The sequence below is a fragment of the Equus asinus genome, chromosome 6 (genome assembly GCF_041296235.1).
Source record: "Equus asinus isolate D_3611 breed Donkey chromosome 6, EquAss-T2T_v2, whole genome shotgun sequence".
Lineage (NCBI taxonomy): Eukaryota > Metazoa > Chordata > Mammalia > Perissodactyla > Equidae > Equus > Equus asinus.
Window position 1 is genome coordinate 48039964 of NC_091795.1, and position 70811 is coordinate 48110774.

Below are 70811 nucleotides of genomic sequence, written 5' to 3' on the forward strand. Positions count from 1 at the left end.
ACTAAATCGTACAGTTAAAAAATGGTCAAAATGGTAAATTTTATTTATATATATTTTACCACAATTAAAAACAATGGACTTAGCTCACCTGTCCAGGCACTGAGGGCACAACAAAGAGGTGACAGGAGATTCTCAGAGAATGATTGTTGACTGACTGGTCTATCTGGATAAAAGACACACTTTTCGTGATACACTTTCATTTTGGCCCCATGATGCTGATGCTGATAACGATGATGGTGAGACTCGCCCCCACCCCATCCCCGACCCCGTGGGTGAAGCCCCGAGGCAGCCGCGTGTGAGAACGAGCTCCTCCCAGCCCCTGCACAGACCAATCCCCAGCACACCCGGTCCCTCGGAATCACGGCAGGCACCCTGTTCTCGGCACGGAGGAGGCTGCAGGGTGGTGGGAGGAGGAGGGGTGCAGCCGGGATTTCCTTCTGTCAGGCAGGAAAACAGTGAGAGGAAATGGAGCCATCCCCACTCTTTGAATGGAAAATGTCTCTTTCAGACCTTGTTTTAGAGTTATCCCCTCCCCACCTCGCTTTGCCAGAGGGATGACGGAACAGCTGTCACCAGTTGGGTCTGACTCATTAGTTTATCATCTCTCCCACCCCTCTCCCTAACCCCCTCCCCTCCAAACCCACCCACCCTGAAAATGCCTAAGCACAGTCGACTATTTTAAGAACTGAATTCCCTGTCGGCATGGCAACTTCCCAGCCGGCTGTACCTCTCGTCACTGTGGCCTGGATGGAAGAGCCACCTTTCAGCAGGGCTCCAGCCAGCCTACCGTAGAGGTGGTTCACACATCAGACCTGGCTGGCGAGTGGACATCTAGTTTCTGTCGCAGAGTCTTCTTTGTGTGTTTGCTTGTTTTACAGCCCTTTAACAACGTAAAAACCATTCTTAGCTGACTGGCTGTACAAAAACAGGCCCCAGGCCAGAACTGGCCCAAGGACCATAGTTTACCCAGCCCCTGTCACAGGCAGGCATTCACAGTTGCTGGGTTTCTCACTGTGGAAGTTAGAAAGGTTGCGAAGGGTGAGGGAGCTGCATGGGGAAAAGATGGAAAGGTTGTGGAAGAAGGCCAACGTGATTGATTGAATTGAATTTTTTTTTATTTTTTGATTTTTTGTGAGGAAGATTGGCCCTGAGCTAACATCTGTGCCCATCTTCCTCTGTTTTATGTGGGAGGCCACCACAGTGTGGCTTGACGAGCGGTGCTAGGTCTGGGCCGGGGATGGGAACCTGTGAACCCTGGGCCCCCAAAGCAGAGTGCGTGAACTCAACCACTATGGCTTCCCCCTAAGTATCTATATTTTCTTATGCTTTTTAAAGGTTTGTTTATATTCTTCTTGTGCTTCAGAATTAAAGTCTTAGGCTCTCCCATCATCACCCTACCCCAGATAAGGATTGAGGCTTACAATCTATGATTTCCTTTTGTAGAAAATGGTATTTATTTCATAACCTCATATCATTCTGCAAGAAGACCAGATTTTCTTAAGAAATGTAGAAAGAAAACTATTTTGAACATTTCTTTCCTTTTTGTTTAAATTTTTTTTTTAGAAAACATTAAAAAAAATTTTTAATTAAAAAAATTTTTCATTACAGAAAATTCTAAGCACACACAAAAGTAAAAATAATAATAAAATAAACCCCCATGTACCTGACATTGCTGGTTTATTTTTAAAGGGTATTTCCGTGTAAATTAAATGGTTTGTATTTTCTTAGGACACGGATTGCAAAGGGGGAAACAATAGCTTTGCAAATCGTATTTGTATGGAATCCAGTTCTAGGTCATGTTGGAAAGTGACTGGAGGGGGGAGGGGTGGGAGGGCCGTCTGTAGGAGGAAAACTGGACCAGTCTTTGACGGTTACCATGGAAACCACTGAGTTAAGATGGTCGAGTTTGCTGATGGGGCAGTGAGGTTCCTGCTAATGGACTCTGGGTCAGAACTATAGGAGAAACCCTTACGCTGGTTCCTGAGGATGCCTTGCTGTCTCTGAAACTCCCTCTCAACACCCAGTGTCTCCCAAAAGACAGACACTTTGGTTTTTTCTTCCTCGATTTTAGGGCTTACCTTCCAGTAAGCCAGAGTCCGAGTGTTCATCCGCCTACTCACTTCGAGGAGCTATGGGATGTTACAGCAGACCACTCCAGTTCTGTTTACAACAGGAGGGCCCCTACATCCCTGGAAGAAAGCCCTAGAAGGACTAGTGGAGATCTTGGGGTATTGATCCCCTCATTAGAATGTGGAAAGTATAACCATGCACTCCAGAGGAGCAGGGAATCGGGCCTAAGCCAATGAGATTCAGAAGGTCCAGACTCACATTCCCCCTCCTGAAGGAGCTTGACCCAAGCGTCGAGTTTCCATCAATCGTCAATCGCTGTAGACATCAGATTATTTGCTATCGGGCATATCAGTAAGAAGTGTCACTTTGGCATCGCGCTCCCTGGACTTAGGTCCAAGCCGCACCACATATTATTTCTACCGTGACATACTCTTTATGTCACCTACAAATGGATTGGTGGGGAAGAAACACACAAGATGCCTAGCACCCATAAAGGGCAGGCACAGAGGCAGGATTGGACTGGAATTAGTCTTCAAGGGGTAAACGTGAGCAGAGGGACAGACGGAAGACCGCCGAGGACGCAGATACATCCTCACAGCGATGGGGCCCCAGCGCTGGGACCCCCAGACTTGAGATTTTACCCTGGTGCTGGTCCGGTAGCTCCAGAAGGAAAAGGCTGCGCAGACGAGTCACGGCCCCCAGGGGGCGCGCGGGGCCCGGGATCTCAGGAATCTGGGGCTGCGGGAGCGGCAGCGGCCGGAGGGCTGGCTCCATACCCGCTCTGCCCCTAGGGTGTTAGCTGGCAAACAGCAAGGACTGGTATCTCGTGGGCAGCTGCTTACCTGTCAGTATCTCCCACAAAATCAGAAGTTCCTTGAGGGCAGTGGCTGTATTTTCGTCCCTGGCTTCCCCAGCTGCGCACGAGTCCCATGTCCCCATCCTAGGTTTGCTGAGCGGAGTCAAAGGAATGCATTCTCCCTCCGGAAGCCGGGAAGGGCGGCCCAGGAGGAGGGGTGTGCAGGGTTGTGAGGAGCTTTGAGGCAGCTGTTCTGGAAAGGAGTGAAAGATGGCAGATCGTCACCAAAGTGAAGCCCAACCGTTGGCGGAGCAGGGGAGCTCCTACGCTTGAAAACTTTGGGGTGGAGCCTGAGGGACAATCTGCGATTTGAGGAAGAAATAAGGCAGCGATTCTCAAACTTCTTGATCTCAAGTCTCCTTTACACTCTTAACATTACTGAGGACCTCAAGTTGTTTTTATTTATGTGGGTTCTACCTCCCAATCTTTACCATATTAGAAATTAAAACTGAACATTTAAAAATATGTATTTATTTACTTAAAATTACAATAATAAACCCACCATGTTAACATAATTTTTTAAAAAATAGCTATGTTTTCCAAAGCAAAAACTGTTAGTGAGATGTGTGGCACCATTTTACATTCCTGCAAATTTTTTAAATGTTTAGCTTAATAAAAGACAGATGGAGTCTCATTTCTGCTCCTGGACTCACTCTGTTGTGATATCAGACTGAGTTTTCCCAAAGCACATCGCTTCATACGTTCCCGAGAAAAGAGAGTAAAAAAGGCAGATAACATCTTAGTATGAAAATAGATTTGACCTTGCAGACCTCCTTCCATTTTGATATTAAATGAGTATAAATTGCACACAGTGTTATTTTTGGATAAGAATTGAGAGGCCTTTTGTAAAAGGAAGGTTGCCTTTGGTGAGGGCTGAGGGCTGAAGGCCAGACTGCCTTGAAGTTCAGCCGCTGGCACAGATGTGGCCTCCATGGCTAGTGGTACCTAGAAGCAGGGCCTCAGCTCATGCAGATGCACATTCTGTGTCCATTCACATTCGGCGAGAGTTAGAACTCTATTACAGCTGACTTTTCACTGCCTGCTGTTCTGAACTGCAGCTGGGAGAATGGTGGCCAGACTCCCTCTCTTGAGGCCAAAAGCACATGAGAAAGTTGATTCTCCTTGGGAAGGGTCTTGTTTTTCTGATTCAGATACTCTACTGACTTTGAACCCATTTTGTGGGTTCTTTTTTTTTTCTTTCGAGGAAGATTAGCCCTGAGCTAACATCTACCGCCAATCCTCCTCTTTTTGCTGAGGAAGACTGGCCCTGAGCTAACATCTATGCCCATCTTCTTCTACTTTATATGTGGGACTCCTGCCACAGCATGGCTTGACAGGTGGTACGTAGGTCTGCACCCGGGATCCAAACTGGCAAACCCCAGGCTGCCAAAGCAGAACATTCAAACTTAACGGCTGTGTCACCTGGCTGGCCCCCCATTTTGTCGGTTCTTATGGAGCCAGAAATATTTCAAAACGATGGCCCCATTCACCTCACACCTGTTAGAATAGGTATCATCAAAGACAAGAGATAACAAGTATTGGGAAGGATGTAGAGAAAAGGGAACCCTTGCGCACTGGTGATGGAATGTAATTGGTGCAACCACTATGGAAAACAGTATGAGTTTCCTCAAATAATTAAAAATAGAACTACCATATGATCCAGCAATCTTACTTCTGGGTATATATCCAAAGGAAATGAAAATAGGATCTTGAAATATCTGTACCCCATTGTTCATTGCAACATTATTCACAACAGCCTACATATGGAAACCTAAGTAAGGGTCAACACGAATGGGATACACACGCACACAATGGAATACTACTCAGCCATGAGAAAGAGGGAAATCCTGCCATTTGCAACAACAAGGATGGACCTTGAGGGCATTATGCTAAGTGAAATAAGTCAGATAGAGAAGGACAAATACTGTATGATCTCATTTATATATGTGAAATCTAAAAAAGGCAAACACACAGAAACGGAGAGTAGAATGGTGGGTACCAGGGGCTGGGAGACGGGGAATGGAGAGAAGTTGGTCAAAGGGAACAGACTTCCAGTCAGAAGATGAATACGTTCTGGGGATGTAATGTACAGCATGGCGATTATAGCTAATAATACTGTATTATATACTTGAAAGTTGCTAAGAGAGTTGATCTTAAATGTTCTCACCACAAAAAAAAAGTGGTAATTACATGACACGATGGAGGTGTTAGCCAACTCGACGGAGCCAACGCCACGGTGGTAATCATTTTGCAACATATACGTGTATCGAATCAACACGTTGTACACCTTAAACTGCCACAGTGTTATATGTCAATTATATCTCAATGAGGCTAAGGGGGAAAAAAACAACAACGCAATGGCCCCAGCATCTCCACGCCCCAAGCCTGCTCTGGGGTCTGCGCAGAACGCCCTGGTCGGAATGAAGAGGCAACGTGGAGAAATTTCCAGAGTTGAGTAACAGGTCAGGAAAGTTTCTTCCCAGTTAATTCCCTCCAAGGACACCCAACCTGAGGGATTATCACAGTCATCTGAGGAAAGAGATAAGAATGTTGACTCCTGGGCCCACCTCAGCTCAACCAGGGGCAGAGACCGGCTTTGAAAGCTCCAAGCCCATTCTCAAACCCCCAGGTTTAGGAGCCACTGGCCTCCTCTATCCCCATCTAACAACTCTACCAGAGGCCCTTGGTCCCTAGGCACCTTGGCATCACTCAGGGCTTATATTTAAAATTTTGAGAGGCTGGCCTGGTGGTATAGTGGTTAAGTTCGTGTTTTACTTCTGTGACCTGGGGTTCGCAGGTTCAGATCCCCAGGGCAGACCTACGTACCACTTGTCAAGCCATGCTGTGGCAGTGTCCCATATCCAAAATAGAGGAAGATGTGCACTGATGTTACCTCAGGGCGAATTGTCCTCAGCAAAAAGAAGATTGGCAATGGATGTTAGCTCAGGGCCAATCTTCTTCACCAAAAAAAAAGAAAGAAAGAAAGAAAGAAAATTTTTTTGAATTCCCCGGGCCCAGTCCCTAGAGAACCTAGTATCTAGAGATTAAGTAGATTTGGGACAGGCCCTGAAACAAGTTCTGAACAAGCAGGCCTGTTCATTCTGCTGTAAATAACCCAGGACCACCCTTTACCTCGAGGGTTATTGCAGCCTGTGTGTTACAGTCTGTGTGTCACAGAGACTTTAGGGCCCCACTCAGGATCAGCACAACCTTCACCTTACTTCCCTTATCCTTTGAACAATCAGATCCCTTCCTAGGGGCCTAAATTTAAATTCCAGTGTTTACAAGTCTCATTTGATGCAGGAGACAATCTTCCTCCCCAATCCCAGAACTGTGTGCTCCAAGAAGATCACCTCCAAGATCACCTCTTCTCAAGCTCCAGCCAGCTCCTGCCTGAGTCCTGCCTATGCCACATTTGCCCCAGGTGCACCCAGTTGGCTTCTCCACACTCTTCTACCATCTTTCTAACACCAGCCTGGACCAGTGTGTTACACGTGGATACACATCCATCTTTCAAAAGAGCTAGGCCAAAAAAAAAATCAGGTTTACGAACTCAGCCTTCTTCCTCCTGGGAGCCCTGCTCCTGCCTTCTCCTCCAGTTCTGTAGAAGATACTTTAGTCCCATCATCACAGGAGGAGCTGCTCCTTCCTCTCCACCCGCCCCCTCCCCAGGCCAGTGGTTTGAACGGCCACCTGTCTGACTGGCTCGCAGATTTTCCTAACAAGACTCCCTAGCGACAGTCCACAGGAGCCTGGAGCCTGCTGTGCAGCCAGCTGTCTTCATCCTCCGCTGTTGCCGCTGGCTTTCACGTTTACTCTGGATAGCACACATTTGTGGATATTAACTCATTTCATGAATCCCTTAAAGCATCAAGTTAGGATAAGTAGCTTTTTTCCCTCAGTGGTGCCTAGGCACACACAAACACACACTTTGTAATGGAACTGGGTTCGTGGTGTCCTTTTTAATCGCTGTCCAGCCTCTTTCATTTTCCCCTGCGGTCTAAACTGCGTGGGAACCATCAGCGGGATCTGGGGCTCCTGCCTGTCAGCTTTGGAAGGCTGGATTCTGGGAGAGACGCGGTGGAAACGACGAACATGCACAAATCAGGGCTCCCTCCGGATTCTGGACACCGAGGCTGTTCCCCGGCACGGAGCGGGCCTGGGCTTCCCTGATGATGGCAGCCGGCAGCCTGGTTGACGAGCGTCACCGCACTGCCCGTTCTTAGGCACATCGCTTCCGCCCTAGTGGGCTGACTTGGTTTGGAATTCATGCAAAAGAATTCGGTTTCACCCTCGGGAAAGATCACTATCAGAATGAAGCGAAGTCCTTGACGGAGTTGAGGACATGCCAACCCCAAAGTGTGCTGTTTTGGTATATTGATTATTTGCAGCCAAAGCCACTTGAAAACCAGCAACTGCAGGGAGAGGCTTTCTCTGAACTGCTCTTATCTGCCTAAAGACAGATCCTGCACAAGGAACTCCACTGTCATTGTCCTAAATCCCCTCCTGGGGAGTTTGTCAACCAGGGAAGATCAACCCTTATCACAGGAAGGGAGACGGAAGTCCACGCCACACCCAGACACACTGTCACAGACCATCATCCCTCCCATCTCTTCGTCTGAGGCCCATTCATCTCTCCTAAAAATCACTTACTCTCCCCTAGTTGTCTACCTCAGACCTGCCCTTCCCCTGTTAACATGATCTATAAGCTCTCAAATCTCATCTCTTTTTTGGGTATTCACTTTCTTTTCCTGTGATGCCCCTGTCCACTTTGCTTTTTGTAATATTAAAAATTAGTACATTTGGGGCCACCCCTTGGCCGAGTGGTTAAGTTCCTGGGCGGTCCGCTTGAGTGGCCCAAGGTTTCGCTGATTTGGATCCTGGCCGACATGGCACTACTCGTCAGGCCACATTGAGGCAGCGTCCCACGTGCCACAACTAGAAGGACCCACAGCTAAGATATACAACTATGCACTGGGGGAATTTGGGGAGAAAACGCAGAAAAAGGGGGAAAAATAAATAAAAATTAGTAAATTTGCATACTTTTCTCCTGTTAACTTGCCTGTTGTTAACTTATTACATAGACCCAGCCAGAGGGAACCTGGGAGGGTAGGGGGAAGTCTTTCCTACATCCTCATTCATTCTTTCTTTCTTTCATCAGACATTCGTTGGGCGCCTACCTCACCATGTTGTGTGCTAAGCGTTCGAGACACTAGGTTGAAGATGAGACATAGGTACAGGCCTCAGGGAGTATGATGGACGGACCAGACATCACACCAACAGCCACAGGAAGAGCTCCACTCGTTCCCCAGGAGGCTGGCCCATCTTGACTGAGGGAGGGAGGGCTCTATGAGTGACTAAGAGTATTTCTGGGAAAAAGGATTCATCATGGCTATTTCTCAGCACCTCTGGGAGGGGCAATTTCTGGCACACACAGGTTCTCTGTCCTATGAGCACCAGCATTTTTAAGCACAGACTCTTAAGTTCTTCATCTCATGTTTTATATGCTCTGTGGGAGGTACTGCTATTACTTTCATTTTACAGACAAGGAAACTGAAACTCAGCGAGATGAATTAGCTTATCTAAATCCCTCAGGAAGAGAAGCTGGCAGCAACCCCCAAGTCCGTCTGACTTTGGAGCCCTATTTGTAATGGCTAACCTGTCCCAGCTCTAGAGACGGGCTTCAGGGAAGGAGCTGGTGAAAACTGACAGGACCATTTCACTGGCATCTCAAGTGGGGTACTGGAAACACAAGCGCCACCAGCAGAGCCGGCAGTTAGGGGCTGCCAGTGCCAGCACTGGTGGGAGGGGGCTTTGGGGCAGCTGTGAAAGATGGTCCTGGTGGCCTCAGGAGTCATAGTGGGGAGCCAGCAGTCACCCCATGGCATAATAGCTGACATCTATTGGGCACTTATGACGTGCCCAACAGCACCTCACTTAATCACTGAATATGGATTAACTTAGTTAATATTTTCAACAACTCCTATTTTCACAGATTAGGAAGCCGAGGCCTAGAGAGGTAAGATAAGTTTCCTAGGTCACACATCTGATAAATGTGGAGACAAGATTTGAACCCAGGCTGGTTGACCGCTGGGCTTGTGTGCTTCAGCCCCATGCTGTGCTGCCTGTCCTAGGTGTGCATAGGGATGGAGTACCTCAAAGTGTGTTTACTTTATCTGTAGGGTGCCCCAAGAAAGAAGAGGGCAAGTGTGGGGATTGCAGAAATGGCTACAACACTCTGCAGCTCCTTCCATCAGGAGTTGATGACCATTTCCCCATCCCCTGAGTTTGGCTTCACCTTGTGACTTGCTTTGACCAAGAGAACGTGGCAGAAGTAAGGGTGTGCAAATCCCAAGCCTCGGCCTCAAAGAAGCCTTGTGGCTTCTGCTCTGTCCATCCCTGGAAGCCTGCTGCCACAGGAAGAGGCCTGGGGTGGGCTAGCCCGCTGGTGAGAGGCATGTGGCCCAGTTGCCATTGCCCCCCCCCCCCCGACAGCCTGCGGACTGCCAAAGTGTGCGTGAGGCCGTCCATCCTAAACCCTCCAGCGACCTGCCACCTCACCATAGACACATAGTGAGCCCAGCAGAGCCAGGCTAGAAAGTGCCCAGCTGACCCACAGACTCAGGAGCAAATAAATACATGTTTATTGTTTTAAGCCACTGGGTGCCTTGTTATGTAGAATAAATATAGCAGGAAATACCTCAAAGAGAAGGCAGATATGCAGTTGGGGAGGTGGAGGAATTCCCACCAGGCAGTATGGATGAGTAGAAATTCTTCAGGCAGGGAAAAGAGAGGTTCAGAGGAAAGTGGTGGGGGTTGTTAGAGAACCAGCCTGGGTGCCTCAGAAACCCAGCAACTCCACCTTTTCTGCCTTCCACCAGACAGAGGAGAGGGGCAATACTTTTCTGGAGAGAAACTTTGCATAGACAAAGCTGAAAACAGGAGTACTCTGCTAACTTTGGGTCGTGAGTCCCCAACGAGCACGAGGTGGCCGCCTCTTGACAGACACGGTGGTGTTGCACGTTGGGCAGAGGATTCCACAGAGCCCCCCGCCTCTCCCTGGGATCCCGTGTGCCAGGGAAGGGCTCCAGCTGCTGACATTGGAGCAGCCGTGATACGGGCAATGAGCTCGGTGGGCCTATACTCATGCGTCAGCCGCGAGAAGGAGAAGTGGAAAGAGGGAAGAACTATTTAGGATGTACAAGAGACAAGAAAACTTGGAGCCCACTGAAATGGAGGGAGTGGCCACTGGGGGTGGGGCAGCCTGAAATAACACTGCTTTTCAGAGTACAAAAGGATGCCCCCCCCAACTAACAATAGGGGGGAAAAGATTAGATGATACGTGTCAGACGTCATCACCATATCCAGTGTACTTAGGGTATAATCATGTCTTTTTGGTGATGACATTGGCAATTTTTTGACATAGTCTGCCATCTACCCTTGTTTTAAAGGGTTACCCTTCCATGAGGCATTTGAATTTTAAAAAGAATCAAAGTCTGCAGGTAAAACGGGGGGGATGATACGGCGTTGGTAGAATTTCAGGCAGCCATTGACAGTGGAACAGGGGTTTTTCTTTTACGTTGGCCCTTCCCTGGGCTCTTGGCCTCGGTGCCAGCCACGGAACCACAAAAAGCATTCCCTAGGACTTCGGCGTAGGACACCTTTAATTCTCTTCTCCCAAAGTTGCCAGCGTTTCTCGCACTTGGGGGAGCGCCTCTTCCCGCTGCCGGGCGCGGGGTGGGGTACAGGCGGCTGAGCCGCGCGTGGTCGCCAGAGGGCGCTGCGCCGTCGCCGGGCGCGCGGCCGCCTGGGCGTGTGGCCTGGCGTGGGCATTTTTGTGTTGTTGAAATGCCAGCGTTGACTGCTCACTCCCTTCCCAAACATGTTTCTAATTTACCCAGTATCTCTTCTACGTGAAACACTTAAGAAGGGAAAAAATGCATGCTTAACTTTAGTTCCAGGGTGGGCAAAAGGGGTTTGACACCAAATGCAGTTTGTCCCGGAAACCTCTTGGACTGGGGCAGCGCAGCCAGCAAGGGCTCCCCAGACGCTGCTCCCCGGCCAGGACAGAGGCACACTGAAACAAACACCCGGAACCCAGCCCTTGGCAATGCTCTTGCTAAGAAGCAACAGCCCGCGGGCGTTCCTCGCTAGCAGACGGGGTCGCTTCCGGCCACCAGATTCGGGAGCTGGTGGCACAGGAGGACGGGGCCGCACGGAGCGGGCCAAGCAGGCGGCTGAGCCCGCCTGGCCGCCGTGTCCCCCGCGGCGTGGGCGCCCCGGGTAGCAGAGGAACCCGGGCTGGGCTCCGAGGACCACAGCATGGGGGGGTGGGGCATAGTCGGGGCGCTCCAGGGCACCCGTGCGGGCACAGGGCGACGTGCGGGAGGCAGAGGGCAGGAGGACGAGGAGGAAAGCCGGGGGGGTGGGGGGGGGGAGCCCTGTCTGATGGGGGTGGCGGGGACGGGGCCTCTGGCTTGGGTAGAAGCTAACAAGCCCGACCGCCACAGACAGAAGTCATCAGCGAAAAGACCCGAAGCCGTTTGAGCGCTGAGAGGGCTCTGAGAGAGAAAGCTACTAATCGCGGGGTGGGGGCCGGAGTGGGGGCCTGGTGGGAGTGTCTGATTGGCGGACACGGTATGTTTTTCAGACCAGAAAAAAAAAAGAAAAACAGTCCCCGGGGGAGATTTCTCAGTCACTTTTCTCCTGCTGGAAGCTGCTTCTTGTTGGAGCCTCCTGGGATTGGCAGAGTTAAAATCCTTTAACCCAGGATGCCTTGGGCCTTTTGTTCAGCTCTGACAATGGAATTGGGCGGAGGGGGCTGGGAAGGCAAGGAGCCGGGTCCGGGGTTTCTCCGTGGTGTAGGGGGTCTGGCGAAGCTGTGTTCAGTCACTGGGTGAAAAAAAGCAATTTAGTTGTGTGTGTGTTGGGGGAGGGTGTAAAGGAGCCCAAGGCACGGGGCACCAGCTCGTTAACACATGTGTACGAGCGCCTCCTGTGCGCTCAGCAAACCCTTAATTACCCAGGGAGACCTTCCAAAACGGAGAACTCAATATTGGTCCCTAAAAGGTTGGGTAATGGGTTTTTCTTGCATCAGGAATCCAAGCAACTGATCTCTGGCTCCCCTGGGCTCCCAGATCCTTCTAGACGTCTTTGTCTTCTAAAATTCTGTGCTCCCACAGGACAGCACTTAGTTAAGGACACTCAGAAGTGCATACCCTTCAACCATATTAATCATCCTAAAGCCTTTGCTTTGAACATATCCTGTCCTTGGTTCATAATCGTCGGCAGCCCCCACTAATTCGGAGGACTTGGAGTTCAAGGACGGCGTTCAAGCCCTCCCACCATGCAGACTTCTCCTCCCACTCCCCTCACGCATTCTTCCCTGTAGCCAGCCTGGCCCCTCAGGGTCCCTTGGATATATCTTGAATTCTCCAGCCTCCCTCTCTCTGGCCCTGCAGTTGCCTTCCTGGGACACCTATCCTATTTTCACAGTCCAGCCAATCACATCCCTTTTCCATTCAGTTCTGGCATCGGTCAATCAGCCAACATGCATTACTGAGAGCCCACTATGTGCAAGGCATGTTCTGAGCCCTGGGAATACAGCAGAGACCAAGACAAATATCTGCTCTTAGGGGTTTTATGGGTTTTTTTCTTTTTTTTTTTTTATGAGGAAGATTGGCCCTGAGCTAACATCCGTTGCCAATCTTTCTCTTTTTTGCTTGAGGAAGATTTTCGCTGAGCCAGTATTTGTGCCACTCTTCCTCTATTTTGTGTGGGATGCCTTCATGGTGTGGCTTGATGAGCAGTGCTAGGTTGTGTGTCTGTCCCCCGTCCCCATCCCACCCACTCCCCATCCAAACCTGCGAACCCCGGCTGCTGAAGAAGAGCTCACAAACTTAACCACTACGCCACTGGGCAGGCCCCAGGGGTTTTATGTTTTCATGGGAGGGAACAGAGTAGACACAATGCCAAACAATTTCACATGTCAATAAGTCCTACAAAGAAGCTGAACTAAGGTGACAGAGGAGGGGTAGTGGGGGTTGCAGGCTGATAGCGCTGCTTTATTTAGACAGGGAAGGCCTCTGAGAAAGTGACATTTGAGGCTTTATGGATGGGAAGCGGCAGCCCTGTGAAGATTTGGGGAAGAGTGCTCTAAGCAGAAGGGATAGTAAGTGCAAAAGCCCTGAGACAGGAATGCTATTGTTCTGTTCAAGACAGACCACGAGCTTGAACAAGGAGATTTGCTGGGCTTGGGAGACATAAGCAGGGACTAGATCATCAGGTCCTCCTGGGTTAAGGTAAGCAGGGTGGGTTTCATTTTGGTTGCAATGGAAAGCCTTTGGAGGATATTAAGCTGGTAATGGAGAAATTTCATTTACCCTTTACAAAGATCAGTCTGGTTGCTTTGTGGAGCATGAGTAGGAGCTGAGAACAGTTAAGATGTGGTTGCAGAAGTCCTGGCAAGAGGAGATAAAACCAGGGTTGTGGCTATGGAGATGCTGAGATGTGGTACTGGGTTCTGGACCAATTTTAGAGGTGTAGTAGACAGGACTTACCTATGACAGCAGAGAGGAATAGAGGATGAACCCATTTTGGGGCTGCCTGGGTGGATGAGATGCCCATGTGAAGCGGAAGTCTCAGCAGTTCTGTTTGGGCCATGCCAAGACCTATCAGACATCAAGTGGACACACGGAGACAGGTCTGAGTCTGGAGTTCAGAGGCATCTTGCCTTCAGACTTAAATCTGAGAACAAGCATGTAGATGGTATTCAAAGCTGTGGCCTGGAAAATTCCACATAAGGAAAGAAAAGATAGAAGAGAAAGGGCTGGGGCTGGCCCGGTGGCGCAGCGGTTAAGTGCACATATTCTGCTTCTCGGCGGTCCGCAGTTTGCTGGTTCAGATCCCGGGTGCGGACATGGCACCACTTGGCACACCATGCTGTGATAGGCGTCCCACATATAAAGTGGAGGAAGATGGGCACAGATGTTAGCTCAGGGCCAGGCTTCCTCAGCAAAAAAAAAAGAGGAGGACTGGTAGTAGTTAGCTCAGGGCTAATCTTCCTCAAAAAAAAAAAAAACAAAAAACAAAAAAAGAAAGAAGAGAGAGGGCTGAGACTGAAGCCCCTCCAACATTTAGAGATCTGGTAGAGGAAAAGCCAGCGAAGAAGACTGAGAAGAACAACCTGTGAAGCCGGAGGAAAAGCAAAAGATTGTGATGACAAGGAAACTGAGCAAGGAAGAGTTTCAAGAAGGAGGACGTATTGGTTGGCTATCACTGGGTAACAAACAAGCACAAAAATCTCAGTGGCTTATAACAGTAAATATTTATTTTACTCATGCATTTGTGGGTCAGCTGGAGGTCAGCTACACGTGGCTGACCTTGGCTGGGCGGCTCGAAGCTGCAGTTGGGCTTGGGTCTGCTCCACAGACATGTCCCTCACCATCCTTGCACCAGCAGGTCAGTTACGTGAGGTTTTTTCCCCCATGGTGATAATACTGGCACAAGTAGGCAGGTGGAAACACGAGATGCCTCCTAAGACCAGGCTTAGAACTGGCACCATGTCACTTCCTCCTACAGTCCATTGGCCAAAATGGGTCAGGCAGCCATGCCCAAAGTCAAAGAGCAGGAAAGATTACTCTACCTCGAGTGGGAGGGACTGCCACGTCACAGAAAGGGATATGGACACAGGGAGGAGTGGCAAGAATTAGGACCAATAATTCAGTCCACCACAGAGTGGTGAAACATGTTCACTGCCACTGGGAGACCCGATGAGACAAGGACCGTGAACTGGCCACTAATCTAGTCAAGACGTAGGTCACTGGCATTCTTGGTAGGAGGTATTACAATAGAATGGTAAGGCTAAGAGCCCAGTTGGAGTGGGCGGAGGTGAGGATGGGAGGTGAGGAAGAGGAGTGTCAGTATACAGACCACTCTCTCAGGAACATTTGCTCTGAAGAGGTGCAGAAAAATGGTGCAGTAGCCTGAAGGAGATGTGAGGCTAAGCCTAATATGTTTTTAAATTTAGGGAAAATTAAGTCCTGTTTTATTTCAGTGGGAAGGATCCAGTAGAGAGGAAGAAACTGATGATGCCTGAAAGAAAGGGAATATGGGTGCTGGTGAAAGGGGAAGGGGCCTAGGGCACAGATGGAAGGTCTGGCCACAGATGGGCAGGCAGGGTGCAGAGCTGCAGGCATTCCCGTGACTTTGGTGGTGGGAAGATCTGGCAGTTGGTCTGATTGTACCTATTTTCTTTATGAAGGATAGTCTGAGGTCAGACCGAGAACGAAAGAGGAAGGGGTGTTGAAAATACGCAGAGAGGGGAGAAAGTGTGAAATGGTTGCACTGTGGAGAGGGAAAAGGAATTTTCTAAGAAACCGTAGTAGGATTGTCCAGCAGTTCAAATGCCCATTTGAAATTTATGCCATAAATTTGAGGTGACTCCATCCAGAGGAGCTGGGTAATTTTCTTCGGCAGGGTTCAACTGCTCTGTTGCAGGTGTGAAGTAAACAGTGTGATTTAACCACAGTTGGGTTTTCTCCAGGTGGATCCGAGAACAGCGCAAGGAAGTTAAGAGTGTTTGCAGGGGATTTCGCGTGCTGGATTATGAAATCTCAGCTGGCTGAGAAGTGAAGACCTGAAGGGAGATAAATCCTGAAGAAACCGCAGAGCGATGGCCTGGAAGTCTCTGGTAGGAGGACTGGTGGAGCGGAAGGACGGGAGTGAGGGAGCTGGAGGGCTGGCAGGGGGTGGGATCTTTGAGATTTCAAGGATGGTGTAGACATTCAGGGTTCCGAGGTCTAGGGCATGACCAGGAAGCTAAGGTGGGGCAAGAAAAATGTATTACTAGGGCTAAGGCACTCAAGGGACTTATGGGCCAGGGTGTTGGATGGGTCACTAGCATTGATGCTAGGTCACCAAGAGTGATGACAGTGGAGGAGAAAGAGCCTGGTGCTAAAATCATCAAGGGACAGAGAAAGTGACCAAGAAGATGATAAGGTGACACTAATTAGGAGGAGGAGGAGCGGTGGGTAGTAAACCCTGATGAAATGCATTCCAAAGGAGCTGGGTTTTTGAAGGTGGAAGAAGAAACAGATTGGGAGCTTCAATGCTGAGTGAGGACATCTCCAGGCCGTCAAGTGCATGGCCTGAGGGGTAAAACAGCCTCTATTGGAGAGGGCTATGGAGACTGCAGTGTCCTCAGGGTACAAGCAGGCTTCAGGAAGAAGGAAGCCAGGGTCCTAGTCTTGGAGGAGACTCAGAGTGGAAGGACGGAGTAGTAGGGTTTGGGAGCGAAGGAAGGGTAGGCACCACGTAGGGTTTGGCAGGTTCAGCAATGTGGGGTACGGGTGGGGCTGTGGTGGGTGGGCGTGAGGCACGATGGGATTGCTTTCCCTGGGCTTTGGAGGCCCGGAGCGGGCATCAGGGCAGCCCCTTTGTGGCAACTTCCCAGATACCCCCTGGGGGGCTGGGGGTGAGGAGTGTTTTCACTTCCTTTTTGGGGAACCCCAATAACTTTGATTGCTCAAGCTTCTCCGTTAGGCCTTATCATCTACTTCCTGCTGTCTTCAGCGTTCTTCCGTGTGAATATCTTGTTGCCTCAATTAGACGCGAGTCCGGGCAGAACCCCAGCTATGCCACTCTGCACCCGCTCAAGTCCAACACAGCACCTGACCCGTCAGGGCGCTTCACAGCTGTTTGTTCATGGAGTTGGATACAAATGCGGTCATGGTTTCCCTTTAAGGCCGAGGACGGGGCCCGTGCTGGGGGCGGGGGGGGGGTCCCTCTGCCCGGGCGCGCCCCGCCCCCACCCGCCAGCTGCCGCGCGCCCCTCCCCGCGGCCGCCGCGGGCGCCCAGTAACCCGACGCCGCGCCCGCGCCCCCCCGCCCGCCTCCGAGCGGCCAATGGCCGCGGCCAAGCGTCCGCCGGGAGCCGCTGGCTGCGGCGCCGCCCCGGCCGGGCTGGAGCGGGGGCGCCCGGGGGCGAGGGCCTGCCGGCTGCGGGCCCCTCCGCCCCCGCCCCTCGCCGCCTCCGGGCGCGGAGCCGGAAGGCAACTGCGCCACCCAGAGGGCCCAGCCCTCCCCTCCCCGGCCCGGGAGACAGGACGCTGGGGACCCAGGCCCTGCTCAGGGGTTGCCAGCAGAGAGACCTTGGGCAGTCCTGGAAGCTCTGAGCCTCAGTTTCCTTATCTGTAGTGGAGGGTGGTACCTACCCCCTCTGAGCGGGGCGATGTGAGGACCCAACCAGGTGAAGGGTGTAACAGTCCTCGTGTTAGCCAGGGCGGGCCAAACCCAAGTCACTGTGACTTGTCCCCGCCCGCCCTGCAGCAGATGAGAACTGCAGCTCTTCCCACCCCCACGCCGGTCCCACTCGCTACCCAGGGGATTCCCTGGGTTCAAAGGCAGCGCCTAACCCAGCTTTCCCTAACACCCCAGCCGGGCCTCTCCTGCGTCGCTCGCTCCCAGGCTGAAGTCAGCTGGGGCGGTTTAGTGACCCTGGGGGAGGCAGCTGGAAGTCCATGCTGGGCTGACAGGATGGGGCACACAGGCAGGGCGCCTTTCCAACTACTGGTTTATCTCTTACCTACTTACTAGGGTGTCAGACGTGCAAAGAGGAAAGCCTCACCAACAGTGCCCTTTTCCTCCTAGGATGATTATAATTGCTCGCTCCTGACTGTTACCGTCGATGGGCTACAGATACTTGGGTATTTAGTGGGACCTTCAGTGCTCGTGGTACCTAAAAGAATAGCAAACGAGAGCTCAGGAAATACATTATAGCCTGAAAGAAGAGGAGGAGAGAAAGTTTTTGTCAAGGATGCATTATTTGGACATTCACAGCCCCCCTCGCCCCCAGGATGGCAGGGCATGGGTCACCTATGGTGATGAGGACACATCAGGGTCCCCAGGTTCTTTGCTTCTGTGCCCATGTCCTTAACAGGCTCCCAGATTGGCTCCTGGAAACTGCAGCCCTGGCTCACACCCTTTCTCTGCACTGGCCTGGCAACCCTTGGGCACCTTGCCTGGGGCATGGTGTCACAACGGTAAACTGCTGGCTCTTCCCTGGGGCTTAGACTCCAGGGGCTAGTGGCCCCATCAGGCCCTCTGCCCCAGATGGATCCAAAGGCAGGAAGTGACTGGGGAGTCCATGAGGGTTCCTTAATCAGGGAGAGGGAGAGGCCCACCAGCCCGGGCCTGATGTTCTGCAGGCTTCCTGAATTCATTTGCTTCCAGACCTTTTCAGCCTTGCCAAGTCCTGTGTGAAAGATCAGAACAGCTGGAAGTTTCTAGCAGGAAAGCACCAGGTGCTGAGCAGGTCCTCGTCTGCCTTAGAAACAGTTAGGGGCTGGGGCGGTTTGGGGTTGGCATTCCTGCTTTGCAGACAGGCAGGAATTGCTTGCTCTTGGAAGGCAGTGCCACCCCTGAACCTGAGGTGGGACGGCAGTAAACCCAGGACACAGGGCTGGGGACGGAAACTAGGAGCCTCCTCCCTCCCAAGCGACAGGACGACGACACAAAGGGCCTCCTCTGCTGGCCAAGCAGAGGGGATGGGCTCATTGAGGGGAGGGCCAGGACTGTCACCCAGTTAGAGCCAGGCGGCTGCAAATGAAACACAGGCCTCGAAGGCTCAGACAGGCACTCAATCTCTCCCAGAGCCAAGAAATCCTGGCTAGAAACTTGACTACGGAGCAAGGAAAGGCACCGGGAAATACTTGAAACCAGGCGAGACCCCTGGTAATGCTGGACTCCTGACAAACAAGGAGCAGAGCCAAATGCTTTTTTCCCACTTGGCCCAAACACAAAACGGAGCTGGCCAGAGAGGACCCAGGGGAGGTGGCGGAGGAGCTGAGGAGGGACCCAGCAGGAAGAGAAAAGCAGGCAGCAGGGTAGTTTTTACCCTGCTCAGACCCCAGAGCTCTCACAGGGCAAGTCAGCAGAGGGGGAGTTCCCGCTTGGCTTTGCCCAAGGCCAAGGTCACTCAGACCCACTGGAGGTTCTCACGAGGGGCTGTGGAAACTTCAACGTGGCAGCGTGGAGTCGCTAACACCCAGTGGCCAGGCTGCATGGGTCAGCTTCCACTAGAAGAAGGGGAGTTTGCAGGGGCAGCTGCTGAGGGAGAGCGGCACCCCCACCCCCAGCCCCAGGCGGTGGAGGGACTCACCTTGGCCCTCAGAACGAGCTTAGTCCTTACGCCTGGGCTCAGCCTGCTTTATTTCAAATGAATCTGCACAGTAGCAAGTTATGGATAAAATTTATAAACCTACTAAGCAATGTTCTTTTATTCATATTTCCTGTAATGTGTGAAGGGGAGTTACTTTTTTAAAGTTCTAAAATTAGAGAAAAAAGAAAAATCATTCTGTGTTGAGGATGAATTCAGTGCCTCAATTCTCTTTATCCTTTGCTGGATCTTGGGGGGTAAAAAAGGAATAAAAAGAAATATGCCACAGTACGAAGCCTTCTTCTTTAAAAAAAAAAAAAGCTTCTTTCTGAATATAAAAGTAGAACATGATCTATAAAAAGAAATTCAGACAAAAGTTATAAAGAAGGGAGCAAAAAAATCACCTACAATCCCACCACACAGTGGTCGCCCTGATAGCACTTTTGTATATTTTTCCTGTACTATTTTCTGTGCGTGCAGATACATGTTTTTACATGAGACAAAATTATTAACATGAGTGGTCCTAGGCTTTCTCCTCCTCCTGCCCACTGAAGAAAATCCTGAATTTGTCTGTTCGGTTTCCCCTCACTTCTGTCTTCTAGAGAGAGGAAGAGTTATTACGTGCTGAGAAGAGCTAAGTTATCTACATAACAAAGCAATGCAGTGGGACGAGGAAGAGGTCCAGAGCAGGGAAAAGTCAGGAGCGTGTTCAGACTGTAGCCCATTCGAGGCTGTGGAGCAGCTACAGGGCAGAGAAAACTGGGCTTGGAGGAAGGAGCCTCTGAGAGGGGCCGATGTGATTACAACCTGGAGGCTTTTTATTTTTTTATTTTATTATTTTTTTTGAGGAAGATTAGCCCTGAGCTAACTACTGCCTGTCCTCCTCTTTTTTTTGCTGAGGAAGCCTGGCCCTGAGCTAACATCTGTGCCCATCTTCCTCTACTTTATATGTGGGACGCCTACCACAGCATGGCATGCCAAGTGGTGCCATGTCCGCACCCGGGTTCCAAATCGGTGAACCCCGGGCGGCAGAGAAGCGGAACGTGCGAACTTAACCGCTGCGCCACCGGGCTGGCCCCTGAGTCTTTTTAATGTTCTTCCAGAAAGGTGATTAAATAATGGAATTTATTTTGTATTAATTTTGCCCATTAAACTATGCATTAAGTCTAAATAGAGACTGAACCCCGTGGTCTCCCCTCTCATTTACAAGGGTTATGTTGTTTAAAGATGAGGTCATATTATGCTTTCTTTCTGTATCCTTTTTTAAATAATTAAATTTCATGTTCAGGTCACTAAGTGACTTGTTGTGTTGTCCTTTTAAACAGCTGCATGGCAGTCCTTCATTTGTCTTCACCATAATTTATTTAACCCCTCCCCTGCTGATGGTCATTTACGTTATTCTATGTTCACTGTTATCAGCAATTACTCAGAGGCTATCCCTATGTGTATAGGTCTCTGCACCCTTGCTGACTTTTTGCTTAAGATATATTCCTAAAACCATAACTGCAGGGTCAAAAGATAAGAACGTTCAAAATTTAGCACACAGTGCCAACTCACTCTCTGTAAAGACTAAGCACATTAACACAGCCACCTACACGGCTGGATTCTGCTCTTGAATGGAGTGGTGCTGGCAAGGGAGGTCCCAGTGGGCCCAGTGGGCTGAGACACTGGGAGGGAGTTGAGCCTGGGCACGTGGTGGGGGGAGAGGTGAGGGCCATCCAAGAAGGCAAGAAAGCCCGTTGAAGGCTCTGTGGAGGGTTACTTTTGCTACCCAGCATACTTTCCTTTGGGGAATCACGCTTTCCCCATCCACAGTAACCCATTCAGCCCGTGAGCTTTGGGTGGCGCTGACCTCATACCTTCTCCCCGACCCCATTCTGGGCTGGCCACAGGGGTGACCATGTGACTGGAGCCAGATCAGTCAGAAGTCTCCAAACCCTGGTCAAGGGTTTGACCCTTGGATTGGTCCAAGGACAGACACATGACCAAGGCAGGAAGAAGTCTCCTTTCTTGCTCTCTAAGCATCATGTGACACCAGAACTGGCAGCAGTCGTTGGCTCCCACCACATGAGGGCTGCTGAGATGAGCAAGGAGCTGAGACATGGAGACAAAACCCTGAAGCATCGCCAAGCCCCGGGATCCAGACATGTCTGAAGCCAGCAGGGTCCATCTCGGACTTTTCGTTTACAGGAACCCATAGATCCCTTTTTTCCCCAAATTGTCACTAGATTTTATTTTTTAAGGATTGGGTTTTTTCTTTCGTTAATTTTTTAATTGAGGTAAATTTCACATAACATAAAATTAACCATTAACCATTTTAAAATGTGTGGTTCAGTGGCATGGAGTACATTCACTTAGCATGATGTTTTCAAGGTTTATCCGTGTTGTAGACTGTTTAAGTACTTCATTCCTCTTTAGGGCTGAATAATAGTTCACTGTGTGGATATACATACCACATTCTGTTTGTCCATTCTGATGGACATCTCAGTTGTTTCTACCTTTGGCTATTATGAATAATGGTGCTATGAACAGTCATGTATAAGTATTTGCTTGAATACCTGTTTTCAGTTCTTTGGGGTATATACCTAGGAGTGGAATTGCAGGTCATACAGTAATTCTGTTCACATGTTCCTTTTCTAGTTTAAGCTAATGCAAAGTGGGTTTCTTTCATGGAAAACCAAAGGAGTCCTGACCTACTCGGGCCTTCAAAGACAAAGGAGGGTGGCCAAGTGGGGAGCAGCAAGGGAAGTGTTCTGCCTGGAGAGGCTGGCCAGGCGGCAATGGAGATGTGGGACCCGGAACAGGGAGGAGCACATGCTCGAGTGGGAGCACCACCGGACAAAGTATTTTCTGGGCAAGTAGCAGGGCCATATTGTCTGGAAGACCCACAGAGAAGAGGACTCTTAGAGCAGCTGCTGCGCTGGCAGCCCCGTCTGTGAGAGGAAACGCCCCCTCCTTCCTCTTTTTCTTCCTCCTCCCCTTCCTGCCAGGGCTGGTGCAGAGATGAACCCACAGGAGTAGTCTGGGGGGCAGAGAACACATTTTCCTTTTTAAACGAGAAGGGTTTGTTTCGCTCTGTGCTCCCACGGCTCTGCCAGGGACCGATTTCTCCACCGTGAGGAGCCGCAGGTCAGCCCTCAGAACCACGTTTGAGGGTGGTCAGCCACCTTCCAACATGGCCACTCTGCCCGGGACTCCAGGTGGAGTGAAGCTCCTGACCCATCTTAGAAAAGAAATCACTCTCTGCTCCTGCTCCTCTGTGCCTGCCATCCACCCAACTCTGCTCCCCTGATGTTATCAGTCCGTTTGAGGGAATCAAACCAGCACAGTTGAGATCCATATTTCTGCTTCTCTAATTGAACACGGGTTGAGACTCTCCTCAGAGTCAGTGTTTTCCCCGCTGCAGAATGTACTACAGGTAGAAAGGGATTCTATTGAATTCCCTTCACGTTGAGCCCCTTCTGTGTATGTGTCATGCTGGGCAATGAAGGAAGAGGAGCTGGGCAGGGACAAGGGGTGGCAGGGCACTAGAAATATGAAAAACCCAAGGCTCCTGACCCCAAGGAGCATGCAGCTCATGGGGGAGACAGACGTGTACCCAGGGGAGACAGGTGGCAGCATAAAGCAGAGCAGACAAAATTACTACGATAGGGAAATTTGGTTTTAGATCCTTCCTCATGAATATTTATTTACTTAGTTTAATATATATATATTTATTTTTTTTAACTTAGATTATTGATTTTAAGCCTTTCTCTTCTTTTTCTTTTTTTTAAAGATTGGCCCTGAGCTAACATTTGTTCCCAATCTTTTTTTTCTTCTTCTTCTCCCCAAATCCTCCCAGTACATAGTTGTGTATTCTAGCTTTGGGTCCTTCTAGTTGTGGCACATGGGATGCCACCTCAGCATGGCCTGATGAGTGGTGCTAAGTCTGTGCCCAGGATCTGAACTGGCAAAACCCTGGGCCACCGAAGCGAAGTGGGTGAACTTAACCACTTGGCTGTGGGCCGGCTCCTAGTTTAATATATATTTTAAAAATTTAATCAAAGTAATACTTTCACATAGTTTAGGAGCTGAGACCTCTTACCAACAGCCAGCACCAAGCTGCCAGGCAAGTGAGGGCGCCATCTTGGAAGTGGATCCTCCAGCCCCAGTCAAGCCTTCAGATGAATGCAGCCTCAGCTAATATCTTGACTAAAATCTGGTAAGAGACCCTGAACCAGAGCTGTCAAGGTAAGTTACTCCTGAATTTCTGACCCACAGAAACTGTGTGAGATAATAAAGGTTTATTGTTGTTTGAAGCAGCTAAGTTTTGGGATAATTTATGTTACACAGCAATAGAAAACTAATATATAATGTTTGCTATTATTATTTTCTTGGGTCAACACCGTGAGCAAAGAAGCTGGGGAAAGAGATGTTCTGCCTCAGGTGTGCTGTGAACAGTATTAATAACTGAGGATACCTTGCTGCTAGGTTGTGCATAATGTGATGGGCTAAGGACCATCTGGACAAGTTACAAAGCTTCTTTTGAAATGACCAGTTTCACACCCATCTGAAGTGTGCTGCAGAAGCCAGTGGTCTCAGGGAGGACCTGCCTGGGCTGACAGACCTCATTCACATGACCTCCAGGGCTCAGGTGACAAACATTAAAATGAGAGTTATGGGCTATTGATCTAATGCAGTTCCCACAGTTAGGAATTGATGGAGCACTTTCATTAGAAAAGGCAGTCCCAGCAGCAGGTTCATTTGAGTCTGGCCCACCTTTCCAGCGTGTGGAAGCTCAGCCCTTCGCATGAAAACCTCTGCAGTATTTCCCAGCGACACTGGCTTCCTTCCCTGTCACCGGGAGCTGGACGGAGCTGTGGGGCACATGACAGCTGCGTTTCATCAGCGAATGTGAACTCATGTCCAAGAAGTCCCCACCCCTCTCGGTACCTGAGATTCTGGGAAATCAGCTCTATTTTCAGCCTCTAGGTTTCCTTGTCATTATGAGTGCTGAGCTCCTCGGAAACAGGTGGCCACCGGGGAGCTGAAAAAGAGGAAGATGAAGTGAGACCCACACAGCCCCGCAAGGAGACAGTTCTAAACCCCGAAGACTGGAAACCGTTGTCCAAAGTCCTCTGGGCAGTCACCCCGGAGACGTCCGCTGTGTTTGGGAATACATCTGGCAGGGCTTCCCTCAGGAACCGAATGGTCAGCCAATTCGAGCCTCCTTCCTTGAAAGAACTTCGATATAAAACATTTGAAAAGAGTGTTTTAACACTTCTGTATTTCTTGCTGCTTATTCCTTTCTTTCCTGGCTTTGCTGCTCAGAGACAGACCTTCAGTCCAGCAACAGCTATCTCCCCAGGGCTCTACCGGAAAGCGGTAGAGAGGTGACCACTTTTCAATTATCCCCCATCCCTGGGAAGAAAGAACACAGAACCCAGGTTTGAGGTTTTGAGGACCAGGGTGCTTACAAGTCTTTCTTCCTCCATCACAGGCTCATGGACTGTAAAGGAATCAAATCCAGCCAACTGGTTATTTAAAAGCCTTCGCTTAGCATTTGATGAAGCGAAGAATGAATTTTGGATTAACCATTAAAATTGACGTCCAATTCCCAGCGGAAATTGAACACGTCCAGGCTCTGTCTAGAGGGTAAATGAGGAAACCGATGTCAAAAAAGTGAAAACTGGGTTTCTTAGAAATAAACAAAGTTTGTGTGGAAGAGAGGGCTCCCCCACGTCTCCTTGGCCTCCACTGTTGTCCTCCCTGAGTGGACAATATCAGTACCATAGCGGAAGGGTAAATGGTGTGTGAATAAGTTGTCCCTAGCAGCAGCTTTAGACAAGGCTGGCAGTGAGAGAAAAGCAAAAATGAAGTCAAAGTAAAACACCGCCAATGCTTCTATTGCAATTTGCATCACATTACCCATAATGATTTGTAATTTTACATTTAAAGCTATTATCTTTTGGCAGACACCTTGACTTTAAATAAGTGTCTGTTACCCCAAGGGGCTGCGGCAAACTGTGCCTTGCATCCCACAGCAAGAGCAGAGTGAGGAGATCCATGCAGGAGGGCCGCATCCAGGGAGCAGCCTCGCCAGCCTGAGGCTGCACCTCCCTGCTGGGCATGAGGCTGCCCTAGGTAGACACTTACCACGGTCACTGCTTTCGTGACTGTCATCCTGCCAAGGGCTTTAAGCTACCACCTTCCATTTACTCCCGCTTCTGTCTGCATAGAAAGAATGGAGTATCTCGCGTTCCTCCCTTGGTGCCTGAGGACTGTCTGAGAAGTGAACTAAAGGATCGTCTCTTGGTCCCTGACATCTAGGAACCTACAGTTGCTTAAAAACAGCAAGAAAGCTCCCCAAAGAGCTGCTTGCAGGATGAGAAGCTGGATGGATTCCAGCTGGAGTGCCACTTCCCTCACCCCACCTACCTTTAAGTGACAGCAGACTGAGGAATGGTAGGGGGTTATCACAGAACATTCTGGTCCTTTTGTCAGAGGCTGAAAGCTCCTTGGAGCAAATGACTACACAGAAATTCAATCAGAACAGAAGAACAGGCAGAAGCAAACTGAGGAGCCAGCTGGGGGCTATTTTTCCCCAAAATTCATATTCTACACACTGCTAGGTACTAACATTGTTCAAAGAAATAGGTCAATTACAGAAAGTACCTAACCAGTGTCTGGCACATACTACGTGTGTCAGTTAGCTCTTTGTTTAACAAACCATCCAAAACTTAGTGGCTTAAACCAACACCGTTCCTTAGCTCACGATGCTGCAGTTTGGCAGGCTCTGCAGTAGACTTCCCAGTGGGCTGGGGCCAGCTGGTCTAGGATGGCCTCCGTGGGGCGGCGCCTCTGCTCCACATGGCCCTGCATTCTGCAGCAGGCTAGCCCAGCCTGTTCCCATGATTTCCAGAGAGAGAAGGGGCAGGCACGTTCTCTTGAGGCCTAGGCTCAGAACTGCATAAACAACACCCACTGCCTTCTACCGGGCGAAGCAAGTCACCAGGGCAGCCTGAATTCAGGGAGCGGGGAAATGGCCGTTGCTCTTGGTGGGAAGGGCTGCAAAGTCAACTTGCAAAGCAGCGAGCATAAGGGAGCCGTGACAGATTGTGGCCGTTTTTGCAATCTAGCACTGTAGGTATCAATCCGTTTTGTGAGTGTGTACAGCCTGTCAACCCTTTCCAAAAGGATTCGTATTAACAGGTTGACACACCTAGGATGAGAAGATATTTGGAAAAGCAAGACCACCAGACTGGTAAAGAAGGTAGTCAAAAGGCGACACCTTTATTAATGTGCTTGCTCCCCCAACAGCCAATCCCTCCCCGGGCTCCCCCCCCAACCCCGACTCAGCCCCACTTCCCGCTCCCCTGGATGCAAGCACCTGGCCGGGCCTTGCCCAAGGTGCGTCCTGCTCTCAGGACACTGGCATGTGGTCAAGGAGACTTTCCCACCTTCTGGCTCCCTATCGGCAATCCTGTTCCCTTGTGGGCTACTGTCCTCTTGATGGAGTCCTTTCCGTCTCTCTGGGAAGAAAGGCCTCTCTGCTCTGAGTCGGGGGTTCATTACCCTGATCTGGAATGTCTGTTTCCCTCGTATTTGGAGTTAGTGAGTGGTTAGTAACATGTGGCCAGCGTCTCTGAGACCATCCTGTTCTTCGAGCTGGCCAGATCTCTGGAGACAAGTGTGAAGAAACCCAGGCTTCGCCTCAACATGTGCTGACTGGCTTCTGTCACGGTTTCAGGTGAGACACATCTGTTTAGCGATTTCCCTTCAGGAGTAGGAAATGGGGCCCCTCCTTCTCCTGATTCCCACCACCAGTGCCCTCAAACACTTAACACACGGCGCGCTCATGAGAACTGCGTTGTGCTGTTTCTTCAGCAGAGCAGACACTGCTGCTTCTCATCTTCCTCCACAACTCCCTTGTGCATAGCCACCTTCTAACTCAGGGTGCGCATATGACACCACACTGACCGACCAGATGGAGGCAGTCAGCCAAGTGAGACTTCTGGAAAAGCTTGTTTTCCTGACTTAAAAAAAAAAATGGACTGACAAGCCCTTGGCCCTTCCTCCTTCTTCCTGCCTGGGACATGGGTGTGAGGCCAGGAAGTGCAGTAGCCATCTTGTGACCACGAGGACTAAAGTCATGAACTAAGGCTGGCAGAGCTAAATGATAGAAGCCTAGGTACCTGATGACTTATTTGAGCAGCTGCACCAGCCCTAGGGGTACGCAAGTTAGTGTAAGTCACTATTGGTTGGATTTTCTCTTATTTGCAGCCAAACAAATTCCTTACTGTTACAGGCAGTATCTTCGTTGATTTCAAAGGAAAGTGTATTCACAAAAATATAACTGAAAGAGCTGAATATTCTAAAGAAGTCCCAGAAATAGACCAGTCAGAGAAATCATTGTTCATTTCAGGCTTCGGGTTTCTACTGTAACTTGCTTGGATGGAAAATAAATCAGTATCAAGGAGGGCTAGGATGCCATCCCCTGAATTATATTATTATATTTTATTAAATCTCAGATGCCATCAGTTGTGAGGTGCAACATTATTTTATGTATCACTATCAAAGAAAAAATGTTCTCAAGACATACCACCAGCCGTAAGAAGCACCCCCTCTGATCCCAGAGATTTTTTATTGGAGGGGGGCATCCTAGAATCAGTGAATCAGTGAAATATGGCATATATTTGCTTCCTGGATTATTGTCTGCCGTCCCCACTGGGGGGACGTCAAGACCCTGTCTGCCTTGCTCTCTGCTGAGTCCTCCACAGCTGGAATTGGGCCTGGCGCAGAGCGGGCTCCATAAATATTTGTTATTGAATGAACCAAGGATCTAGTCCAGCCTCTCCAATAACTTCCCGTGCCACCCTGGCGAAGCAAAGCATTTCCCTTCTCTGCGCCTCGTCTCTCCGTGATGCGGATCAACTGAACCTCACCAGGACGGAAGCAATAGAAAGCCCCACATAAATGCCACGCGGGCGCACACTCCGCTTCAGCATGGCGAAGCCTGCCGGTCTCAGACGATGCTTCTCCACCATGCCTAGAAAGCCCCGTCTCCCCCAGAGCCCGTTCCTGCTGCGGCTCTGGGCACCACCCTGCCAGCCAAGCCTTTCCAGCACTCCGCCTGGATTGCTCAGTGTGCTTCTGGCAAAGGCAGCAAAGGCACAAGGGCTGAGGAAATACGCAAGGTCCTTCAAGCAGGGACCGTGTTTCGTAACTTCCCTGAAGTTCTCCAGGAAGTCGCCATGCCAGGATGTCATTGCGGTGAAATGTTTTTGAGTAACATGGGCCTGCATCCCGCAGAGACAGGGTCTTGCCTGCCCCAAATCATGGAGCTGGGGCTGTGTGTGCCCCTCCTGCGACATTGACTCAGAAACAGTAAAGATAACAGCAATAAGTCAGAATGAGTGACATACCCTTTGAATGTGCTCCCCCGTTTAAACTTCAACAAAACTCGTCGGGTAGGAAGTATCTTTATCCCCTTTTTACAGGAAGGGAAACTGAGGCATGGCAATGTTAAGTCACAGTAAGTAGCAGAGCCTGGCTGTGAACTCAGGTGGGTGGCACCAGAGTCTATGCTTGTGACCATTATGCTCTCCTGCCTTCCAATGTGCTTGGCATCGAGACAAGAATAATTCCCAGTCCCTGCTCTGAAAGAGCTCATGCTCAGGGGTAGAAGACAGCCCTGCTGGCAGAGATGGGTACACAAAGGGTCACAGGAACACAAGAAAGAGAAAAAGGCCCGTGCCTGTGGGCAATCAAGGAAGGCCTCACAGAGGAAGTGGCTGTGATCAGGGCATTGAAGAGAAAGTAGGAGTTTGCTAGGTAGGCGAATTAGGGGCAGAGCATTCCAGGGACAGAAGCTTCTTGGAAGCTGGATCTGGGCAAAGGGAGGCAGAAGGCGGGGCTGAAAATAAGGGAAGGGCCCCATGGGGAGGGAGTTGCCCTGCCTTGGTCAGGGAGGCTGAGAAGGATTTAAACAGCGGAGGGACGGACTTGCTTTCATTTTAGAAAGAGCTCTCAGGTGGTTGCCTAGAGGGTGACTGTGGTGAGATAAAGAGAAGAGCATGACTCACTCACTGGAGTGGACTGTGAGTTTCACACTCCACCTCCGTGAGTGACACCGTGAGATGGAGAAGGGAGGGGCAGACAGACATGCAGACAAGCTGTGGCCTCCAGTGCAGGAGGGAGTGGACGTCCGTGCCTATGGAGCCCTCCCACAGACGGGGCAGGCCTTCCACATGTTCACGTGGAGTGACAAGGGTCCCTGGCAAGGTCTCAGCTCCCACTCCTCAAACACCACCGTCTCTCCAGTGCCTGAAATTCCACCTCCAGAAATTATTCCTCTGGGTTAAGCACTGATCTTTCTTTTCCAGAGTTTTTCTCATTTTTTCCAAAGTGGTCCTTTTACTTATTTTTTTTTTTAATTTCCAAAGTGACACATCTTTCTTACACAAAAAGGAAACTTAAAAACATGCTAGAGATGTCCTATAGTTCCTCCCCAACTGTGGCTGAGATTCCTTTTTTTTTTTTTTGAGGAAGAACAGCCCTGAGCTAACATCTGCTGCCAATGCTCCTCTTTTTGCTGAGGAAGACTGGCCCTGAGCTAACATCTGTGCCCATCTTCCTCCAGTTTATATATGGGATGCCTGCCACAGCACGGCTTGCCAGGCGGTGCCATGTCCACACATGGGATCCGAACCTGTGAACCCCAGGCCGCCAAAGCAGAATGTGAGAACTTAACCGCTGTGCCACCGGGCCAGCCCCTGTAGCTGAGATTCTGAGTCTCACTCAGTACCCATTCTTGCTTCTTTTTTTGGTGGCTGAACTCTAATTATATTCTGGGTGCCAATGTGTCTTGCTAAAAACCTCCATTTCCCAGACCTTCTTGCAGGTAGGTGTGACTAGGTGACTAGGTTCAGGCAATGACATAAATGGATGTGTTCTGTGGGACTCCTGATAAGGCTGCTTAAAGAGAGCTGACTCAGCAGGAAGTAGGAAACAGCTTTAGTCTTTCTTCCTTTCCTCTTTCCAGCCTGCAACCCAACGTGATGTGATGACTGGCACTTCGGCAGCCATCTTGGATCATGAGGTAACTTTGTGGACAGAAGTCACATACCAAGGTAGCGATCAAAAGGCAGCATACCACTCCTGGACTGCTCACCTCTTAGATGAGAAAGAAATACATTTCTATTTTTTATTTTGGGTATTCTGCCACATGCAGCCAAACCAAATTCTGTATGACACACCAACCATGCTGTCTTTTTAGAGAAACTAACTTGCCCAATAGTGGCAGCACCACAGCTGATTGAACCTGATGTGGTCAACTGACCCCAATCTGTAGGCTGCATGAAGCCAGATCCTCCCTCTCAGGTATTAGCAATTACATCAGAGAAACTCTGGTTAGTTGGTGTTGGCGCTTGAAAGAGAAAGTCCTGTAGTCACGAGGTGCAGGGGCCACCGTTTTAGGGCAGCCGTGATGGGCCATGTACAAGCTGACAACTGAGTGAAAAAAGCCGTCTGCTGAGAGTAAAGACTGAGGAGGACACACGCAGGAGGGATGAGGGACTACAAAACCCCAGAGTCAGAGAGGGGAGCTCGCTCAAGGCCACACTGCACTATCTCCACCAAGTTTCCTGTGGATTCCAGTTTCCTAAAAATAAGGCTTCTTCCTTTTTAACCCAAGCCAGCTTGAGTGAGTTTCTGTTTCTGTTTCTTGCAATTAACAGATCCCTAACACAACCCTACACACTGTCCTGTAATTTCCTTTTCACTTCCTAGGTTCCCTTTTAAAATACCAATGCTCCTGAGAAAGGAATGCATATGTCACTAATACTTTCAGATAAATGGCTTCTGTCATCTTCCTGAGTGGAGGAAGTGAAGGAGGGGGCAGGCAGGTAGCGTGAGCTTCAGGGCGGTGGATGCTGAAGGGGTGGACAGTGGCGATGAAGAGTCAGAGACAGGACTGGTTGCTGTTCCAAAGCACAGGGGTCCAAAACAGAGCGTAAGGAATTAGCTGGAAGTCTGCTATCTTCAGATTGGATCTGTGGCTGATACCTAATGCTGCAAAAATTCAAGATTCTTATATCTTGCTCCATCTAAAAGAGTACGGAGTTTCTTTATTCTGTTGCACCAAAAGCTTGCCATCCTACAATTTAGTAGTTTCTCCCACCTTCTCATATCCCAGATGACAAACTGTTAATTAATAAGAAAAAAATCAGGGCTGGCCCTGTGGCCGAGTGGTTAAGTTTGCGTGCTCTGCTTCGGTGGCCCAGGGTTTCTCTGGTTCAGATCCTGCGCGTGGACATGGCACTGCCCTCAGGCCACGTTGAGGCGACGTCCCACATGCCACAACTAGGAAGACCCACAACTAAAGTATACAACTATGTACTGCGGGGATTCAAGGAGAAAAAGCATCCACACACAAAAAGATTGGCAACAGTTGTTAGCTCAGGGGCCAATCTTTAAAAAAAAAAAATCAGCATTTTTAGGTATCTACCAAAACAAGCGGCTTTTTCAGGGGCTGGCTTCCGGGAAGGCCGTCTGAAACACCCCCTCCCTCAAAGAGCCCCTCACGGCAAGGGCCAAAGTCGTGACTTTCTTGAACTTATTTATACCTTTTCTCAGCCCACAAGGGATCTGAGGGGGCTGCCAGCTTTCTGATCATCAGATCATTACTCCAAATTCGTAATGAACACTGGTGATATGCAGAGGGCTGGAAACACAACAAGCGCTGGCGGGAATTGCACGCTTGCTGTGAGCCAGGCATTGTGCAAAGTGAGGTGCGTGGACTTACCCATTCAGTCTGTGAGAGGTACTGCTGTGTTTCATCCAATTGACAATGCCATCGATTGTGAGTTGCACCATTATGTACCACTAAGAAAGAAAGAAAAAAAAACCCTGTCAATTAACTGGAAGATGCCATACCAGTCAGGATATGCTAGACTGAGCTGTCAGAACACAGAACCCCAAAGTTCAATGGTGAGAGAAGAAAGGCTTATGCTTCTCTTCCCTTAAATGCCCATTTGGTACAGCTTAGCGCACATCATCTTCCCTGTGGGATCCAGGCCCATGGACCAGCCTCCATCTGGAGCTTGGCTGCCTGTTGAGGTGACCCCACACAGTCTTTTATTTTTTTGGTGAGGAAGGTTGGCCCTGAGCTAACATCTGTTGCCAATCTCCCTGGTTTTTTTTTGGCGTGAGGACAGTTGCCACTGAACTAACATCTGTGCCAATCCTCTTCTATTTTCTATGTGGGACACCACCACAGCATGGCCTGATGAACAGTGTGTAGGTCCGTGCCTGGGATCTGAACTCGCAAACCCTGGGTCCCCAAAGTGGAGCATGTGAACTTAAGCACTACGCCACCGGGCCAGCCCCCACCACACTGTCTTTTAAAGCTTCAGCCTGGAAGTCATACGTGTCACTCCTCTCCACACTCCATTGGCCAGAGTGAGTCACCTGGCCACCCCTGAGCTTGACAGGCCAGATGTGGGCTCCTCCTGCAGGCAGGGACACTGCAGCAAACAGTAATACAAGTCCCCACTCCTGTCTCAACTGGAAGACCTAGCCCAGTTTCAGAGATAGGAAAAGATGAAACCCTGGACATCCTGGAGCAGATGAAACACAGACCCATTATCCCCAGAATACAGGTGAGGACCGGAGGCCTAGGCGGTCATAAGAGACCTCAGAGTAGCAGAGCTGGGGCTTCAGCCCAGGTGTCACCACCTCCACCTTTATCCTTATGGAGGTGTGGCATCTGTCAGGTGCTGGGAAGCCTGGGTGTCTCCCCGCCCCCCCCCCCAGAGTACTCTCCATTTTTAATCTCTCTCTTTTTTTAAACTCCTTTCCTCAAACATATGTTGAGTCAGCACTGTGCTAGGTACCACACTGAAGAAGTCTCTAGTCCCTTAAACAAAATGTCCCAAGTGGATCAAGGGTCAAAAGGAAGATTCACAGAGATCAGCTACGGGCTTTGGAAGAGCATGCACGCAGAGGCTGAGGCACACGTGACCCCTGCCATTACGGGGCTGGCCCCGGTGGTAAACTGTCCCATAAAAAGAGGACTGTCTACTCTAGGCAGAGGCCTGGTGGGTGTGGGTCAAGTGCCAAGAAGCGAGTGAGCTGGCCATTGGAATGTGAGCGTGGGTGGGGTGGGGGGAAGTGGCCACCGGCTTCCACTGAGTCAGAGGGCGAGTGGGGGAGGGTGACTGGGCCCCACCTTGGTGCAGGCAGGAAGGAGCGAGGTCAGAGGGTGGGTGGGGCAGGGAGGGAGGAGGGCCGCCTCAGGACGGCAGATCCCTGAGGTGGCTGGCGAACAGGCCTTTGATGCAAACACTGCCCAGTGAAAACCCCCCAGGACCCAGTAGGCTATCCAGAAGGCTCCTTCTGGGGTGTAAATCAGGGTTGCCATGAGAACATCCAGAACCTTGCCTTTGTCTGGTTTACGATTCAGAAGCTGCTGGCTGGGGTGTCCAACACAGATTCAGAAAAGTAGAGATTTCAGGTCCTTTAGCTGCCATTCCTCCTCCCCAGAGCAGGGGTCTCGACGGTGAGCAAGTTTTCAGACATTTTAAAAATGGGAACTCAGAGAAGCTGAGGGTTAGAAGTAGAAAGAATAGAACGGTTGGAGGGGATGTGAACAGAACATGGACATGACACAAAGCCAGCTATGGGATGGCATCACCAGTGAGCTGGGCGTAACCTGAGTGCACAGTCCGAGCCCCACTTTATGCAGTGGGAAGGGATCACCGCGTGCAGAGGAAGTGTGCCAGAGGGAGGCCGGCCCTGCAGACAGCTGCCGGCCTCCCTGAGCAAGCGCTGAGGCCAGGCGTCCTCAGGGCCTGCCTCCAGCGGCAGGAGCCCAAGCTCCCTGCCCAGGGATCCCTGGACACAAGCTTCACTCGAGCACCCTGTCCAACTGCCCCCAGACTCCACATGCACCCTCCCAGACCCACCCTCCAGCCTGTCTGGCCATTGTCCCTGCTCACGTCTCTCTAGAGCCTTCTTTCCTGTCTTCCTCTCCACTTGGGCTGCTCTCTCTCCCCTCCATCCTTCACGGCCACCTTCCTGAATTATTCCAGCCCTGGCTAGACATTGTGTTCGTTCCTGGGGCTCCGTTGACTGCAGGGTGGGGACCTGGCCTGCACTACCTAAAAGGAAAAAGCAGGGGACGCATTGGCTCTTGTAACTGTGGGGAGGAAAATGTTTTCCTCAGCCCTCTTAGGGTCCCTGGCTGGGTCTGCAACTTCCCAGACAGACAGATTAACAGGAGAAAAACATATAAATTCATTTAATAGAAGTTTTTTAGTTTTTTTTTTTTGAGGAAGATTAGCCCTGAGCTAACATCTGCCAATCCTCCTCTTTTTGCTGAGGAAGACTGGCCCTGAGATAACATCCATGCCCATCTTCCTCTACTTTATATGTGGGATGCCTGCCACAGCATGGCGTGCCAATCGGTGCCATGTCCGCACCTGGGATCCGAAGTGGCGAACCCCGGGCTGCCAAGAAGCAGGACGTGCGAACTTAACCGCTGAGCCACCGGGCCGGCCCCCTTAATAGAAGTTTTACGTGACACGGGAGGCTTCATGAGGAAATGTTTCTTCGGGTCTGAACCGAAGAAACAGTTAGAGCTGGGTACCTATTTTCTGTTAGGTTTGATGATGAGCAGACGGTCATGGAGGAATATGACAGGTTAAGGAGTATGAGAGGAGTGTGCTGGGGGACACTCAGCAAGTCCTGTTTGCAGGATTCTTCTTGGCGCCCCTGTCTTCAGAGATAAGGATGCTCTTTCCCTCCGGGAATGGGGGGCACCTCTCACATGGGGGTTTCTGGCCTGTTTCAGGGAAGAGGGGGTCAGAGTGACCTTCCTGCTCTGCCTTTTCTCAAACTCCTTCAGCTTAAAATATTCAGTGTGCCAAGGTGCCATATTTTGGGGTAGCGTGTCCTGAACCCCATCATAACCAATCTGAGGGAAGTTCCAAGCTAGAGCTGGGGGCTCAGGGAGCCCTGGCCAACTAGGGACTTAAAACTCCACCTGTCCGTCTGTCCCCACCTGACCTGTCTCCAGGATGTTTTTGTAAAGATTTTATTTTTTTCCTTTTTCTCCCCAAAGCCCCCCAGTACATAGTTGTATATTCTTCGCTGTAGGTCCTTCTAGTTGTGGCATGTGGGACGCCGCCTCAGTGTGGTTTGATGAGCAGTGCCATGTCCGCGCCCAGGATTCGAACCAAGAAAACACTGGGCCGCCTGCAGTGGAGCACACGAACTTAACCACTAGGCCACGGGGCCAGCCCCCAGGATTTTTTTTTTCTTTAGGTTCGTGTCCCCCTCTCAAGCTGGCTGCTCCCTAAGCTGGAACATGACCTTGCTGCCCCCGATTTCTCCCCTTACAACCTCGTAACCAGGAGAAGTGACCTCCTCCTCTCCTGGCTGGTGGCGTCCACCCCAATGGCTGCGGTGGTGAAGTTGTTGAAGAGAATTTGGAGGCGGATGGTGCCGGGAAGACCAGGACAGTCTGAGCCCACAGATCATTATGATCACATCATTTGCTAATCGTTGCAGGTGTTCGTTAACCTTGAGGCCTCCACTGCACTGTGACCTCCTCCTAGGGGATTCTCTCTTGTGCTTGCTCTGGTGTCCCCCACATAAGCAGGCCCTCAGCAAACGTTTGCTCACTGGCTGCTGAACCCTCAAAACAAACAAGCCTGGCCAGGACTGCTAATCACTAAAGGAGACCTATCCGTGAAGCTTAGAGTGGATCTGGAATCCTCGGGATCTTTCAGGATCTCTGGGAATCCAAAATAATCAGGGGAGATTCAGACCTGCTGCTGCGGCCATCAGGAATGAAAAGGACCCCAGAGGCTCCCACCCCTCTGGGGAGAGAAAGGCAGGGAGGTCTCTGTGGGCTCTTCCAAGGATGCCTCTTCATCTCCCTCCCACCAAAGATCCTGACCTTAAGGGTTGGGATAAAAATGGCCAGTGACGGGTGGCAGCAGACGCACTCACTTTAGCAGAGATGACACCAAAGTGTATCTTAGAAGACAGTCAAGGGTTATAGTTTGCGAGTTAACATGTCTGTTTGAGGGGTGCTAATTTCTGCGCCTTTCAGCTTTGTGATCGCTTTGTTCCCCACCCTCACATCCCGGGGCTGCCCAGCAGTGCCTCCTGGGTTCACAGCCAGCCTCTCCTCCCCACCTTCCTCAGCTCTCTCTCCTGAGAGCCAGTCTGCAGATTCAAAAGCAGGGAGGGCTACACTCGCTCCTCGGTCTGCGAGCATTTATTGATTAACCTGTCAGTCGATAAGTACTTAGTGAGCATCTGTTGTGTGTATCAGTCATTGTGCTGGGGGCTAAGAGGACCCCTGAGAAGTGTAAAACTGGACCCACTCTCCAGGAGCTATGTCTACACAGGGAGATCCCTGAAGACAGATGATACTGGGCTGGATGGTCTGGAAGTTTCTTCAGGGCACTAATGGCTATAGGCTAAGCAATTGTGTTTGCGCCAGGCCCTGATGGATGGGTAGGCTTTAGCTACCTGTTAGAAGGCTGGGGGGAGGGGCGGGAGGCTATATTCCAAGGACCGGGAAAGGCAAGGAGGTAAGAATACACAAGGTGTGTTCTAGGATCAGGGGCTCGACATGCTTGGCCAGAGCTAAGGGTTGTTGTGAATAAATGATTAAAGGTTTCCTGCCATATTGGTTAGAGCTAATGAGTATGTAATGTATCTCATAGCAGAAGAAAGCCAGTGAAAATCTGAGCAGGTGAAAAGCTAAAGTGGATGGAGCTGGCCCTGTGGCCGAGTGGTTAAGTTGGCGCGCTCCGCTGCAGGCGGCCCAGTGTTTCGTTGGTTCGAATCCTGGACGCGGACATGGCACTGCTCATCAAACCACGCTGAGGCAGCGTCCCACATGCCACAACTAGAAGGACCCATGATGAAGAATATACAACTATGTACTGGGGGGCTTTGGGGAGAAAAACAAAAAAAATAAAATCTTTAAAAAAAAAAAACCTAAGGTGGAATAGTTTTCACAATAGCATTCATAGCATAGATGAATATAGCATATATTTCATATAGCATTCATAGCATATATGCATGTAGCGTATATTTCATATAGCATTCACAGCACAGATGAATATAGCATGTAGCATATATCTCATATAGTATTCATAGCATATAGCATCAATAGCATTCGTATCCCACTTGCCCACTACTGTCTGTGATGGACTCTATTGGTTTTGCAGTCAGCAACCACCCCCACATCTTTCTTTCTAACAGAACTCCAGTTTTAACAGAGCTCCATGGTCTGTCCCCCATGCAGCCACATGCCTCAAGCGAAGCCGACCCCACCCCATGCTCCAGAGTGGGTCTGATTGGCCTATGTTGCCAACAATTGGTTCTAGAATAAGTAAGTGACCCAGTCCTGGCCAATGAGAGGTGAAGGGAAGTCCACTAGGGGACCTCTGAGAAAAAGGTCCTTGTTTCTAAGAGAAACTCGTAGGAAGAGACAGTCTTTCTTCTCACTCTACGTTGTCATGTCTGGAGCTGACCATTTCCTCTAGTCTGTGGATGACTCCAACAGTGAAGGTAGCTGGACAGAGAGATGGAAAGAACATGATTCTCTGATGACATTGTTGGGCCACTGAATCAGCCACCCCTAAACCTGCCCTTCCTGTTATGTGGCTGATACATCTCCATATTGTTTAAGCTACTTTGAGTCAGGTTTTTGTGACTTGCAGCCCAAAGCATCCTCACTGCTTCCTCCCAGCTCTTAAAATCCTTTTTCACATTAAGTCCACTCTCCTGGGGAACTCAGTCCCATGGCCCTTTCTGTTTCTCCAGTTCCATCTACTCTTTCCCGTCATTGCCATCTTTCAGTTCATCCCAGAACCCTTGCATAGCAAGTCACCTTCACCCTTCTCTTGCTGGCTCCCTCCACTCCTGACTCCCTGCCACCCTTCCACACGCTTACCCACGAAGCTACCCACGGGTCCATGCAACTTTACTTTCGCTGCTGCCACACACGAGCTAGGGTAACAAACTGTTGTCCAGGTTTGCCTGGTTGCATTGGGGGACTTCCTGGGATTCCAGGCTTTAAGTGCTACAACTGGAACTGTGTTGGGTAAACTGCAGTGGGGAGTGACCCTATCGGGGGCTGGTGAGGCTGCTGGGGAAAGCACCCAACAATGTGACCAGAGGCCATTCTCAGTGCATGGTCTCCAGTCTCCACACCGGAGCTTACCCTGGCTTGGCAGTCCCATTACCGGGCCTGGCTGGCCTGGCACCATTCGCCTCCTTCACCACAGGGCTGGTTTCAAATCTTCACCATGGCTCTCAAATGGCCTACCCAACTCCCGCTACACTCCCTTTGCAGCTGACCTCTAATTTCACAGAGAAAAGAGAGACTGTTGGCCACAAGGCGCCCCATCTTCTCGCCTTCTGACTCAGGATGCATCTTTTCCTGCTGCTGGAGGAAGTCTTTCTCCATCCCAATGCATTCATCAGAAACCCAGAGGCCACCCTCCTTTCCTCTGCACCCAGAGCCAGCGATCACCCTCTCTCCCTCCTTCCCTCAGGACCATACGAGTCTTGTTTGCTGTCTGTTTCTAACTCTCCCTTCAACCTGGCCTCTGCCCCACCATTGCTCTTGTCAAGCTCTCCAAGGACCCATTACTGGACTCATTTCAAGCCACAGCTGGCTGCTCAGTGTGCTCCTGTTGACCTCCCCCTCCTTGAAGCCCACCCTCCTCCCTTGACCTCACCCTGTCCTGTCTTCCAGCTGCTCCTGCTCAGTCTCTGTTTTGGGCTTCTCTTCCTCTGTCTGCACTGGAAGTGTTGGTGTTTCCTTCTCTCCTTCTCAACTGTATACACTTCTATTGGATGATTCCATCTACAACCACAGCTTCAACTATTATCAAATCCTGACAACTTTTCAATCTGTAGCTCAGGCCAAGGGCTTTCTTTTACACTTTGACCTGTATGTGCTGTGAAGCCATCAGTGTGATCATTAAAGTCCGTGGTTTTAGGGGCTGGCCCGGTGGCACAGTGGTTAAGTTCGCACCTTCCACTTCTGCGGCCCGGGGTTTGCGGGTTCGGATCCCAGGTGGGACATGGCACCGCTTGGCAAGCCATGCTGTGGCAGGCATCCCACATATAAAGTAGAGGAGGATGGGCATGGATATTAGCTCAGGGCCCGTCTTCCTCAGCAAAAAGAAGAGGATTGGCAGAAGATGTTAGCTCAGGGCTAATCTTCCTCAAAAAAAAAAAGTCCGTGCTTTTAGAGTCAGACAGACCTAAGTTTGAGTCCTGGCTCTACCATTTATTAGCTGTGTGACCTTGGTCAGGTGTCTTAAGCTCTCTGTACTTCAGTTTCCTCAATCTTAAACCAGAGACCTACCGTAATGTACTTACGTTATGGGGCTGCTGAGAAGATTAAATGAGATTATGGAGAATGCTTAGTACAACGTCTGGCTCATAGTAACAATCAATCAGTTATTTTTATAGCATTCGGTTGCTTATTACTCATCTTTTTGTTTTAACCTTTTATTTCCTGAACTGACAGGCACTAAACAATTTAAATCACTTAATCATTAAAAACAAAAAATAAAAAAATCCATGAGGTAGGTGTTATATTCTCTCTTGACAAGTGAAGAAACTGAGGCTGAGAGACAAAGCATCTTGCATAAGGTCCCAGCCTAGTAGTGGCCAAGCTGGTCTTTGAACAGACTGCTGCCAGTCCTTCTTCTCGGCCACTGCAGTTAACCCATCTCCCAACATATTCGCTTCAAAATGCATTCTCTTTTCCGTGGCTTGCACTTGCTCCTCTGCTTAGAATCCCATTTTGCTGGAAGGATGTCGGCATTTACTTTGTCAGCAAAAAGCAACCCTCCAGGGAAAGGAAGGGTGTGGAGGGGGAGGTGGTGCTAGTCTCTGCGCGCTCGTGCTCGCTCTTCTCTCTCTCTCTCTCTCTCTCTCTCTCTCTCGCTCTCTCTCGCTCTCTCTCGCTCTCTCTCGCTCTCTCGCTCTCGCTCTCTCGCTCTCTCTCTCTCCAGCCCCTCCCCCACCCAACCCATCAGGAGGCCCCATCCTCTTCTCTCCAACCATCTCTCCTGCAGATCTTTCAATGGGGCTATTGCTGCGGGCCCCTGCGGGTGTCCGCACCCAGTAGGACATCAATAAATAACTGTTAAGGACCCCTGGCTGACCCTAGCCTTGCCCCCCAATTCTCCCTCTGCTCCCCCACTAGGGTGACATTGCTGACACCCAGCTACGTTCATTTCATTCTCCTAAAGGTCCTCAATGCCCCCCTCAATTTCCCCAGGACAAAAGGTTAGGGAGATTCAGGCCAAAGAGAAGTCCTGTGTGAAAGCTTTCGGGGCCCCTTGGAGGAAAGGGAATTGCCAAGGTTTGAGCCTCTCAGGTTTAGGCAGGATCCATCCTCCAACAGCGGTTGGGTTTGAGAACCCAGTAGTGGTGTCCGGGACAATTTTATTTCTCTCGGCTGCCTCCCGACCTCCCGTAGCTGCCCCATTACCCCAGGAGGGGTCAGTAGCGAGCAAAAGGTGTTGCCATAGGATAGGGCTGGTGACCTTGCTTCTGGGCTTCCTATCCTGTTCCCCGGGCAGATGTCCGAAGAAAACACTCTGGCCAGACAATTGGTCTTTCATTAGCATCTTTTCTGGCAGTCTCAGGGAGAATTTAGGACTGGAAGCGACTGGAAACGCGATTCTTTGCCCCCCTCTGCTGTGTGGCTCCTCCCCCTCCTGCTCCTGGCGCCGGGAGACTCCGGGCGAGGAGAAGGGACGATCCTGCTTTCCCCGGGTGTCCCCCGCCGCCGGCCCAGCCCCCGTCACAGGCCCACGGCAGACTTGTCCTGTACGTGCTCCTTGGGCATTCGGCTTCTGGCGAGCCCGCCCCCAGGGTGACTCACGCATTTCCCTGCACCGCTGGGACAGCAGTGGGGGCCCAATGAGGAGCCCCGTTGGGCCCTGCGGGGGCGCCCCTGAAGTGGCACGTGTCCTGGTCATTCCTGGGGTGGAGCGTGGCTCTCTGGGGTGTAGCCCGAGCCGGCCCCACAGCCTCTCTGAACCTTCTTTGGATGTCTCCCAGTCCACACGCCACATTAGAGTCGTTTCGTCGGCCCACAGCTGGAGGAAAACAGCGATTCTGGAGTGGGGAGAGCGCTCGCCACAAAGACCCGCTCAAAGATCCGCAGTCTCCCGCTCCAGCCACTCACTTCCTGGAAGACCACGTGGGAGAGGGATCTCAGTCACTTAATCAAAGCGACAGTATCGATCAGGGGCCCTAAACTGTTAGAGTGGCGGTGGGAGGCGGGTGGGTAGGAACACCAAACAAACAAAGGAGGAACCCCAGAGATAGTATCCCACTTGCTGTTTACCCCAGGGCGGTGACTGACATGTTGGGGCCAGGAATCAACCTGTGGGTTGCCGCTTACTTGCCGTTAAGTCTTTGGGCTACTTTAAGATTTATGAACATCTTCCGACTCCCTGGAATTCTGGAACTTTAGAGCTAGAGAAACTTAGCACCCATAGTTGTCGCTCCTCATTTTAAGGGAGAGACCTAGAGGGTTAGGTGACTTGGTCGAGGGTTAGGCCATGCTGTTCCTGCTCTTAGTTGATGAGTCACACCTGGAACTCAAGGCCCCAACTCTCCTTCCACCTATTGTAAAAATGGCGTCTGCTCCCAGCCTACCTGCCAGGTGGAGGGAGGCGGGTGGGGGTGGGGAAGAGCTGGTGTGAGGGAAACATCCATCAAATGAATGGGGTCTCCCCTGAGTTAAGAACATTATGTAGAAACAATTTTGTGTTTCAGTGGAAAACTGAATCATCTGTATGTGTTATCTATTGCATACCTTCCAGGGTTATAAGATTCAAGCCTATTCATTATCTTTAAGCTATTTTGCAACTCTGTAAGTTGTAGCTAATTGACAGATATGTAAATTCTGTCCTACCTGGTAGATTTGACTTCTTCCCACCCCTACTCCGTCGGCAGGAAAAAAAACACTTGTCTTCATTTGCAATTCATCTCTAACATTCCTTTACTCCATGTAAATTGGTGCTGTTTTGACTTTTCCTTTGAACCAGTTATAACATCTATCTGCCTGGTTCTGTCATATCATGTGAGCAAAATAAATTCTTTAACGCGTGTTCATTTTTTAATATTTTTATGGAAGTCATGATTTTACCTTATAGCAATGTCACACTGCATCCCCCAGTCCCAGCCATCCCACTGTGTGGGGAGGTGATTAGCTTGGCCCTGGGGGACACTATGTCCGGGGATGGCAGCTAGGGCTGGCCCAGGGTGGCTGACCTGGGCCCTGCATTCCCACTCACTGATTGGTGTTCCCTTTTGACACTGTCAGGGAAGAGGTCCTACCCGCTTTGGAGAGCTGGGTCTGGCTTGGAGGAGGCAGAGGGTCAGCCCCTGGAAGCAAGGCTCATGTGGGGCCTGAGGCAGCCTGGCTAGGAGCCTCTCAGGGTCATCTTTCTTCGGTTGGAATTCTTTTTCCTTTTTTCACGTGAGTAGTTAGTACACTGAAAATGACAAAGGGACTTGTTTACTGCACTGAAAAAAGCTGGGAAAAGAGAGGAGGAGAGGGGAGGAAATGAAAGAATGAACAGGGAAGAAATGAGAGAGAGAGGACAAAGATTAGGGTACAGAGAACACACCAGAGTGGTCTTCCTACCTTGCTACCTGGGGCTACACAAAAGGGTCTAAGGACACAGCAATAAGTAAATAATACCACATCACTCCTGATGACGTGAAGGAGAAAGCCTCCGACTGGTGCTAGTCTGTCTTCAACACCTCTCTTAACATCTCCTATCTCCTCTCTTAACTAAAGGTGGGTAGGCCTCCAGCTCAGAGCCTGCAGTCACCAACAGTATCCAGCCAGAATGGAACACGGTTACTCTGTTTTCGTTGTATTTACTTTAGTGTTTTGTAATTTTCTCCTATTTATAGCAATGGATACTGATTTTTCATTTATATAAAGTTTCTTTTGAAAGTAATTTTATCTAGGCTTTTAAAGGGGAGTCAAGAGGCCAGCCCCGTGGCCCAGTGGTTAAGTTCGCGTGCTCTGCTTTGGTGGCTCAGGGTTTCGCTGGATCAGATCCTGGGCGCGGACATGGCACCACTCGTCAGGCCACATTGAGGCGGCATCCCACATGCCACTAGAAGGACCCACAACTAAAAATATACAACTATGTACTGGGGGGATTTGGGGAGAAAAAGTAGAAAAAAAAAAAAGATTGGCGACAAATGTTAGCTCAGGTACCAATCTTAAAAAAACAGAAAAAGGGAGTCAAGAGAAAAAAATTGGTCAATGTCACAAAATTAACTATTAGGGTATGCCAAAATCACAAGGGTGGCACAAAATGACTGGGATTGGAGACTGAAGTAGAGAAGAAAAGGGAAGAAGATGAAGAAGAAAGGAGAAAGAAAACAATACGAATGAGGGAAGTGAAACTGTCAGGGGGTTGAGGGACATTGGCCGGACGGGACCCAGACGGTAAAGGGAGAAAGATGATGGCTGAGAGCAGGGCGAGGGGTCTGGCTTTTCTGGGTGGGGTCTGAGGTAAAGATGGGATGATTCTAGAGCAGTATTGGTGGCCTCTGAGATGTATCCTGACTGCTTAGGAGACTTCAGGATGTAATTCAGGAAAACTGGAAGCGGTTTAGGGTGGCCCTGACCTTCGAGAAAGGGACAGGGCATCTCCTTGGTGGGCTGCCCCGCAGGTGAACTCTGCACCTCTCTCTTTCTTCTGTTAAACAGACACTTGAGCAGACGTCACTTCATTTTTTCTTCCTTCGTTAGTATTCATTAGATATTTTTAAATGTCTAATTGCAAGAACCTGTTCTAAGAAGCTTGAATTTTCATGCCGAGGCATGAAATTAGTGTCCAGTAACTCGAAGCCTGTCTGCTTCACCACTTAATTTAGAGATATACTGGTTGGTGCAAGGCTTCTGGTGCCAAAAAATCTTTCATTTCTGAAGCCTTCTAGCCAAGCTCAATGAAAAATACAGCCATAAATACTCATTCGAACGACTCCCCAGGCCGTAGTCACAAAGCTTTTACATTGCATTTACTTGGGGCTCTGCGGCCAAAATCATCTCACTCATTCTTCTCCAGGGTCCTTGGAAACGTCTGTGTCCTCCCACCACCCACCTCACTGTGTACTCCTTTCCTTGCAGGCCATGTGTCTAGATGCTGTGGGCCCCGATCTCCTGCAGTTTAAACCTCTGGCTCTCTGACTTACCGTGAGGTGATGCTCTGGCCAGAGGCACTGGGGGCTGAAGCCTTGGACTTGTGGCTTTTACTATGGGAGGCCCTTGCCTCTAGGGTTCAGATGTGTAGGAGTCCCTGGGGGGGTGCCTGCTGGGTGGATTTGCAAATTTGGTTTGTAGGGAGAGGGGGGATGGAGGTCTTAGAAGGATATAGGGGGAGAAGTGGGAGTTCACAAATTATAATGCTCCTCCCCTCCACCCCAAGAATTGTCCCTGGAGTTCACTTAGTCCACAGGGGCTTGTCCTGCTTCCAAAGGCCAGGCATAGACCAGTCACTAGCCAGCCCCCACAACGATACGCTGCGAGGGCCCCACTTGTGTTTCTCAATGCTGGCTACGTATTAGAACTAACTGGGGAGCTTTAGGAATACTGATGCCTTTTAGAAATACTGCCCCAGACCATTTAAATCGAGACTTTCTGGAGGGTAAGCTTGGCCATTGGTACTTTTTTATTGAGGTATAACAAAGCATACAAGTCCTAAGTATACAGCTTGGTGAATTTTTGCACCTGGGGAACTACCACCGAGATCCATATTCCAGACATGGAAAGCTTCCAGTCCCTCCAGAGGCTCCTTTGTGCAATGTCAAGGCCCATCAGATTAGGAGCAGGGGCAGCCAGCCCTCTCCTTCTGAACTTTTCTAGTCTTCTCAAATGCTGGGGTAGGAGAGGAAAGAATTCTTTCTTCCTTCTATCCATCTTAGATTCATTGTCTGGGACTGTGTAAATTAGACTGACAAAAGACAGAATTACAAGAGAAAAGCAAACAGAAGTTTATTAACATGTGCATTGCACATACACATGGAGCACTCAGAGATGACAAAAGAACAAAAGGACAATAAATGTTTAGAGAAGTGACAAGACAAAGGAAAAGGACTTTGAGCTTCTAAGGGCAAATTGTGGGAAGGCAAATATATGGGGAAACTAGTGGTAGATAAGGGCTCCTATTAGCAAGGTTCTATGTGATGGAGATTCTTCTGGTGCTGTCTCGGGGCTGATAAGGGTCTAGAGGAGTCTCAGTGATTAACTTCTGACCTTCCTGATAGAGAGAGGAGGGGACACCTTCACAAACCTATATCCTGCTCTTTTCGGCAAGTAGGGAGAGAGCAGAGGGCTTTTTTGTCTCTGCTTCTTCTCAATGGCCTTCAACTCAAAATAATCCTTATGCCAAGGTGGCATATTTGGGGTGGCATATCCTGCTACCTTCTCAGGAAACCCAGGTCAAGCCCTCTGGGTCCCCTCACTTAGCTTGACGGGAAGGGAAATGCCCAGGACTCCCGGGCAACTCTCCCCCCAGAGTATCGTCACTACCAACATTTAGAACAAATCACCTGAAGATGGGTGCCCCATAGGTTCAGAAAGGCAGAACTCTGGTGAGCTGTTTGTTTGTTTATTTGTTTGTTTTTAGGGTTTCGGGCCCACCCTTGCCTCAGTTGTTTCTTTTTTTCAATCTAATAAGTCCTGTGTAGGGGAGGAAGACACTTCCTCTACCTGCTGTGGGTTCTTCTGGCCGGAGAACGAATTAAATTCACATAAGACAGAATAACAGGAGAAAATTAAACAAAGCTTTATAACATGTATACCTGGGAGAGGCTCAGGCAAGCTGAGCAACTCACCAAAATGGCTGAAGCCACCACCTGAAATATCATCTTCAACTAAAGACAAAGGAGGATGTTGGGGGTGGGGAGAGTCAGTCATGGGAGATTACCAGAAAAGCACAGTAAACAAGGGTAAGGTTATTATGCAGATTTAAGTCCTTGCCTTCTGCATTGCTGAGAGTTTCTAAAGATAAGGTCAACCCCCTTCTTCCTGGACAGAGAGGGAGACACATTTGCAGATGGAGATTTCCTTTACAATGTAAATGTCTCTTAACAAAGGGTAAGTAAATTCTACTTTTCAGAGTTTCTTTCCTGTCTGCAGTTTTTAAAAGTAACGAGCCCAAAATAATCCTCATGCCAAAGAGACATATCTTTGGGTGGCCAATTCCAGTTCCCCCACCTGCCTAGAAGGTCCAGCACCTTTCTTTAAAAAGGGTGTTCTTGTCACCTACTTTTTCAATATGGGGCCCTCAGCTGTGCCTGACACAACAAGAAAAGTCCCATATTACCTCCTTGGTATTGTTCTTTTGTGTGTGGTAAAACATACATAACATAAAATTTACCATTTTAACCATTTTTAAGTGTATAATTTAGTGGCACTTAGTACATTCACGTTGTTGTGCAACTATCACCACTCTCCTTCTTCCAGACCATTTTCAGCATCCCAGACTGAAACTTGGTACCCATCAAATTATAACTCCCCATTCCCTCTTTCCCTCAGCGCCTGGCAACCACCATTCTACTTTCTGTCTCTATGGATTTGCATACCCTAGGTACCTCATATAAGTGGAATCATACAATGTTTGTCATTTTGTGTCTGGCTTACTTCACTTAGCATAATGTCCTTAAGATTCATCCATGTTGTAGTATGTGTCAGAATTTCACTCCTTTTTAAGGCTGAATAATATTCCATTGTATGGATATACCACATTTTGTTCATCCATCCACCTGGGACACTGATGATTTGTACTTTTTGGTTACTGTGAATAATGTGCTATGACCATCGGTGTGTGAATAGTGGAGTTCTGCAGCCTCTGTAGTTTTTAGATCCTCCTCTGCTGATTCTAAGGTGCAGCAGAGTTGAAACTCTGCCTTCCTCACAGGGCAGATGAGGAAGCCAAGAGATGGCAGACTCAGGCAAGCCCTCACAGCATCATGGTTTCTTATTGACCCCAGGTCACATCCAGTGCTGCCTCCCTGGAGGTGGGCTCCTGTTGGTGGTCCTGACCTGCTTTCTAATAAGCCACCTCAGCATCCTGAACTCCAGAAAGTTCTGGGCCTTTTTGCAAATTGGCCCCTTCTTTTCCTTGAGATTGTGGGGGATCAGTATTTGCCACCACAAAATGTCTCTTGCTTGACTGTTTTTAAGAATAAAAGACTCAGACAGAAACTTTGACCCTCCCCCTCTAACTGCCTAAAAGAGTTTAAGATAGAAGGGCTGTGCCAGGAAGGAGCTATCACCATAGATAACTCTAGGTGTGGTGGGCAGGAAGGCACCTAGCAAGGCCTATTTTTTATCAAAGTTCTCTGTTGGGTCCCATTGTCTATAGATGGCCCAGCAAACATTTGTTTATCAAACATTTGCTTTTCCATCTCCATGTGAATTGCCTTTCTCCTCTTTGAAGTCCCAAACCACTACCCCCAACATCCTCCTTTGTCTTTAACTAAAGATGGTATTTAAGGTGGTGGCTTCTGCCATTTTGATGAGTTACTCAGTTTTCCTGGGTTTCTCCCGTGTATACGTTATTAAACTTTGTTTTATTTTCTTGTGTTATTCTGTCTCATGTCAATTTAGTTCTTTTTTTTTGGGGTTGAGGTGAGTAGCCCTGAGCTAACATCTGTGCCAATCCTTCTCCTCCTCCACTTTGTATGTGGATTGGTGTCACAGCACGGTTGACGAGTGGTATAGTTCCACACCTGGGATCCAAACCTGCAAACCTGGGCTCCTGAAAGGGAGCACACCAAACTTAACCAATACGCCAAATTGAGGGCCGGCCCCTCAGTTTAATTCTTGGGCCAGCCAGAAGAACCTAGAGGGTAGAGGAATAGTTCTTCTTCCTCTACAAGATCAACTCTGCATGTAAAGGGTGATGGAGAGGCCTTTGTCTCCCACAAAGGGTCTTGCTGCACTCCTTCCCCAGGGCAGGGAGCACCTTTGAGCCTTTACATTTACATGACGAAGAAGAGGGGCCACTCCAAGTGTCTTCCTAGAACAGAGAAAATCTGCTCCAAAATGACTTCCTGCCTCCACCAAGCCCCGGAAGCAGCTGGCAGCCCTTAAATTGCTGCTTCAAGAGCTAAAAATATATCAGTTTTGCTTAGCCAAGCACCCCACTGTATTCACAGGCCTGCCAGGTGACAGGGTCAGGCCTTGGGTCTGGACTGCGTGGAGCCGCATTGGTGGAGGTTACTCGGGTGCTCAGGGACCACCCTGCCATGTGGGCTGGGAAGAGGTCCGTTTCACTCCACTGCAAGGGGTACATGGCACAGCTCACTGGGTAGTGAGGACCTCAGGGAGTGAAGGCTGTAAAGCTGGCATCTCCAGGGCTGGCAGCCTGGGATCCCGAGGTCAGTGCCCTGGGCTGGGACCTCGGCCTCCTCACTGTGTCTGGCAGGAGTGGCAGCACCAGTGCTTGCCTTGGCTTCAAGGGCCAAGACCGTGAGCTCATGTGCTCCTGGGGCCTCCTAAAATTGGCACCAGAGGAGGCCGAGGCTCCAAGTGGGGGCCTAAGCCAAGGAAATTTGAATTTTTACTGCTAACGGGGTCCTCTTAGGGCCTGTAGGTTGAAGAGGCCTTAGGAAATTCTGATTTCTCTGGATAGTCCTCAAATTACAATCAACAAACAGTGAGACTAATTCTTAAGAGAAGTAGTTTCACATCTTCCTATTACCTACAGCTATAGTCAGTTTAATTTGAGTTTCATGCTCTCCAGCTCTGGTCTGGGGGTGCTGATATAGAGTGAAATGGGTGGGATTCTGACAGCAAGGCCAGCCTCTAGAGGCAGGGTGTATGCAAATGGGAATCATGAGCCCTGGCACAAGGAGCTAGACTTACCAAGACTTTCCAGCCTTCTGGTTTTCATAAAGCAGTTCTCATCCTGAGGATGAAGCTGAGAGAGAGTAAGAGCCCAGTAAATTAGAAGCTGCTGGTGGCCAGAACTGGCCGGGCATTTCTGGGGCCCACCACCTTCTCTTGAGCTTATCAAGGTCAGGGTTTTCTCTGATAAGGACCATTCAGCTATTCAGGAGTGGCTGCCTTCTTCATGAAAGCAGGAGCAGAAGCCCTGAAGAAGGAGGCAGGCGTGGGGCCTGGTCAATCCTGGCCGACAATGGGGTCTTAGAGACTCATGAATTCTTCCCATTCATCTTCCCCACATGGGCTCTGCTCCCCAACAAGCTCCAGGGAGCATCAGTTTTGTGCAAGTCACATTCCTCCACCCTGAGGGATACAGAAAGAGATAAGGGAGCAAGAAACTTACCATGTGGTGGAGGAGACAGCCAGGCATAGAAGGTAAGGAATCGATGCCCCGGATAAAGTGTAGGAGAAGGAAGACTTTCCTCGACTCTCCTAGGGTCCACAGCCGGGTCTATGAAATAAATTGACAACAGGCAGATTAACAGGAAAAAAGGTATACACATTTAGCAATTTTTAATATTACAAAAAGCAAAGTGGACAGAGGCATGACAGGAAAAGAAAGTGAATACCTAAAAAGTGATGGGGTTTGAGAGCTTATATGCCATCTTAAGGGGAGGGGAGATGTGGGTTTCTTAGGGGAGAGTAAATGATTTTTAGGAGAGATGAATGGGCCTTTAGAAGAAGAGATGGGAGATATGATTAGTCTGTGACAAAGTGTGTCTGGGTGTGGCGCAGACTTCTAGTCTCTTCTCCAGTGATAAGGGTTGATCTTCCCTGGTTGACAAACTCCCCAGGAGGGGATTTAGGACAATGGAGTTCCTTGTGCAGGATCTGTCTTTAGGCAGATAAGAGCAGTTCAGAGAAAGCCTCTCCCTGCATTTGCTGTTTTTCAAGTGGCTTTGGCTCCAAATAATCAATATACCAAAACAGCACACTTTGGGGGTGGCATGTCCTCAACTCCGTCAAAAGCATGGGAGTAGAGAATGCAAAGTTCTGTTCACAGAGGAAGTAATCCTCAAGCTCTGTGGGATGTTGTCCTATTAAGGATGCTGCATTGTTTTTATATAACTTTGGTATTCTTTTAAATAACAGCAGAAACTAACATCATAAAATTTTATTAGGGTCAGATGTGTGCTAAGCACTCTAAATGCATTAATCTGTTTAGTAGATACAACAAAACTAAGAGGAAAGTACTATTATTATTATCTCTGTTTTACAGATGAGGTTAAATGCTGTTTAGAGATGTTAAATGCTATTCCTGAGATGGTCCACCTGGTAAGAGGGGGAGCCAGAATTTTAACCCAGTCTGGTTCAACTCTAAAGCTTGAGTTGTTAATGTGATGCTATGCCGCACAGCCAGATGTCTCGACAGGCATGTTGAAGGCAGCGCTGAAGAACTGAGTGCTGATTTGGGTTCCAGTTCTATCCAGCCTGTGGCCTTAAGTCAGGACTTTGCCCCCAAGGTTTCCTCCTCGCTTATTTCAGCGGTTGAACCAGATGACTACAATGGTAGCTTTCATTTCTAAAACTCTCTCAGTCTAGGATTTCCAAGTTCCTAAAATGAAACCATCTCATGCTCCCTCTTTTAAATACCTAAATCCCAAAGAACATTTAGTAGGTGAGTACACTGTGGCTGCACTTGCTTACCCTCTGACTTCTGGCGAGGCTGCTAGAAATGGCTGAGTGCAGTGACGGGGTCAAAGGGGGGGGTACAGAGATGGGGAGCCACAATCACAATCACGTTTGGAAGGAACGCACATTTATACAGTGTGTACTAAGGTTGACTGCTGTGTCAGCCAGCCCCCACGTTTCAGTGGCTTCGCCCAAGGAGAGCTTATTTCTCACTTAGAAACAGTCCCACCCAAGGGTCCGAGTTCTATGGCTCTCCTCCAAGGGGCTTCTCAGGGACTCAGGCTCCCCCTGCCTGTGGCTCTGCCTGTCTCCTAGGTCCTCGGAGTACTTTGCTTCCAGTTTTAGAGGATCACATGAGAGACTTTTAGGGTACAAGAAGTAGCATCTCTTACTTCTGCCCCATTCCATTGGCCAGATTTGTTCACATGACCCCACCTACCTTTCCAGGCGAAACTGGGAAGTGTAGTCTCACTGTGTGCCCAAAAGGAAGCTGACTTTGAAGAATACCTAGTAGTCTCTATAGAAGTCCCTAAGTAGTCAAGTCAATCATAAAAAAAAGAAAAGTAAAGAGGAACTTACCCTATCAGTTATGCAGACTGTCGGCTGCTGGCCTCTCTGGGTTGTCCATGTCCATTTTCCCACCATGATGGTTGACAGTACTAACCTGACTGTCCCTTGGCAGGAATAAAGCAAACCCCCTTTCCTTCTTTGGTTCTCTAAAAGAAGGTAATAGGACTTTCTTCAGTGTCTTGTCCTGGGATCAAAGTTAATAAATAATAGTAGGAGTTAGCATTGATTGAGCACATATTATATATCAGGCACTTACATGCATTATCTTTGAGTGGGGGCAAATCTCAAGGTCTGGATGAGATAAGTGGAATTGAATAATGCAATTTAATTTATTTTTTCTATAAATGGCTTTAATTTCTATTTCAAATGCCCATTCTGCTAGGTGGCAGGAACTTAATTTCAATTGACTTGGCTCTAGCCCAGGTTTTGTCTAAGTTCCCAGGTGATGGGAGTAGCTGGGACTCCATGCTCTGGCATTCATTTACCCATAGTGGCATCTGCCATTGTGTCCAGTCAATGAGAAAACTAAAACAACGTGCATTTGATGTCCTTTATTCAAGGGAGAACAATCCATGGATGTTCTCATCTCGGGCCTCACAAGCAGTGAAGCACTGCTCCCTCAGGATTTGGGACAAGAGTGAGGGTTTTTTTTTTCTCTCCAAAGCCCCAGCACATAGTTGTATATTCTAGTTGTAGGTCCTTCTAGTTCTTCTATGTGGGACGCTGCCTCAGCATGGCTTGATGAGCAGTGTGTAGGTCCGCGCCCAGGATCCCAACTAGCAAACCCCTGGCCGCCGAAGGGGGGTCTCATGAACTTAACCACTGGCCATGGGCCAGCCCCCAGAGGCAACACAGACACAGGTCGTGATTGGCTAGGAGGTCAGGGGTTTCCTTATAAGGCTTGCAGGGGCTGTTTTCTAGGGTAAGGTCAGCCAGCTGAAGCTGAGTTAGAGGATTGTGACTGGTATATGTTAGGTTTCCTTGACAGGTGTTTCCCATAAGTGCAGGCTAACAGGTTTAGATTTGTGGTGTGGGCGGGGCCACGGGGGTAGCCTCGGGTTGTGTGAACTTTATCACCCCAAATTGCCAGACTTGACATTCCTTCAGGGCCCTGCCTGGGTTGCTCCTTTCCTCCACACCTCAAGGCTGTGGTTCTCTCTGCTACCTCAGAACCACCTCCCACTTCACGGAGAACAAACTACTATTTCTCCCACCTGGAGAGAGCGAAACTCTCCCACCTCCCTGCTCAACCTTCTGCCCCAGAAATTTCTCTGCCCTGGAGCCAGGAGGCGCACCATCACCCCACCTCCCAGGGGGGCAAGCCCCTGTCTCAGAAAGGGCCCTACTACCAATGTTTGGTGTCTCCTCAGCTTCTCTCCTCCCTTTCATAGTCTTGATAATCCTTATATGTCTAGTTCTCTGTTTTTCCATTTCTAATATTTCAGCACAAATTTGATGCTTTAATTATTCAAGGGTTAAATTTTTGCAGTTCCAAAGGGCTCATTCTTACCACTCCTAAGTAGTGGCTTTTCTGCCTTATCACTCCTCCCCTGAAGCAATAAATGCTACTGACTTCAAGGTGATAAGGAAGAAGGACTATGGACTGTGTGTGAGAAGGGCAAGGGACACTAGGAAATAAATATAGGGTAAAAAACTTTTTTGTAAGTTTCTCAAAATGTATTCCTGTCACAATCTCATTTACTCCTCAGTGAGCACTCTGTGATACAGGAGCCATTTCAATCTCGATTTGACAGATGAAGACATTAAGCTATCGTCTTAAGATCTACTTTGCCACAACACTTTTTGAGTATGGTGGGTGAAAGGAGTAAAGGTCATTTTGAATTGGTAAAAACTTAGGAGAAGGGCTGTTTAAAAGACAGTGGATGTTACTATTTTTAATCACCTACACAAACTGACTAATACGAAATCTTGTCAAATAGAGACAAATCTTAAGACTTCTCTTTAACAAATACCTAAGGCACCCTTGAAATTTGTAAGAAGCCTGTTATTTGGAATGGATCAAACAAAAGGTTTGGGAACTATCCTCTTAATTAAGTCAAACTCTCTTGCAATCTCTTTTAATGATTAGCTTATTAGAAAAACCCTTTTATTTACCAACAGTGTGAATGTAAAGTTTGCTTAATCATTCAATAAATATTGATCAAGGCCATTTCAAGGCCTGTGTCTAAAGAGTAATTAGGTTTTAAACTCTCCAATTTGCAGCTTTCAGATTCTTTAAGCCGCTGCCTCTCCTCAACTTGAAAATCTTTTTGTAAAATTTAAGGGTAAAGTGTCTTTATTCAATGAATACTTGAAGCAGGAGGCTCTCTCTTCCCTGGAGGTGGGGTCTGGGAGCCTCTCAGAGGAGAGAAGGTAGTTGAGGCCAGGGAAGACGTGCCCGGAATGAGAAGAAGGTGGAGGCAATGCCTGCACTGCCCAGGTGTTACCGAACCAAAGTGGGCTCGCTTCTTGGTGAGTTGAAATCAAAGCCTTCACCAAGAGTAGTTGTCACACGAAGTGAGATTTATTTGCAGCAAATAAGGAGCCCACAGGGAATTATTCCTAAAGCCATGGCTCCAGAGCAAGGGAAAGCAGGGGCCTTTTATTTTGGATGGGGAATGAATATTGGAAAGGGAGAGGAGGAGATTCCCTCGCCTGGGGAAAGTTGGAAAACATGCTTCCACATACAGCACGTGTTACGGGAGTGAGGCCTAAGCCCCTCCTGGGGCGGAGATCTTAACATTAAAATGAAGCGAAAGTAATCTCTCAGGCACCTCTGGGCCCATGCATGCAGGCAGCCCTCTTGCAGTGGGGTTTGGACTGGTTCAGGGAGGTTGGTGATTGCATCTCTTAACATCACTAAAAAAACAATTTAAAGAAATAATTAAGTGCTTCTGAAACCTCCTTTGAGTTACTGGCGGCAGTTAGTCAGTGACACAGGCACCGATGAGATGCTGGAGGAATGACTGAAACCCGCGATGGTGCTAAAGGGATGAAACTCCCTCACCTGTCCCTTTTGGGAGGATGCCTCAGCTTTCCATAGAATGCTTCACCCCCCACCCCCACCCCCACCTGCCTTCATGGAACCTTGGTGCTCCAGGATGAGTGGACTTTTCTTAGACCCCAGTAAAGGCCATTCACACCTTAGCGTCATAGCTCCAGGCAGCACATCGAAAAATCTGGAGAAGCTTAGGACACAACAGCAGAGATGAGCCAAAGATGGGTGTGCAGATGGGTCTTTGGAGAGGGTGGATTATGGTGTGGACGGTAGTCAAGGATGGGTGGCAGGGGAACATGGCTGGAGCTCTCATTTCTAAAAGGAACCACGGTAAAAAGTTATTTTTGAAGCACACAAACCTTTGCTCAGGATTCCACATAGCATTTATTAGAGTTCCTCCAGAGAACTCCTATGCTACATGTCCAGGTTCACCCAGTGCCCATCATCTTAGGTGGAAGGATCAGCCACCTCAGAAGGAGGGACGTCTGGCACCCCTGAAGCTTTGAAGGCATTGGGCTCAGTGGTTCCCAAGACGCTCACTTCATGTTAGAAAAGACAGCAGCTTCCTGTGGGTAGTGGGATGACTGGGGCCCTTCTTGGAAGAGCTTGGTGAAGCCTGCATTGGCATCTTGAACAAGATGTATATAAGTGGTGCTCATATTGCCACCTAATTTCCTTTCAAACACCAGAATCAATAATGGCCATTTCCAATAGCTGGGCGGGTTCATAATTAAGCCTGAAGTTTGTAACTCTAAGGGAAGGAGTCAGGCCAACCTGGATTCAAATCCTGGCTTGACCACTTCCTAGGTATGGTAGATTAAAGATGGCGGCATATTCTTTCCTAGTCCTCTTCCCATTGAGAGATGGAATCTGTTCTCCCTGTCCTTTAGTCCAGGTTGGGCCTGTGATTCACTTTGACCAAGAGGATGCAGCAGAAGTGATGCTAGGATGGAAAAAGACTTGAAGCTTCTGCCTGGGTCTCTCAGAATGCTTGTTCTTGGAATGGACCAGAGAGGCTACGTGTAGGCACTCTGGGTGACAGCCCCAGCCAGCATTTGTTCAATAGAGTCTGCTTGTACAGCAGAGCCTTCAGCTAACTGCAGCCACAGCCAGCATCTGCTTGCAGCTGCATGAGACCCTAAGTGACAACCACGGGACCAAGCTCCAGAGAACCATAAGCCATAATAATAAAGTGTTGTTTTCAGTCACTACGTATTGGGGTGTGCATACAGTATGACTTCAGGTGAAATACTTAACCACTCAGAGGTTTAGTTCCCTTCTGTAAAAAGGGCAAAACAGTAGGCTCCGCTTCATGGAGTTATTGTGATATGAATGTAATAATGGTGGAAGTGCCAGCACAGTGCCTGGCGCACAGTAGGTCTTCAATAAATGCCAGGCTCCTTCCTGCCCCTTCTCCACGAGGTTGTATATCCCAGGTGTGAGTGAATCTTGGCTGCTGCTCTGAACTTCCTGGGCAAACACCCAACTCTCCTCACAGGGAATGCCGAGGGTCAAATTTGGTTTTTTCTTTCTGGGGCAGTCTGTGACCGTTTAGGAAAAATATCACCACCTTGTATGAGGAAAATTGCATGTGTTTTTTTTCCTCTTCAATTTAAGGGATCAAGGAATTAAGTCTTCGCCACCCTTTTTTTTTTTTTTTTCAGAAGAAATATGCTTGCTCACCCTGAAAAGTACCGGCATGAAATAAAACAACTCCCCTTCTGTTTCACAGCCAGCAGGTTTTCTTCAACACCCCAGCCCTTGGAGAGCCACAGACGGCACAGCGGGCAGACTTTGTTGAACAGATGAACAACTGTGGCTTAATCTGTTTTGAAAAAAAAAGTCCTAAAGCAATTGATAAACAAGAGGCTGAGGTCAGTGTGAAAGAAGAGTAAATTAGGCCAGATTGGGGAACGTTGAAACGTAAGCCTCTTTCATCCCCTGGCCCAGACTGGGTGTTTGGCTAATAGGCAGGCCTGATCGCTGGGAAGGGGACCAAGAGAACCTCCTGGATTGCCTGAATTTGGAGTTATGTTTTCAGCATTATTCAAAATTATTTTAAAATTTATTTTATTATTTTGTATTATTTATGTGCTTAATTAATTTGTTATTCAAAATAACTTTTTTGAAAATTGTATCAGAATATAACACGGAAAAAGTACAGGCGAATGAGTGCTCATAAACCAAACGCATCACGTAACCAGCACCCAGGTCAAGAACAGAATGTCAGCAGCACCCCAGAAAACCCCCAAGTCCCCCCAACAAGGAGAATCACTCTCCTGACTTATAACCTCCTTATTACTTTTAGTAGCTCATACACATTTATGTGTGTTCTTCTAGAGACATGCTACGCATATCCAAAAATATGGATATGTTATTATTTTGCACAAATGTAGTAAAATGTATTTTGCACACTACGTAGCATATTTTCCAGACTGTGCTGCCTCTGGCTTTTTTCACATTCATCTTGGTGATCGTTCCATACCACTACACAGAAAGCAGCCAGATTTCTTTACTGGTCACAGTGTATGAATGTATCACAATTTATTTAATTTTATTAAAAGGCAAAGAGGTTGTACCCCACCTTTTTGGAGCTGGCTTATTTATTTATTTATTTATTTATTTATTTTTGAGGAAGATTAGCCCTGAGCTAACTGCTGCTCATCCTCCTCTTTTTTGCTGAGGAAGACTGGCCCTGAACTAACATCCACGGCCACCTTCCTCTAAGTTATACGTGGGACGCCTACCACAGCATGACTTGATAAGCGGTGCCATGTCCGCACCCGGGATCTGAACCGGCGAACCCCAGGCCACCAAAGTGGAATGTGCGCACTTAACCACTGCACCACCAGGCCAGCCCCCCAAGCTGGCTTTTTTTAAAAAAAAAAAGAATCCTTGGGGCCAGCCAGGTGGCACAGCAGTTAAGTTCGCACATTCTGCTTCAGCCACCCGGGGTTCGCCAGTTCAGATCCCGGGTACGGACATGGCACTGCTCATCAAGCCATGCTGTGGCAGGTGTCCCACATATTAAAAAAAAAAAAAAAAAAACGTAGTGGAAGATGGGCACCAATGTTAGCTCAGAGCTGATTTTCCTCAAAAAAAAAAAAAAGAAAAAAATTATCCTTGAGGTATCGTTCTTGTCCTCTAGATTTAAGGCGGCAACCAGGCACCGCTCTCTGGAAGCCTTAAAAATATTACTCCAAGTTCTTACTCTATTCAGAAATGCCCTGGGTGTGGTATCACCGGGGGTGGTCGCCTATTCTGTTGCCTTGTCCTGTTAGGACTCACTTGTTCCATGTTTGAATATGTATCCAGGAAGTGGAAATAATGTCCCCGACACCCCCACTTCCTTTTCTGGCAAATCGGTGTCCGGTGAATGAATCCAACTACTTTCACCGCCCCACCCCCCTCAGGCCGCTGCTCGCCCGGCCGTGTCCTGGCTGAAAGCTGCAGGTTTCAGAAGATGGACCTCAAGAGTACTTCCAGATAGGACTAGCTGGAGGGACAGTTGTTGGTTTGGGTTAGACCAAGCCTCCCCTTTCTGCCTGCCTTTTCCTCCTGCTGTGGGTTCTGTTCATCCCTCACTCCCAACCCCGGGGTTCTCCCTGCTCTGAACTCAGCTCTCAGAATTATTTAGATCCAGTGTGAGTTCAAGTCAGTGCCTACTTCTTTCTCCTAGGGGTATTTGCTCTTTATATTTCTTACCAACCATAATGGTGGAACAAAAGGCTTTATCTCCTTAAGACTTTTCAATTCCCTGACAGCAGGAAGAATCGTATTTTTAGGGGTCAGGGCAATCTCCTCACCTCTCTCCATCACTCCAGGAATCCCACCTATGCTTTCCCAGCCCTCAGAGGACAGGCGGGAAGGGGCGGGCCTGGCTGGCTCAGGACCCAGGATGAGGTAAGAGTGTCTCAGTATCTGTTACCTACAGCAGAGGGGCCAATGCCACCAGCTTGTGCAAAGGGGTGCCAAGGCTGAGCTGCAGAAACGTGTCCTCCAGAGGCAGGGTCACAGGCAAGTATGAGGGACAGGGGCAGCCCTAATTCAGTGTAGGAGGGAGGCCCTCAGGGGTGTGACACCAGGAGTAAAGATCACTGGATCACCTCTTGGAATTGGCAACTACACCTTCTCTGGGCCTCGGAGAAGGTCATAATAGTAACCACGTGCTAGAGTTGTCACAAAGGTTAAATGAGTTGAGGTACAGCCATGGTAAGTGCTCTGTGAATGTTAGCTCTAATTCTTGCATGAGGTGGCCCAGATGCAGTGGCCCCACTTCCTCTTATCGGTGACCAGGGTCGCTCTGTCCCCGCTCCCTTTCTCCTCCTCTGATTTGCCCTGCTCTCGACTTGGCCCCAGTGGACAGCTCAGGCTTTTCCTGCCTGAGCCGTTCTCTTGGCCTCCCACAGGCCCCTCCTGCCCCTTCCTCCTGTCTGCCACCTTAGCCAGGAAGCCTTTGCTCTTCCACAGGATCGTCACTGCCCTGCCCCAGTTTCATGAGGGGCAGAAAGCCCACTGCAAGCCAAAGAAAAAAGCTACATTCCATGGTGCTTTTGAGTCTTTTTTGTCCCTAGACTTTGCATCGTCCACTCTCCTTCCAACCTCCCAACTCTGCCGTCTCCCTGCCCCCACCCTTTGTATGTACCGGGGACAAAGTCTGGTGTTGGAAGAGAAGGACGAACCATCCTGACACTTGGGTCTCTACTGAGGTCAAGGACAGCTAACACATCTCAATCCACTGGCACCCATGTCTGTGCAAGAAGATAAGGGCAACAGAACTGAACACTTTAACGTTGTGAGGACCCACGACACAGACCTTGCTCTGTTCTAGGCATTTTACACTTTACTCTTCGCTGAATCCTCACAGCAGCCCTCTGAAGTGGGTATTGGGACCACTCTGTAGGTTTTCAAACTGAGGCTCAGAGCAGGTACACATCAAGGTCCTAAGGTCCTACTAAGTAGTATAAATGGGATTTGAACCCAGGTCTGCCTGGCCCCAGAGCCCAGGCATGTTAGAGAAAATTTGAGCCAGTGGGACTTTGGATAGTAATGATGGTTTACCTTCTGTTTTGTATTGGGATCAACCAGTCTGAGAAGTGGTGTTTTCTACTTTTGAACGTGGCATGCACAATGTCTTCACTAAGGATTGCAAACTTTGTCTTGTCCACACATAGATTAGATTTTGAAATAGCCAGACTGCAGACATTTAAAAGTAGCTTTGCTGAGACTCACCTAGCACATTGGTTTGCCCAAAATTCTGAAATACATTCCTCCACAAATAAATAAACTCCCAGAAAAGAGCAGGAACTAGGGAGAAGGTGTCCAGGGGCTCCCCACCTCCAGTGAGGGGCTCATCAGGACAGAAGCACATCGTAAAAGACATTGGCAAAAAAAACCACTGGGTAGAAAATGATGCCTCATCCTGTGAGCGCCTAAAATGGCTCGAGAGTTTTATCCAAAGCAAGCACCGTTCACCTTCACGGTTGACCTCGAGCAGTAATAGCATTCAACAACGCTCTTTCGTAGCTCCAAAAGTGGCGGAGATTTATGAAATGTCTAAGTGGAGGTTCAGTCTTACCTTCTACCCAAGGTCTTCCCAACCTGTTCCCCTCAAGGTTTAAACTGTTCCCCCTCTGAGGTTTTGCCCGAAGCTCTCGTTTGAGCTAGTCCGCCTAATGCTCTCTCCAGTTTTCTAGTATTAAACAGAGGCACCGCACTGGGTTGAATAGTGTTCCTCCAAAATTCACGTCCACCCGAAACCTCAACATGTGTCCTTATTTGGAAATAAGGTCTTTGCAGATGTAATTAGTTAAGTCAAGATGAGGTCATCTTGGATTCGAGTGGGCCCTAAATTCAGTGACTGGTGTCCTCCTTATTGAAAGGAGAGGGGGAACGAGACACAGGCAAGGAAGAAGGCCACGTGCTGATGGAGGCACAGATGGGAGCAAGGCGTCAATGAGCCAGGGAACACCAAGGATTGCTGGGAAACGCAAGAAGCTAGGAAGAGGCAAGGAAGGATTTTCCCCTGGAGCCGTTGGAGGGATCGCGGCCCAGCTGGCACCTTGATTTCAGGCTTCCGGCCTCCAGAGCTGTGAGAGAATCCATTGCTGCTGTTTTGAGTCAGCCGGATGGGGATAATTTGTTATGGGAGCCCAGGGAACTAGTGCAGGGACTCTCGTTTGGCTCTTTAAATAAAAAACTTCCTTTATTATGAACATTTCCATGGGCTTTGTCTTGTTTTTACACAAGACTCTCTGGGCCTCAATTGTCCCACCTAAAAACTGCGTATCAGTCCGCTATTGCCTCGTTAAAACCACCCCACAACTCAGTGGCATAAAACAACGAGCATGTGTTAGCAGGCCCACAGGTCTGCGTGGGGGCTGGGTGGCTCTGCTGCACGTGTCTCTCACTCTTCTGAGACCTACAGGCCTCCTGGGCATCTTCTTACGACAGAGCCCAAGTGGGGAAGCCCCACTGTGGAAGCACATTGAAAGCCTCTGCATGTGACACATCTGCTAACGTCGCATTGGTCAAACCAAGTCACAAGGCCACGCCCAACATCAATGGCGTAGGAAGTACCCTCTGCTCACAGCAGGAGGGGAAAAGGAGTGACTGTTTGTTCAACAATAATCCCAACTATCACAGATGGGAGAACACCTACTGCCATAGACTGAATGTTTGTGTCCCCCCCAAATCCGTATGTTGAAACCTAATCCCCAATGTGATGGTATTTCGAGGTGAGGCCCCTGAGAGGTGATTAAATCATCCTCCTGAATGGGATTAGTGCCCTTATAAAAGAGATTCCAGAGAGCTCCCTCGCCCGTTCCTCCACGTGAAGACAGTTAAAAAGACAGCCCTCTGTGAACCAGGAACCAGTCCTCACCAGACACAGAATCTGCTGGGGCCTTAATCTTGGTCTTTCCAGCCTCTAGAACTGTGAGAAATAAATTTCTGTTTGTTTATAAGCCCCCCAGTCTATGGGGTTTTTGTTTTAGCAGCCCAAATGGACCACGACACCTATTTAGCAGAGTAATTGAGAAGTTTGTGTATGTATAACTAAACTAGTCTAATGATAAACATTTTTTGAATGCTTGTTATGTGGCAGGCACCTTTCTATGGTGTTTTACAGGAGTTTGGTTCTCCATTGTAGCATAAAAGACAATCCTAAAACTTGGGAGCTTAAAACAACCACCATTTTGTTTATTCATGGTTCTGTGGGTCAGGAATCCCAGCAGGCCCAGCTTGGTTTTGCTCCACATGTGTCAGCTGGCCATTTACTCCACTGCATTCAGCTGGTGGCTGAGCTGGAAGGACCCAGAAGGCTTCACTCACGTGTCTGACAAACTGGTGCTCCTTCCCGGGGAAGCTTGGGCTCCCTCGCAGCATGGTGATTCACCATTGTTGGATTGCTTACATGACAGCTGACTTCCAAGAGGGATGAAATTGGAAGCTACAGATCTCTTAAGGCCTAGATATTACGCAGCATAACTCTGCTCCATTCTGTTGGTCTATATTAGTGTCCTATTGCAGCTGCAAAAAATTACCAGAAATTTGGTGGCTTAAAACAACACAAATTTATTGTCCTATAGTTTTGGAGATCAGAAGTCAAAAGTAGAACTCACTGAGCTAGAACCAAACCTGTCAGCAGGGCTGTGTTCCTCTAGGGCTCTAGAGGAGCATCCATTTTCTAGCCTTTTCTGTTTTCTAGAGGCTGCCCACATTACTTGGCTTGTGGCCCCTTCCATCTTCAAAGCCAGCAATGGACAGTCAAGTCTTTCTCACCCTGTGTCATTCTGGCTCTGGCTCTCCTGCCTCCCTCTTCACTTCTGAGGACCCTTGTGAATACATTAGGCCACCTGGTCACCCCGGATAATCTCCCCACCTCAAGGTCCATTGGTTAGCAACCTTAATTCCATCCGCAACCGTAATTCCTCTTTGCCATGCAATGTAATATATTCACAGGTTATGGAGACTAGGACATGAGCATATTGGTGGGGGGGGGGGAGGTGTGTGTGTGTCATGTGGTCAAAAGCAGTGACAGGGACAGCCTAGGCTCAAAGGGAAGGGAAACAGACTCCACTATTTAACAGGAGGAATAGCAAAGCTTCTACGGCTCTCTTTAACCCCCCATAATATGCATTAACTCATGTAATCCTCACACAGCTCCATGAGGAGGGTACTGGTATTCGCATTTGAAAGCAGGAAACTGAGAGCAGAGGTGTTAATAACCGGGCTAAGTTTAGCCAGCTGGTAAGCAGGAGAGCTGGGTTTCTAATCTAGGCCATTTGGCAGTGGAGCCAGAGCACTGCTGTGCCTGGCAAGCCTGGTGCTCGGCAGATGTTTGTTTTCTCCTTCTCCATTGATCCCATTTTTTCAACTCCTTAAGGGCAGGAAGCTGGCATCCCCTGTACCCCCTTAAATACAGGAACCTCTCTCACACATACGCTCACATGCACACAGGGCTTGTGGTAAAGTCCCCTTAATAAACGGGATGGTGGAGGGTTATTCATTTAAGTAAATATAAATCCAGTTTTGATTTTCTGACCATGCTCTGACTGGTTATTAGTTTCCTTGGGATTTCTCTCTACCTGGCTTCTGACCCATCCATGGAACGGCCACCCAACCTCTATACTTTTTTGTCTTTTTGACTCAAACCCTCTTCTAGCTGCTAGTCCTTATTCTCAGACGTTGTCTTTGTAGCGTGGGGCCCTTCCCCTCTCTGGTGTGGCCCCCCAGCCCCAGCATGCCTCACCTCCAGGCCGGGCCCAGCGTGGGACCCAGCTGTACCCCAGCTGGGACTTCAGTAGTGCAGGCCCCAGAACCGGAAGTTACAGGGCCATACCCAGGGGAGCGGAGGTAGCAACATCCAAAATCAGCATCCTGTCTGAACATATTTGAACTTAGGCGGGTTTTGAAATCCGTGTGTGGGGAGTGTGGACCATGCTCCCAGCACTGGAGGACCATCAGCGGTGCGACACTTTAGCCTAAATCACCAGTCAGTTTGGGCCGAGTTCCCCACTTCTCACTTCCCACTTCTCGTGAAAGGAGCTCGGTGTCAGGACAGTCTTGCAGACAGAAGTGGACACATGCCTCGTAGACGGAGTAATGCTTTTGGATTCACTCACTTGTCCAACAACCATACATTGAGCACTTGTTATAAATTGGTCACTGTGTTGGGCACAGAGGACAAGGGTGAATAAATTAGATGATTCCTGCCCTCACGGAACCATGGTTAATTATAATAGTTATTATCCACATTTTATACCTGCCAATGTAAAGTCTAAAGATGTTAACCACTACGTGTCCACCAATAAGCCTAGGGTTTTTTCCTACAGTTATTGCTCAGAAAGGAGGGAGGTAGTTTTTCTTTGGGTCAGTAAAGGGAAAACACACTCCTGTGTGTCTCCTTTACTACTCACACTCAACACTCCTGACACTTCTGGTGGCCAGATGTGTGGGTTTTCCACACGTCAAACAATTCTGTGACACCATCTGGGTGTCCTCAAAGTTAACTCAATTCTGACACCATCTACCCAAAGATAGCATCAGGTCTCATGAGCTAAGGATTCAGCCCCACAGGACTGCCCTCCCTGCTTCACCCCCCCCAATTCAGATGTCAATCTCAAGTCCAGGTTGTCACCTGTGCTTCTGACCAACTGGTTATGAATTAGAGGTCCCTGTGACCCCCTTCTCAGGTTCAATTTACTTGCCTAGAGTGGCTCACGGAACCCAGGAAAATACTTTACTTATTGGATTACCTGTTTATTATGAAAGGATGTACTAACTCAGGAACAACAGGATGGAAGAGATGCATAGCGCAAGTTACACGGGAAGAGGCCCAGACCTCCATGCCCTCTCTGGACAGACCACTCTCACAGGCCCTCCATGTGTTCACCACCTAGGAAGCTCTCCGAACTCTGTCCTCTGGGTTTTTACGGAGGCTTCATCGCATGGACATGACTGATTAAATCAACAGCCATTGGCGATGGATTCAACCTCCAGCTCCTCTTTCCTCCCCAGAGGTCAGGGGGTGGGACTGAAAGGTCCAACCCTCTAATCACGTGGTTGGTTCTGCTGGCAACCAGCCTCCATCCTAAGGTTATCTTGGGGCTTCCCCAAAATCACATTAAGATAAACTCAGGTGCGTTTGAAAGGTGAAAGGGGCTTATATTGGAACAACAAAAGATACCCGTTTCACCTTTATGACGCATCACTTAGGAAATTTCAAGGGTTTTAGGAACTCTGTGCCAGAAATGGAGATGAAGACCAAAAATATATTTCTTAATATAAATCACAATATCATAGGTCCTTGCAATGTCTCTCATGTTACACCAATGCTTTCTAAATTTCTTTATATTTAACAACCCTAGTACAGTTTGAGGAAGACATCAGCCTGAAATGACCTCAATTAATGCTAGCTTTGGAAGCTTAGGGAGATCACCGACTCAGTACAAAAGGAGGTGAGAAAATGTAGCACAGAGTTGTTAGTTATTCCTGGGAATATGACTTCACATTTGCAATGCTGGAAGTTGCTATAAACAAGCCTTTTATGATCACTTTAAAAAGCAGAACAGTGAGTAGTTATGTTGGAGAGACCAGTGAAAACACGAACTGACTAATGCTGTGCAAATGGGCACTCTGTGGTTTGGGATAAAGTTTCCAGTGACAGCATCCCATACGGGTCCAAGAGAATCTCCAACAATCCAGATGGAAATGAGAATGCCTAAGAAATGGCTCTCGTGACAATGAGGACACTGATGACCAAGAGGCACATGAAGAATTTGAATAGATTTGTTTTATGAAAGATGAGAGTGGGAAAAAAAGTATTTATAAATTAACTTATTATATTATATAAATGGTATCAAACATGTAAGTATAACTAAATTCACAAATTGAATAAGCCGATCACAATTTCATCTATGTCACTAAAAGTTCTATGTGCTCAGGTTGACCAAAATATTATGGGAGGATTTCCCCACTGGAAAGTTTAGGGCTGCTTTATATTTGCTGCCAATTTCTATTTGGGCGCACGTGGAACCTTTGCCCAAAGTCAGACAAGGAGGAGAAGCAGGGTTGGATCTGTCTGACCCACTCACGCATTTGCCTTAATTCCTCAATCAGACCAGATTTCATAAAATCTGAGACGATGGTTCCTGCCTCCGTTGTCCATCTATTTCATTCCGTTTCAACTCTGAGCATTTCTTGAGGCCCCAACACAATGGAGGAATTATTTTTCAAGTCTGTAAATCACTTTTAGTACTGAAGTAAGAGAGAAGAGGCTGACTTTTAAGACCGAGGAAAAAGGGTAGTTTGGCTAAGAATAGCCCTGGATTTGGACTTTGTAGGCCATTCTCCTTGTTACGCAATTCGAGTTCTAGCCTTCTCTGTCTTCTTGCTTACTTCCTGAGAAGGATTAAAAAATGCCTGTGACCTCAGCCCCAACAGGACAGCTCAAGGAGCAAATAAACGTGCTATTTCCCTGTGTCAGCTTTAAAATAATAAACAAACTAGTCTCATTTGTCTCTTTGGGTAACAGGATTTTACTTCTTTTCTTTATACTTTGCAGTATCACATACATTTTCTACATGAGTATGTATCATCTTTAATTAGAAAAAAAAATCAGCAAATATTCATTTTTGAAAACACAGAACTATTAGGCTCCAGAATTTCAATTTCACTTTCTGGGTTTGCATTGAGCCTGACTCACAATTAGCCTCTCTCCTTCTCATTAACCCAGGCTAGGAGAACCCAACACCCGCCTGTGGGTAACATGGGAAGGGCTCCCCTCTCTCAGGGTCCACCTGCTGCTCCACCCCACCTGCCCCCAAGATGCCAGGAGAACGATGCCTTAAGGAAAAGGAACAGAAAAATGCCCCCAAAGAGCTCGACCTACACCTTTTGTGTTTGTGGTCAACATTACGATGTCTCTCCGAGATTGTCCTTTCAGTCCACGTTCCTGCACACACACCCAGGCCCCAAACGTTCTGTGAAAGAAGGTGGCAGACCGCGTATGACTCAGAGCAAGCTGTGCGGCCTCTCTGAGCTGGCGTTTCGCTCATCTGTAAAATGAGTGGTTGGATCCAAAAGGAAGAAGGAAAAAGAGCATGGCTTGGGGAGACGGACAGGACTGGATTCAAATCCTGATTGCTTATTGCCAGGCTAGAAGCTAAGCCTTAGTTCCTTCATTTGAAAACAAGCTTTTAGTGAAGATTAAGTATATACTCTCCACTGTATAATATATACTGGTACATCCTATATCCTAAAGAAAATGGTAGTGATGGTTATAATTATATATTATATATGTGAAAGGGCCTATTTATCTTAAAACAAATCCATTTAGCATAAGGCTGCCAGCTCAGCTGTGCAAGCTGTGCACTGCACAACTCGAGGGGTGCCAACCACGTCGAACACAATGTCTATTGGTGCCCTGAGAGAGCTCTATACAAATTTTAGATATTACTTTTATTAAGAATAACAAGGAGATAATACAGGACTTTTCTCCTTATGTTACACACAGCTGAAGCCTCCTACATTGATAAAATAGACAACTAGAACACTCCCTTTTTAAAGAAAGGTGCTGGACCTTCTGGGTAGGACCTGTTAAATTAAAAAATAAAAAGCCAAAAATTAGAGTTTTGCCTTTCTGAGCCTATCACTCACTCACCTTCAAGCAATTTGTTCTAAATATTAGCGGTGAAGGTACTAGGGAGAGAGTTGTCCTGCAGTCCCGGGCCTTTCCCTTCCCCTCAAGCCAAGTGAGGGGACCCAAGACGTAGGCCCAGAGAGCTTGCCGTGGGTTTCCTACAGTTAGGAAGACTGGAACAGCTCAAAGGAGAGGCGCTGGCTGTCTCTGCTCCCAAGGGCTGTGGGAGGGGATTGCCACAGAGGAACGAGGCCGTGTCCCACCCCGGGTCTCAGAGGGTCTCCCTGGCAGAACGGGGCCAGAAGGGACATGGCAGGGAAAAAGAGTTGGCTTGGATTGTTTTCAAATTTCTTTCAAGATCTTTTAAGCTCTGCTTGCCAGGGCAGATGACCCTGGGGTGGGGGCGGGGGTTGGCATGTGTGTGTGTGGGAGTGCTCTATCAACAAAAGCAGGAGCCCCCCCGGAAGCACGGTTTAAGTGATGGGCTGCAGGGGCACAGCCATTGCTAAGGAACACTGAGCCTCCTGCCCCCTGCCCCCCACCCCAGGGTCTCAAAAGAGCCTACCGAAAGCATGAGGCGCCCCCTGTGCCGCTTCACAATGGCCCTTTAGAACAGCCCCAGTCAGACAGGCAGCTTCTGCCCTTTACCTGTCTTTGCTCCCCACGCCCCATCCTGGAGGAGCCAGAGGCTGGAGGAGAAACAGAAGAATAGATAGAAAAATGTGAAGTATTTAGGTTTTCCAAGCCTCAGGCAGGGAGACAAGCTTTAAACTGAGTGACAGAGTGAGGGTTTGATGGAGGCTGGGCTAGCAGGAAACTCCTGAGTAATACCTGAGTAAGCCTGGAGAAGCTGTAGGATCTGTCCTTCTGCTATCATCCAGAGGTGGGGGACCAACACAGCTCGTGGGCCCATCTTGACTCATCAGAGTAATGTCCTCAGCAATTGACAATGCTCCTTCTGGCCTCTCCCACGCTAAGTTCCTTCCTTCCAGGTCCCGGCCCGAAAAAGGTACCCACGGCTGCACTCTGTGTTCCAAGCATCCGCCTCCTTGGAACGACATGTGCTTCTGTCTCTCCAGCTAAAATGAACGTCCCCCAGAGGTGGGGGCTATCTCTCTTCTCATCCCCAACCCTTAGCACCAAGGCCATTATCAGTTCACTATTAAAGAGGATGAGAGACCCCTGGAACCAGAGTCAAGGTGTGCAGATGATGGTAGGGTTGCGGGAGGGAGTACAGAAAACAGAGACAACAGCTACAATAGACAAGGTTCACGCTCATCTGCTCCCTTCAAGTCCGAGGCAGCCATGAGACTATGCTGCTAGATTTTAGGAAAGAGGAGAAACCATGCATTTCCATCATAATCTCTTCAAAACCACACTTCTCTGATTTAAAAATTCCATTAGAAACCTAACAGAAGTAAAGTAAAAGCTGTGTTTTTCTGGCCTTCTGCTAACTGGAAATATCCAGTTTACCACCGTCTACTTCCCGTGAGATTAACTGTTGTTCCCAATGATGACCCAAGGCACTGGAAGATTCTGAAGGCCTGAAGTCCAGGTCATCTCAGAAAGTCTGAGTTCCACGGCATCAGAATTGAGGGTGAAACATATGTTGCTGCACACAAAGTCTTCAAATGGTGGTTCTTTATCAATCCAAATCACCAATTAACCTGAACGTCCCATTCCCTGATCACATCAGATAACAAACATTTCTCCTATTTGATGGTCAGACTCAACTATGAGAGATGTAGAAATGGAGGAAGAAAATGTCCTCCCCTCATTGCTCGGGTAAACCTTTACGTCAAATGAATCTCTCCAGGGCTGACTTCAGATAAGTGATGTGCAAGATGAAATAAAGCGATGAACCTACATGGAAACATATATCCCTTTTCTGTATACACTTATAGATGGATGTCTCAGGAACTCAAGAAAACGCCTTTTCCCCCCAAAATACCAACTCCACTACAATTCCTTGGCAGTTCACAATCAGAGTACACTGGGGAGACTGAATTTTTTTTTTTTTTTAGTAAGATTAGCCCTGAGCTAACATCTGCTGCCAATCCTCCTCTTTTTTGCTGAGGAAGACTGGCCCTGACCTAACATCCGTGCCCATCTTCCTCCACTTTATACGGGAGACACCAACCACAGCATGGCTTTTGCCAAGCGATGCCATGTCTGCACCTGGGGTCTGAACCGGCGAACCCCAGGCCGCTGAGAAGCGGAATGTGTGAACATAACCACTGCGCCACCGGCGGGCACCGAGACGGAATTATTTTATGTCAAATGTGGAGAAACAAGTTTTTCTCAGAACACTGTGCTCAAGTCTATCTGAGTGAAGTCTCGGGGTTGTCCCAGCTGTGCAAAAAATGTTGGTTTATCCTTCTGGACATCACAGTGACACTAGATCCAGAGTCAATGTCCACTCAGAAGTTGTGAATTTATTTGAATAACATTCTTATGCCAACGGGAAAATGACTCCATGATGGATTGATATATAGGAAATTGTTAAGATGTTGAGGGGCAGGATGGGGGATGGTGGGGTGAAAAGTTGGGGAAAAAAAACAAACAGGGAGGTCATCTCTGAGAAGTAGGAAATCCAGATCTTTTCATTTATAAGCCTCAGATCTTTCTGGGTTTCCATCTGGCTTTCATTTCTAACTCCTTGTCTTCTAAAAAAGAGAATAAAGATGGTTTTAAAACTAAATGTGAGCTCTTCCAGGAAACAAGAGCTCTTCTCTTCCCCTCTTTCGCCTGGTAGCAGAATTTTCTTTTGCACTATTAAAAATGGCGTGGGCCACCTTTTCTCCGAAAACACATGGAGCTGCTGCATAACTCTTTTCCAAATAATTAATCTTTCCAGTGGAATCTTTCAAAGCCCCACATTTCCTGTTATTTTATACAGCTGCAATTTGTAACTGGAGCTCCTGCCCAGTGTTCCACGGGCAAAATGCCAAATCCACTACATTTCACCTACCAAGGTGCCCCGCACGAATAATCCTTAACCACAAGTTAAACAGTTAGGTCCTGTTCTAGCCGAAAAGAAAAGCCTAAGGAACAAAAGACTTTTAACATACTCCTGTGTTAAAATGTTAGTGGATGCTCATACTATTTTATTTTCCAGAGTCAACATTTGGAAGTACCACCATGATGCCACAATAAAAGAAGAGCTTTCAAAAATGGATCAGTTCTCGTGTTAAGCTAATATTTGTGAGTCATAAAAGTGACACCCTCTTAGTTATCTGGAAGCCAAAAACTACGAGTTGCTCTACCAGACCCACCTTGTTTGCTTCCTTGCCTATGAGCTGGACCACCAGAGCCCAGACCGGCTCAAAGGTAGGCAGGGAGGCCAAAGTTGAGGCGCTGGCTGGGACTCCTTTCCTTCCTTCCTTCCTTCCTTCCTCCTGCCGCGTTTCTCCTCATCCCTCCGCCCAGGTCTCTTTCCTCCAAGCTGCCCATAAAGGAAGTTCTCTTGAGATCACTCAATTGGGAGTTTCTTCTATTGCAAACCCTCTCCTCTCTCCTTCCTACCGTTCCTACCCCCACCACACATTTCTGCCTATGACCTGCCTCCTACTTTTCAAAAATTGAAGCCTTTGTACCAGACCCTCAACTTCCTGCTGCGGCCCCACCTCCCCTGGCGCCATCCCCCTTCCTTTCCTCCCGTCCCTCTGCGGATGCTTCCTACCCTGAGGTCAGGCCCTGGGTTCTGGATCCAGCCCCTCTTGCTCTCTCTGGAGCCTCACACTGTAACCTCTCCCCTGTATACTCAACCCTTCCTTGACACTGAATCCTTCCAAGTTACATTTAAACACGCGCAAGTCTCTTTTAAGGGAAAACAAAAACACCTATCTCAACCCACAGACCCTT

The 70811-nt window shown here is 48.7% G+C and overlaps 3 long non-coding RNA genes across 18 annotated transcripts in view; 1 reads left to right on the plus strand and 2 right to left on the minus strand.

Moving 5' to 3' along the window:
- The window catches only part of LOC106828360 (uncharacterized), a 15834-nt gene extending 12623 nt beyond the window's left edge, over positions 1-3211 (minus strand). For 11 of the 14 annotated variants that reach the window (XR_011503982.1, XR_011503985.1, XR_011503984.1 and 8 more), the window contains exons 1-4: positions 2913-3201; positions 728-880; positions 345-437; positions 89-163 (exon numbers count right to left, since the gene is read on the minus strand). This is a non-coding gene — a long non-coding RNA (uncharacterized lncRNA). Of the gene's footprint in view, positions 1-88; positions 164-344; positions 438-727; positions 881-2912 lie in introns of all 14 variants that reach the window. The other 3 variants (XR_011503987.1, XR_001397380.3, XR_011503981.1) reach the window with 3 other exon arrangements.
- Positions 3212-14794: 11583 nt separating this feature from the next.
- On the plus strand, positions 14795-42550 carry LOC106828361 (uncharacterized). Of its 3 annotated transcripts, XR_011503991.1 has the most exons (5): positions 14798-15386; positions 15471-15617; positions 23145-23312; positions 30106-30162; positions 41178-42547. It is a non-coding gene; the product is annotated as an uncharacterized lncRNA (long non-coding RNA). The 3 variants fall into 3 exon arrangements; XR_001397381.3 differs by having other exon boundaries at positions 14795-15386; positions 23145-30162; positions 41178-42550; XR_011503990.1 differs by lacking the exon at positions 41178-42547 and adding an exon at positions 36803-37013 and having other exon boundaries at positions 14795-15386; positions 23145-30162.
- A 2254-nt stretch (positions 42551-44804) lies between these two features.
- On the minus strand, positions 44805-51635 carry LOC139045516 (uncharacterized). Its single transcript, XR_011503992.1, has 4 exons — positions 51316-51635; positions 49448-49555; positions 49024-49078; positions 44805-45103 (listed from the first exon to the last, which is right to left on the minus strand). It is a non-coding gene; the product is annotated as an uncharacterized lncRNA (long non-coding RNA).
- Between the last annotated feature and the right edge of the window lie 19176 nt (positions 51636-70811).